Source organism: Diabrotica virgifera, chromosome 1 (genome assembly GCF_917563875.1).
Source record: "Diabrotica virgifera virgifera chromosome 1, PGI_DIABVI_V3a".
Classification (NCBI taxonomy): domain Eukaryota; kingdom Metazoa; phylum Arthropoda; class Insecta; order Coleoptera; family Chrysomelidae; genus Diabrotica; species Diabrotica virgifera.
Window position 1 is genome coordinate 57,946,793 of NC_065443.1, and position 72,089 is coordinate 58,018,881.

The 72,089-nt window shown below is 32.3% G+C and overlaps 1 protein-coding gene across 1 annotated transcript; it reads right to left on the reverse strand.

Annotated features, from left to right (window-relative positions):
- Window positions 1-259: 259 nt before the first annotated feature.
- LOC114328769 (secernin-3) lies at window positions 260-50,846 on the reverse strand. Its single transcript, XM_050656439.1, has 8 exons — window positions 50,724-50,846; window positions 50,229-50,381; window positions 36,614-36,807; window positions 34,130-34,329; window positions 25,559-25,665; window positions 17,827-18,027; window positions 12,227-12,364; window positions 260-6,748 (listed from the first exon to the last, which is right to left on the reverse strand). Exons 1-8 carry the CDS (start codon window positions 50,745-50,747, stop codon window positions 6,548-6,550), a joined length of 1,218 nt encoding a protein of 405 aa, XP_050512396.1. The 5' UTR covers window positions 50,748-50,846; the 3' UTR covers window positions 260-6,547.
- Window positions 50,847-72,089: the final 21,243 nt, after the last annotated feature.

Below are 72,089 nucleotides of genomic sequence, written 5' to 3' on the forward strand. Positions count from 1 at the left end.
CACTACATGATAGAACGGAGCAAAATTTTAACAGCATATTTATAATGTAGGTACCTATAAACCAGTAGTACTCTTAATTAAAAGATTAAAAATGGTAATTTTTATTATAGTTTCTAAAAACACAGTAAAATATTAGGAGTTAAAGAAGATGATTTCTTAAATTGTGTCTCATACGTTGTTTGGACTGGGGCAATTTTCAGTGGTATATTTATAAATACAAAAATGGGGATATTAAATACTCCTCCTGTGTCCCCACTACTCTTTTTCTAACTTTCGCCCTCTCTCCAATTACCCCTCTCGTTCTTTTCCTTTGTGTCTGACAGCTTCTCTTTTTAGACTTTTTCCTCCCAAGGGCCCCGTCTTTCTTAATTTATTACGTTATGTGTAGCTTACAGTAATTACTGTTACAATCTATTTAATTTCCTTTAAATTTTGCGAAGGTTTCATCGTAACTCTTCTAAAAAAGGCGTCAGTCTAGAAGTTCTTCGCAGAATTCAGTCAAAATACTTTGATTGTAAACTAAATTATGATTAAACGTGAGTGTATCACCAAAGAATATAGACGTTAAGTAGAAGAGTACTGCCCTGTAACGTTTCAGCATAGGATTTTGTGTTCATATTGAGTAGGTGCATGTGACCTGACAACGACTACGGAGCTTGCGCGATCTCCCCACCGCGGCCGCAACATCCCTCAACAAGCCTATTTCTAAAATATGGAAGAGTGGAGCAACTTTCTTTAGATACTTGATACTTATTTTCTTACCTAAATACTTATTTTCTTATCAAATGCCATGTGGTCGTGTGCGTACAATACTTGCCTTTTAAATTTTTGTATTTTATAAAATTAGAGATTAAAAACTACTGATGGCAACTAATTCTTTTGTAAAAAATAAAATATTATTTTTACTTTTAATAACTGAATTTTTTAGAACTGAACTATACAGGGTGGCCCGGAAAATAGTGCGTTCCTTAAAGGTATATGTAGAAGGCACCATGTAGAACAAAAAACTCTTATAACACTTTTTTCTAAATGCAACCGTTTGACCAAAAAATTAAAATACATTTTGGTATGCAAATTTAAATCTGACAACTATGTGAAGTACGCAAATTTAAGCATAGACAGTTCCATGTAAATAGATAGAAGACAGATAGTTTTAAAGAATCCTTTTAGTGTCAATGCCGAAAATGTTTTCGAATCGTGAGTGTATTACCTATTATGTTATTATGTTGATTATTTATGGCAGATCACTGAATGGAGAGACATACTATAATTATTTCTTTAAAAATGTTTTGCCGGTATTTCTCGTCGTATGAATGGTGTTTGTGAAAGTGGGATACTTTGAACATCTATTCGGTATAATAATTATTTTCAAGTAAGTACAACTTAATTATTCAAGTTCCACTGTAAACTATGTCATTCAGTTAAAGCCCTCAGCATTCAACACATTTAAAGCTTACTAAATACATAATACTTGTTCAGTTAAAAGATTTGTTTTTATGTTAAAAGATGTGTAATTCGTTTAAAATTATGCAATAGGTATTTCAATACATTTCAAAAAAATAATTTTAGTAAACAAATAGTAAATACATAAATACTATTAGGTTAGATTATTTTAAATACTGTAAATCACAATCGCAAATGAGTTCTTATTATCTGTTATTATTCCGTAGTGCGTATGATGTTGCCGGTTTATTAAAATTTCTAAACATTAAAATACAGGTATATGGAAAACAATGTTATCTTTTTTTGGAAACGGTTAACTTTAGAAAAAAATGGTATAAGACTTTTTTGTTCTAAATTGTGTATTCTCTCCATACCTTAAAGGAACGCACTATTTTCCGGGACACCCTGTATAAACAATATTGTGATTCAATTTTTCAACTTAAATGTGTATAAATAATAATAAACGGTATAAATAATAATACAATTAAAACTAAAGGTTCCAAACCAAGGCCATAAAACAAACCAAAAGAACTCTTCTCTTATAAAATATTATTAACATTAATTAAACATCAGTCACTGGGACAGAAGTTCTAAAAAAATTCTAAGGTGTTTCGATGAAAAACCAATTCCCGATCTCGTTATTATGGTAGAAATGCTTTTTAGCACATACACTAAAGAATTGTCTTTTACAATTTGATAATTCGAAATAATAAAGTGTTATTTTGGATTTTCAAATTTTAAAAATCAATGAAGATAAACACTTACTAAAATTAAAACTGCGAGCACTGCGGTGCAGTTTCTGACTGTAGAGACGATGAGAACAAATATTAATTAAATTAGTTCTTGCTAATTGAAACCTGCACTTATTAGATCGGACGTCGATGTAAATAATATAATTAAACTCTCTAAAAATGATAAATTTTTACTCTATTGATGAAATGGTTACCGTGTCGGTTTTTCGTTGTGTTGGAACAAAATCATTTTTAATTCAAAGTTATAAAATTTTATTTATATGCAATAAACAAATAAATACTTTTAATATTGAACTTTTCAAGTTTTTAAATTATAAACGTAACAATTTAATATATTAAAAATAAAGATTTTATTGTAAAAAAGAATTTTGCAAATCAATGGCATCGAAATTTTATTTGATCTGGATGCAAAGTTAAATTGCTCCGTTCGTATTCCTTTCTCACTTTCCCCCAAGCCTAATAATAGTTTACGCTGCCGCGTCGTTGGCTATTTGAGTTTATGCAGTCGTCCTCTACAAGAGTATCAACGAGTATTTTGAAGTGACAAATAAACGTGACCATTCAAACGCTTCTTCTAGGAGAGTATATATTCTTTGGTATCACTATATTCACTCAAAAAGATTCTATGAAATCGTCATATGCATTCTCTTCTTCTTGTACTTTCTGTAGAAATATTGCCTCGTATTGAAAAACTAGTTTCTTATTACCCATGCTTTAGATGAATGCCTTTTCCAATAATTTAATTTTATTTATGGATTGTACCTACTACTGGTATATAGATACATTAAGGGCCGGTTGTTCGAACGCTAATCAAAAATGATCATTATCAAATATTTAATTACTGTCACAACTGTCATTGTCAACTTTGATTGGGTTGCTGAAAACATAATTATTGATTACAATTATGAAATTAGTTAATCAATTATGTTAATAATTGTTATGTTAATTGATTAACTAATCTCATAATTATAATAAATTATGTTTTCAGCAACCCAACCAAAGTTGACATTGACAGTTGTGACAGTAATTAAATATTTGATAGTGATCATTGTTGATTAGCGTTCGAACAACCGGCCCTTAGGGTTTTTAACGAATCTTTAATGCTCCATTCTATTAAGATAGCACAGGGAAGCCTATTATCTCTTTTCCGTAGTACATATGGTATAGTACCAATAAATATTAACGCGCCGTTTTCTCCAGTTCATTTACAATCATATTTTATTACATTATATTATACAGGGTGTCCCGAAAAGATTGGTCATAAATTATACCACACATTCTCGTGTCAAAAATAGTTCGATTGAAGCTAACTTACCTTAGTACAAATGTGCTCGTAAAAAAAGTTACAGCCCTTTGAAGTTACAAAATGAAAATCGATTTTTTTTTAATATATCGAAAAGTATTAGAGATTTTTTATTAAAAATGGACATGTATCATTCATATGGCAGAAACATCTTAAAACAAAATTATAGTGAAGCTTGTCCACCCCATAAAAATTTTATGGGGGTTATGTTCCCTTAAACCCCCCCAAAATTTTGTGTACGTTCCAATTAATTCATTATTGTGGTACCATTAGTTAAACACAACGTTTCTAAAACTTTTTTGCCTCTTAGTATTTTTTCGATAAACCAGTTTTTATGGAGCTGCGGCTTCTTTTTTAATATATTTACATAAACATTTTATGGGGGTTTTTGTTCCTATAAACCCCCTAAATGTCTGTGTACGTTCCAATTAAACTATTATTGTGATACCATTAGTTAAACACAGTGTTTTTAAAACTTTTTGCTTCTTAGTCTTTTTTTGACAAGTCACCTATTATCGAGATGTGGCTTCTTTTTCAAAATATACTTAAAAATGTAAATTATAAATAAATTTTTAGATTATTAACAGGTCTCTATAATCGTACTTAACCATATACAAATATGTGGTGAATTCGACAAATATTCAAAATATGTCGATAAACACTGGCTTATCGAAAAAGTACTAAGAGGCAAAAAAAGTTTTAAAAACATTGTGTTTAATTAATGGTGCTACAATAATAATTTAATTGGAACGTACACACAAGTTTGGGGGGGTTTAAAGGAACAAAACCCCCATAAAATTTTTATGGGGTGCACAAATTTCACTTTAATGTTTTTTTAAGATGTTGTTGCCATAAGAATGCCACATGTCCATTTTCAATAAAAAATCTCTAAGTTCGATATATGGAAAAAAAGAATGTGTGTGTACTTTGTACGCACGTAAGAAGATATTCTTCTATTATATAATAGGTAATTTAAACGAAGTAAATATACTTAAAAGGTTATTTGTACTTATTTTATTTAAAAATCAAACTAACTTTCTTATCTACCACTTTCAAAAAAGAAGAATATCTTCAAAAATTATATAATAATATACTTACAATCATAAAATCTATAAAAAAAAAATAAAAAAATAATAACTTGCTTGGGGCTTGAACCCACTTCACGTCTACCGCGCCGTACGAAAGTTGACGCCATTTCAAACTGCACCAAACTCTCGTATACGTCATGTGGGAATATACACAAACTAAACGTTTACACCATAAATTTATATGAATTTAATAAAATTATTAGTTTGATTTTTGTCGAAATAAAATACAACAAAATATAGAGTAAGAAAACGATATATGAGATGAAGATTTGTAGAAAGTTTGTTCGTAATCAGATTATGTAAATTAAAGCATTGCCTACTAATAGGTAACTACATTATTTTGTTTACATTTTCGAAATAGATAGGTATTGAAACTATTAGGTATTTTCAACTGAAACATTTAGAATTACGTACCTGCGGCTTTTCAAAACTATTTAAAAAGTCACTATAATTATAAATTTCATTTTATTTCTGTCCACACATCAATAAAAACTAATATTATACAATATTTTTGTTTACCGATAACCTCCATATTGAACAATTATTGACAGATCATTTCAAAATTTCAACACCCAATCAGAGCCCGTATAACAACTAATACCATACTGTCGGTGTGCGCATGCGCGCGGATCAATCAAATTTTACCCTCAATCGATTCGCCGCTAAAGAAGAATATCTTCAAAAATCGATTTTCATTTTGTAACTTCAAAGGGCTGTAACTTTTTTGTGTGCACTATTGTATATAGGTAAGTGAGGTTCAATCAACCTATTTTTGACCCCAGAATCTGTGGTATAATTTATGACCAATCTTTTCGGGACACCCTGTATATTACAGTAAAAATACATATAGCCAGGTCACAATAAAACTTATAGTGTCACTAACAAAAAGAGATAAAATACTAAATTTAAATTCAAATGTAAACAAAAGTCTTTACTTAACACCAAAAATATTATACCCTTGTCCAATGCATTAAATATTTCCATCTAATAAGTCTTATAGAGAACATCAAACTTTTATTGTGATACTTTGACCACAGTATATTGCTAAAGAATCAGTAGGGTCACTCCACGAAAAACCTTCTGTGTTCCATTTAGTGACGGCGCATCAAAAATGTTAGTCCTTTGCGCAGATGAATGACCTACGTTTGCTGTGATTGGTCGTTATTGTCATCTGATTTTCATGAATGTTTTGAGGTTATGTTTGAATAAGTTCTCATGACTTTATTTAAACCAAATAATAATTTGTATAGTTTATTTTTACTTTACTTATTAATATTATTATGTGCTGTGAATGTTATATTATTTTTCTTAAATCAGTAAAATGGAATATTTTAAATCTTGCAACACCGCGCATTTTTCTACTGATCCTTTGCGCATTCAAAACTTTGTCTTAGGAATGAATTGCAAAATTGGAACCGTCAAAATTCGAGAGTGAATTAACTGATTCTTTAGCATTAAACTGTGCTCTGACTCACTGACACGGGTCAAAGAGTCAAAGTCATATATCAGTTTCAAACGACAACGTCAAGTGTCAAAGCCCCAAAATTTGAGGTATGATAATATCAACTGCAAATGTACTTTACAAAAGCGCCACTTTAATAGAAATAGTATGCTTCCACCTCTTACAACTTACCTCTAAAGAGTTTAGATGCCAATTAGTCCGTAAATAAAAAATGTATATAGAAAAAGTGTAGTCTTACTTTGTGGATATTAAATATATTCTAGTCGCTAATATCAAAGTCTAAAATAAATATACCAATAAAGCATCTTCGTTCAAGCTCTGCGTCTTTACAAAATGGAAAATATACAAAAATGAGCGCATTGAGACATAGAAGTAAGTTATCGCCTCACGTTATCACACCAATAGTAAGCAAACTCTATCAAGAAATGTGCTTAACCCTTATGACAGCTATATAAATCATAGTACGAAGTCAGTAAGATGAAGTTTCTAAATTCTTCTTCTAGCGGTAAAATTTTACTTCGGTTTCTACGCAATCTTTGAATAATTCGTCTAGTTCGGAAAGATCGTCGCCGACTCGTTCCATTACTTGTTCTAATTCTTCAACACATTCAGCTTCCATGCTCCTTAATAAGTCTTGAACGTCATCTTTATTGCTCTTTTCCAAGGCAGAATGGTGCAAAAGATATAACGTATGTGGTTCCTAAAACGATTACAGACATTAATCTACCTATATGTTTAATTAGCCCAGTAAATTACCGTTTTGGAGTGTAACTTTCAGGGGCAACTCCGAATTGCATGAAAAGTACCCCGCAAAAACCTTATGAAAATTAGGTCCCAGTGGATTTAGTTCATACTTTGGGAAAATACTCTTTGAAGCATCCTGATAAAAAGTTCTCATAGGCACATCTCGATCGTATGAAGGATTTTCAAGATATAGAGGCACAAACTCGGAAAATTATAAAATTTACCGGGTATTCCAATTCCCTGAGTTACTGGTTATCTGGCAACATGTAGAAGTTTGGATCAAAGAAAAGTACTAATAGTCCACGATTTTTTCCTGGCTATCCAATGGCGACCTTTACTTTGACCTTGACCTTCAACGGGCGTCACCTTCTAGAGTTTCAAAGGTTTTTGGCATTAAATTGATATAAACAGATCATGGGTTTTTGGGATCGCTAAACACGAATATGCCATCAGATTTGACCTCCGGAGCACGTGGTGGCCAAGGCCACTGCAAGGGACGTCATCTTCTAGAGTTTCGATGGTTTTCGGGATTTAATTGATGCAAAATGAATTACTGGAGGATTTTTTGAGGTCTTTAAACACGAATATGCCACCAGAACCGACTCCCGGAGCACCTGGTCAATGAAAGGGGCTCCTGGACTTTCGAGGGTCTTCGGTACTATCTTGCTGCAAACGGATTACTCATAGGTTTTTGGAGTTGCTGATCACGAATACCCCATCAGAACAGACATTGGAGTACCTGGTGCCTAAGGCACGTCATGCTTTGGAGGAGAGCTTTCGTTACTAAATTAATGTAAACTGATTACTCACAGGTTTTTCGATCCGACCCACGGAGCACCTGGTGCCTAAGGCAGGTCTTCTTCTGGAGTTTCGGCAGGTTTCGGCATTAAATTGATGCAGATGGGTATTACTCATGGGTTTTTGGGGCTGCTGAACACAAATATGCCATCAGAATAGACACCGTGGTACCTGGTGCTTACGTCATCTTCTGGGGATTCGAGAGTTTTCAGTACTAAATTGATGGAAACGGATCACTCTTGTATTTTTGGGGTTGCTGAACACGAATACGACTTAGATGAAAGACTCTGGAGTATCTAGTGACCACGATGAATAATACTTTTAAAATAGAATATAGTAAATCGATCTTAAAATAAATGAAGGAAAAATATTGTCAGATATAAATTGAGTTTATATTTATAAATAATTAAAACAATTGAATAGCACAACGTAGATAATTTAATAAAAATCTACAAATAGCAAAAAAACTTTTCACCAATTTGTACAATTTCTTTGAAGAGCAACTCAGAAACCCTCTGAGTTCTCGGTGTGTACCAATCCATTTGCATCAATTTAGTACCGAAAACTCTCGAAACTCCAGAAGATAACGTGCATTAGGCGATACGTGCTCCGGTGTCTGTTCTGATGGCGTATTCGTGTTCAGCAAATCCAAAAAGACATGAGTAATCCATTCGTATCAATTTAATGCTGAAAGCTCTTGAGAAGATGAATAACCTTAGGCACCAGGTGCTCCGTGGGTCGGATCTGATGGGGTATTAGCGTTCAGCCATTCCAAAAAGCCATGAGTAATCTGTTTTTATCAATTTAATGCCGAAAACCCTCGAAACTCCAGAATATGACATGCCCTAGGCACAATGTGATTCGTGGATCGGATCTGATAGTGTATGCATGTTCAGAAACCCCAAAAACCTAAGAGTAATCCATTTGATTCCTCAGAAACTCCAGAAGATAACCTGTCTTAGGCACCAGGTGCTCCTGTGTCTGTGCTGATCACGTATTCGTGTTCAGCAACCCCAAAAACCTATAACTAATCCGTTTGCATTAATGTAGTACCGAAGACCCTCGAAACTCCAGGAGTCCCTTTCATTGACCTTGGAAATCAGGTGTTCCGGGAGTCGGTTCTGGTGGCATATTCGTGTTAAGCGACCTCAAAAAACCCTCCAGTAATTCATTTGCATCAATTAAATGCCGAAAACCATCAAAACTCACTCTAGAAGATGACGTCCCTTGCAGTGGCCGTAGCCAACACGTGCTCCGGAGGTCTATTCTGATGGCATATTCGTGTTTTGCGATCCCAAAAATCCATGAGTAATCTGTGTATATCAATTTAATGCCGAAAACCTTTGAAACTCTAGAAGGTGACGCCCGTTGAAGATCAAGGTCAAAGTAAAGGTCGCCACTGGATAGCCAGGAAAAAATCCTAGACTACTAGTACTTTTCCTTGACCCAAACTTCTACATTTTGCCAGATAACCAATAACTCAGGGAATTGGAATACCCAGTAAATCTTATAATTTTCCGAGTTTGTGTCTCTATATCTTGACAATCCTCCATACGATCGAGTTGTGCCCATGAGAACTTTTTATCACAATGCTTCAAAGAGTATTTTCCCAAAGTATGAACTAAATCCACTGGGAAATAATTTCCATAAGGTTTGTGCGGGGTACTTTGGATTTAGGTTCTACTTATCCTCCACTTCAAAGTTGAATTTGTGCCGTTGTTTGCTTTTACTTGGGGAGTGACAGTCACCCCTTCTCGGGGGTGAAAAAACGTGTGTTTAAAATAAGTCCGGAAATGGATAAACTGGCCAATTCTAAGCAAATTTCATTCTATAAAGTTTTTTATTTAAGTAAATGCTGTTATAATACTGAGCTAAAAAACACGTTTTCAGACGGTTTTTCGCAAATAACTGAAAAAGTAAATATTTTATCGAAAAGAATTATTTTAGCAAAAATGTAAATTAGGTAAAAGCAAAGTTGTAGCTCATGAAAAATACGTTCTTATTCGTCTAATTCCAAATCGAATATTTCTACGTTAAATCACCGAAAAATTAGACAATTTTCGAGAAACACTTAGTGTTTAAAAAAGCTTTATTTTTATTCTTTATAAAAGTTTCTAGCATCAAAAATAAACGAGTTACGCTGAAAAAAAAAGTTGGCACTTTTTTGGTAAAAAAAAAAGAATGTGTGTGTACTTTGTACGCACGTAAGAAGTTATACTTTTATATTTATGATTTCAACAAAATCAATATATCTACTTTAAACAGTCTTTTGTATTGTATTTAAATATTAAATTAATTTTAAAAAATTTAAAAATTCTTTTTTTAAAAGAACTAAAAGAATACCAAAAAGAAGAATATGCATTGTCCGGGATTCGAACGTGGGACCATTCGATCTCTAGGCGAATGCTCTATCGACGAGCTATGGAGGTTATCCTTACGTACGATTATTTCTCGGTCATAATAAGGACAATCGCGGTGACAAATAGATAATTGAATAAACATTTTCAATAATATTTATTACCTTACTCCCAAATACACAAAAATTATAATAAATATATTTACTAAAACACTAATATATTCTTTTCACGCACACCTTAGTTGCGCTACATAATTTAAAAGATTTGGCGACTAACACTATACTGTCGTTGTGCGCATGCGCCGGGAATGTTAAAATTTCACCCTCAATCGCGGCTAAAGAAGTATAACTTCAAAAATCGTAAAAATCTCCCTCTATTTAGCACCCCAAATAAAATTAATCGTTACCTCTTTACCATTTACTTTAAATGTATGTGTATTATTTATATTATGATCTGTAAGTTTGACTAGTTTGAAGTGCTTATTTTTGAAAAAATTTGGTTCTACAGTAAAAAAAAATTTGGAAAATTTTCCTTTTTTTCAAAACAACTTAAAATTATTAAAAGTATTAGCAATTCGCGGTGTGCAAGTACTTGGAAGGGACACTCGAAACGATCGTGCGCGAATAGCGGAGAAATATTGCAACTTTCTTAAATAATTCATATTGTCAATTGAAATTGTCAAATTGACGTACATTTCATACTTTTGTCATTTAAGAAGAAAAATTATATATTGCTCCACAGTATTGATATGATATGCAATTATTATATAAAGGTAAATTAATTTAATTATATTTTGCTTGCAGTACTGCATTTTAATAACTAATTTTATTTACTTCATACAATTGTTTACGTTTAAATAACATAACCTAAATCTTATTTTTTCTTCTTATTATTTTTTTTGGACTATGGCCTTGACAATTATCCAGTAACCAGGACCATATGATTGGCCAATATAATCAAAAGTGCGAATAAAAGTGCAGAGCGAAGAAACCAGGTGTCGCTTTTCCGAACTTGCACGGTCCCAATACGAAAAATCTCATAAATAAATGTAGGTTTTGCTGTTATAAATATGCTAGTTTCATTTTGCTTTTCTGTAAGACAAAAATTGGTTGAGATATGGCTCTTCAAAGTTTGCATACATTCGTGATTAGCGACTCGTTCAAGCTCTCTCAACTATAACCCTTTCAAAAATAAGCACTTTAAACCGGTGAGATTTACAGATCATATAAAAAATAGATGAGTAAAGTGAATTGTTTGTAAAGCGGTAACGGTAATTTCATTTGGGGTGCTAAACACAGGGAGATTTTCACGATTTTTTTTTACCAAAATAAAGGGGCCAACTTTATTTGAGTATAACTCGCTTATTTTTAATGCTAGAAACTTTTATCAACAACTAAAATAAAGCTATTTTTAAACACTTTAAAAAAGTGTAAATGGGGTTTTCCCGAAAAGTGCTTCATTTTTTGGTTATTTCATGTTGAAATATTCGATTCGGAGTTTGACGAATAAAAACGTATTTTTCATGAGCTACAACAATACAACAACTCTTTTCGTTTTTTTCTAAGCTACATTTTTGCTAAAATTATTTTTTTCGATAAAATATTTACTTTTTGAGTTACATATTTGCGAAAAATAGCCCGAAAACGTGGTTTTTTGCCGAAAAATAAACATTTTCAAGCGCACATAACTCAGAAAAGTATTTACTTAAAAAAACCCTATAGAAGGAAAGTTGCTTAGAATTAGTCAATTAATCCATTTCCGGACTTATTTTAAACGCGCGTTTTTCATCCCCTAGAAAGAGTGACTGTCACCCCCCCCAAGTAAAAGCAACTAACGGCACAAGTTCAACTTTGAAGTGGGGGTTAAGTAGAACCTAAAGCGAAATTTTCCTGCAATTCTGAGTTGACCCCGAAAATTACACGGTATCGCCGTGGGCTAAATGGGAAGAATCCACAATATGTGAAATATTTAAAACATTAAAGTAGTAGCTAATATAGCAAAAGAAAATATTTTCAGAACCATATCAAGAATTCCAATTTATTCAAGAAACTAGTTAAGTGTTATTATAATATAGGTGACGGTGTGGGATATGAGGGATACATCAGGATTTGATGGAATAAACAGCTATGACCTGCTTCTTCCTAGGGAGTGGGCTGTAGGAAATAAATAGTAGCTAGCGTAGGGCGGGGTTGCCAGGCCCTCAAGTAATCTGTCCTCTGGGACTGTAGAAGATTAATATCTGCTACCCAAAATTAACACAAAAAAATTAATGTACATACCTCTGGCGAGGAACACTTAGTGTGTTTTGAGACTACTGCCCCTTTAGTAAATACAAAAGACTTGAACACTGATTTGGATGGGTCTGGTGTTGCTGTAAACCAGTGAACATTCGGTTGGCTACTGGATAACGAAGAAACCTACAAACGGGAATAAAAAATTAGGCAAAAATGGCAATTTATTGTGGCAATCGACACAATATTTTTTAAGCGGTTGTCAAATTATGGAACGACAAATTTGAATAAATTTTTCTATTTGCAAGATGTTTAATATTGTTTCATTCTCGCAGTAAAGGCATGTTTTCGCGGGTCAAGTTTACTTAACAGATACATATAAATTGATTCAAAACTGTAATGGTGACCTTTCTATTAATAGAGTTGATCCAGTCAAACAACTGCATTATTGATAACGACTTTGTTGTGACTGTTACTGAAGTACTGAAGTTTTTATAGTGTTTTGATAAATGTGGAAGGCGAAAATAGTCAACGAAAACAAGTACACTAAACAAAAGTAAACAAAAGTAGTCGGTAACAATTTTGGGAACATGAAAACATTTTTATATACAACGTGTATTGTGGACTCCGTGAAAGGAATGAAAATATGTTGTTACTAGGTATATGTAGTGATTTGACTAAGTGTCCAGAAGAAGTGTTCACAGAATTCACAGAATTGAGGCCAGAGGAAGAAAACGCATTCAGCTTGAAGGTGACATGAAGTACACTTAGTGATGTTAGAAGCGAATATTATCAAGAGAATATTCTCGAAAACGATTCTCGAAAAAAATTCTCTCGAGAATATTCTCGGCAAAAATTCTCTATATTTTCAAAAGCCGAAACAAAAATAAAAACTAGATACGGGTCAAATTATTATAATTTAAAAAATATGTAGGTATATTGTTTTTTGCCAATCCCATGAACCGCTAGCAAGGTTGAGTACAGTGTCAATATTTATTGTTTTGGTGCAACATTAACGTGCAAATATTTAGAATGGTGTTCATTTAAGCAGAGAAGAACAAGTTGAGGAAACTGAGTTTGTAGATAATTTAGCAACTTTAAAATATGGTCATGAGTCGGCTGAAATAATGACAGATTTGGCACTTTATCGGTATAAGGAGGGATTTTTTGGAAAACCATACGTTGTAAAATCAATTGAAAAACTAGACTTAATCATATGGTGAAAAGGTACATGTTTCGGAACAAAATTAACTAAAATAGTAGTTGATATATTAAGCATGCCTTCATCCAGTGCAGCGACTGAAAGAAGTTTCAGTACTTAGGGTTTTTGTATCTACTCCTCTTAAAGAAACCGGTTCACTGCTGAACGGGCTCGTAAGTTAACTTTTATTGATAACAATTTAAAATTGTTAGACGTAGACTAATCCATGACTGAGCTGGCCACTCGTGAAAAACAAAATCGCACAATTCATCAGTACATTGAAATACAGATTGTAGATGACTAGGATGAGCTAATGATAGAAATAGATTCTGAATCTGAGGTCTCATCTTTTATCATACCACATTGATTATTTGCTGTTAAGAAGAAAATTTCAATTTTTTATCAAAAAAATTTTGTGATTTCTGTTGATTTTGTATTTTTTATATGCAAAGAACACTGTTGTTTCTTCTCATAATTTTGTCTAGCCTATTTTGGATGACCTCCACGAAATTGTTCTTGAAAAATCAGTGATGTTTACTTAAAAAAAAAATGATAAAACAGAGTACACGTGATTATACTCGCGCATAAAGGATATCAAAAACTACACTATATTTGATAAATATGCTGCTCTTTTTGGGGGCAGAAACAGATAATTAATAAAAAGAAAATAATCGTTTCGTTTTGATTCAATTCGAGTCTCTTGTCATCCTCCGACATCTGATGTTTCGGAATCTATTCCTTGTCAAAGATGCTTTAAAAGAAGACTGAATTGAACCATAACGAAACGAAGAGGAAGTAACCCGAGTATGGTTAGACTGTCCTCTAACGGGGAATGATGAAACGAGTGAAAAATAATTTCGACCACGTCCAAGTAATCTGTTAACCGAGATACACTAGTACCAAGCGGCGCCGCTAGGAGAACACTCCAATAATGCGTCGCAGATTACTTAATCGTTTCGTTTTGATTCAATTCGAGTCTCTTGTCTTCCTCTGACATCTGATGTTTCGGAATCTATTCCTTGTCAAAGAGGCTTTACAAGAAGACTGAATTGAACCATAACGAAACGAAGAGGAAGTGCAAATATTAAAATATTTGCACCGGAGTATGGTTAGACTGTCCTCTAACGGGGAATGATGAAATGAGTAAAAAATAATAAACTATAGAGATAATTAATAAACTAAAAAGGGATAGTTCCCTGGGCTGGCTGTATACTATACAGGGTGAGTCACCACTAACGGGACGGAAGATTACAGCGAAACGGTAAAAGATTTGAAAAAAATTTAAATTGAATAGTTTGTAAGTTGATAAAAGCTACATTTTAAAATTATTTTGAAATATACAGGGTGTCCCAATAAATGACGGCGTATCAAAGTTATATTTTTTCTTATGGAACACCCTGTATTTTATTGCATTTTTTAATTTTCCGCAAAAAATAAGGTATAGTTTCATAAGGCTTCCCTATACCTATGTACAGAGTGTTCTGAGTTATGTTGACTTTTCTTAAAATGTAAAGTTTTAAAAGAAGGCTTATTCTCAAGTTATTGAAGAAATTATAAAAACATTAGTTTTACATCTAAATAGTTGGATATTGGTTGACTGTATTCCATGATTAATTATTACACATTTGTCTACAGGGTGTTCAAAATTTATAGTTTCATTAGTGGGGTATTCATTGTGTCATATGATGCGTATTTTAAATGGAACACCATGTATATTAATAAATAATTATACTTAACAAATTTACCTCTTTCGAATGGTATATGGATGTCCTATAACTAGGTCTCATAGTTTTTGCGTAATTTACAATTATTTAAATTCTTACTCTGTAAATCGATTTTAAAACAAAAGATGAAGTTAATTAATGTCATTGTATGACATTGTCATTTTATGACAATACGGTCTGGTAATTATCTTATAATTAATGCATTCCATGGTTGATTATTACACATTTATTTACAGGGTGTTCAAAATTTACAGTTTCATTATTAGATTATTCAATGTAGCATAATATGATGGGTATTTTATTAGAACACCATGTATATTAATCCAAGATTGTACTAAACACAGGTTCCTGGGTTAGGAAGTGCAGCATTTACAATATTTTTAATATAACCTTATTTAAAAAAATTCATCTTGATCAATTCAGGTGGCCAAATATATGGACCTAATCTATCTATCCATTTATTTCTAAATTTTATATTGAGTTGTTCTTAACATCACGTCAAAAATAAGCAGGAGCTCCGTCCAATTGGAGCCACATGTTTGTTCGCAAGCTAAGTGGAAGGTTTTAAGGATTCAAAAAACTTGTTTTGAGAAATTTAAAAAAGTTGCTCCATTCAGATTTTCGTCAAAAAATATGGGTCGATAACGTACTGGCTCAGAATACTGCCTCAAACATTAACACTTCATCGGTGTTGGCGATCAACAGTAAAATGTTTGTTTACTGTATCATAATAAAATGAAAGCTATGTCTATTAACTAGACGATTATTATTAAAAGTAGGTAGATTCGTCTGTACACAATACATTCTTAAAAAAAAATCAGGAACTTCTCCAAATTCTAAAGTCTATAAACGAAAAGTTAAACGTTCCTGTTCTGTCTAATGCTGGTGTAGTTGAGTTTTACACGGATGATAGTGGTTTTTCTTATGTTTTCTACATACACTTGTTAGACTGATCTCCAATTGACTTGACATTTTTCACGTAGGTACTAGTATTTGGGTTTTCCGTAACAGAAAGCAGGACATCAAGTTCGTTGGCGTCATCAAAAATAAATGGTTTATTTTTATTTAACTTTTCCTACCTATGCAACATTACCAGCAGCACGGAATCAATCGAGAAATTTCTTACAAACGTCCTTTTTTGGATGTCCTCTATCAGGATACTTTTAAGCGTAAACTTTAGAAGCTAAGAGAAAATTTTAAAAATATTCCCCAATGCATGTCTACTCTTTCATAGATAGTGTGATTATTCATTTTTAGGAACAATTAAATTTGAATGTAATTGGCTCTTCCAAAGCCATTTTTAAGTAAAAAAAATTGAATATCATACACGGATGTTTATAGTTTTGATAATTACCAGACCGTACTGTCATAAACTGACAATGTCATACAATGACATTAATCTTTTGTTTTAAAATCGATTTACAGATTAAGAATTTAAATAATTGTAAATTACGCAAAAACTATGACACCTAGGTATAGGACATTCATATACCATTCGAAAGAGGTAAATTTGGTTAGTAAAATTATTTATTAATATACATGGTGTTCCATTTAAAATAAGCATCATATGACACATTGAATACTCCAATAATAAAACTGTAAATTTTGAACACCCTGTAGACAAATGTATAATAATTAACCATGGAATACATTCAACCAATATCCAACTATTTAGGTGTAAAACTAATGTTTTTATAATTTCTTAAATAACTTGAGAATAAGCCTTATTTTAAAACTTTACATTTTAAGAAAAGTCAACATAACTCAGAACACTCTGTACATAGGTATAGGGAAGCCTTATGAAACTATACCTTATTTTTTGCGGACAATTAAAAAATGCGATAAAATACAGGGTATTCCATAAGAAAAAATATAACTTTGATACGCCGCCATTTATTGGGACACCCTGTATATTTCAAAATAATTTTAAAATGTAGCTTTTATCAACTTACAAACTAATCAATTTAAATTTTTTTCAAACCTTTTACCGTTTAGCTGTAATCTTCCGTCCCGTTAGTGGTGACTCACCCTGTATAGTTAAAAAACTTAACACCGAAGTAAAACAACTTTTATGCAATAGGTGTAATATAAAAAATCCTAAAAAATCCCAATGAATTGTACAAAATGTGTTCAGAACGTTTTTGGACCTATCAGTCCATCATCAGTGCACCTAAAATAGAATAAGTACATAATCCCACTATTAAAATTGAAAAGATGGTTGAAATTTTGAATGTTAAAAAATTGTGGTTATGATTACTTACTCAAATACTTGCTAACTAGCCCCAGACCAAACAATGGTTGTAATTATAATTCAATCTACATTTTAGTGTGTTGAAATTAAGAAGGCTTGACGCAGATGTTAGAAGATACCTCTAGGAACATGGTGAAACCCTAAACGAAAACTTTAACAACCATCTTGGGCCACAAATGTCTGCCAAGTGTCAAAAGTTCATAAGGAAACGATTGAAGTGACAGTGACGGTAAAGGACTAATGAGTCGATTTTTAAAAAATTATAACAAAATGGTTATGATCAAAATAATGATATGATAAAAAATTTTAATATCTAAAAAGTCAATATTTTAAATATATTGTAATTAAAAAGAAAGAGACATATTTTGTTTTATAAAAACTTTAGACTATAAAATTACACTGATCAAACTAGATAATTAATAAGCTAAATTTATAAAATAGCGAATAATTAAATAATTTTTTTTTTACAAACCTGGCTTCCTTGGGTTACGCTTCCTGCACTGTCCACTGTCATGCAGATTCCCGATTCCTTATCCCGTAATAGTTTAAACATATCAGTTTCCTTGAAATTGTTAGAAGCTGTCATACTACTCAAAAGTTTCTCCCCTGCTAGATATCTACTGCCATAAGGTTTACTCTCGCCACAGAATATTTCTCGAAAATTAAATTCTCCCTATAACATAGTGTTTCATTAGTATAGTCTGTTTCGCAGTTTTTGGCAAGATTGCCATGAGGTTTACTACTATACATTCATATGGAATCTTTTTTCGAAAATATACGTGTCTACTGATGTGGAAGAGGATATGTGTCTACTGATGAAGGGCAAAAAAGCCCCGAAACCGGTATAGACTCTTCCTACACTTTCTGGTTGAACTAGAATATAATGCTGCATTTTGGGGTTGCAACGAAATTGAATATGTTTATACATTTTTAATGTTTAATTTATTTACTCTTTTTGGAGTACGTAGAAAACCTTCTCGTTGGTGCTTTACCACGCTGAGCAGATGGGACGTGAATTACAAGTTTTAAAATTTCCTCATCTTCTGATCATCTTGGCACCCGCATGGCTTATAATTTTTAAAAGCCTCGTAGGTTGTTACCAGAGAAGTTTACCACTGTTTTCAATGTGGTGGTATGTAGAACGATATTTTTTTTTGTTTTAATGGCATGGACTTTATGTCAATCAGCCAGTCACAACATGACTACTATATCAAAAAGATTAAATATTTAAAGACCGTAAGTCCATAAAATATTAATAACGAAGAAAAATTAGTTCAATAGCTGTTGAGAGGTAATTTATGTACTGAAATAAAGAGATGGTACTAAGCTAAGGTAAGCTAATTATAGCCTCCTTTCAACATCATAGGTGTGTTCAAAAACGATCTGCAAAAATTTAATAACAATAACAATAAGATAAGAATAATAAAATAAGAATAATAATAAACAAGACGGTGAGATCCTCAAAGTTCCATAGCAAGTTTTTTTTGTTTTTATCTTCCGCGGCTCCCTACTCAATCCGAAAGCCGCCTTGCTATGGACTGTCCAAGTTGCTCACCATATTTTCTCTATATACATACATACACATATAGATTCGGCACTTTTTTAACTACCCTATGGGTTATTCAGTGTGTGGAATAAAGATAATATTTAATTGTGTGAATACAAGTGAGATGCAGTCACGATCTCGAATGAGTGGGTTTGATCTGGAAACAGTGTTGCAACATTTCTGTTACATCTTTCCTTCTAAAATATTAGTGAGATACATAAGAGTAAAATAATATTTAATTTCACTAGAGTTCATTGTAAAATTAAAATTAATATTGTCACAAAAAAAACTTAAATAAAGTAGCAATGTAATAGTTATTTTCTAAGCGATTCTATTAATTACTTAATTAGTTAACAAAGAACATTGACTTAAGGAATTGATGCGTGGCAACTAAGCGTTATTCCCCTCAATTCGTAGCAAAATAAGCCACGCCCGCCTGCCAAAATTAAACTTCAGTTCAGTCCGATATCCTCTGCCGGTGCGATATGTGACTTAAGGGTCTGCATCGCGCCAACAAGGGAACTGAATGAAACTAACTACTTGCACGATTGCAGCTTTCTATGCATATCTACGCGGTATTTACGAATGGATTCTTATTTTTATAAGTTTATGGATACGTATTTAAAACATATTTCACCTAAAACATTGTTCTATTTCTTCTATTGTTCTATCTAATAAAAAGCTTCTATTTTTTGTGGCATTTACTTATGTAATTTATTATTCTAAATGGGAAATAAGCCACAATTTAACTTAAAAAACTCCTACTTCGAATGTCGTTGTCAAAATACAAAATCTTATCTAATAAATTGAACAAAAATGTTGTAGGTATCCTTCGCTTGATTTCTTCCGTCATGACGTTTTCTTTGGCGATCAGGGTGCCTAAGTATGTGAATTTTTCCACCGCTTTAAAGGTAGAGTTATCAACAGTGAATTGGTGACCGATGTTTCGGCTCTATTGTTGGGTGTTGATGCCATCATCGAAGCGCGACGTTTCGAATTGCGGGAATAATCTGATTTTGCAATAATTCTAGGTACTTACGTCCATTCAGATTTCCCATAATAAAAAATGGACCAATTATATGATCGCTATAAAGTCCAGTCCACACATTTAATTTTTTTGGGTATTGTGTTCGCACAGCAATACTCAATCGTTTATTTTTCCTAGACCAATAGCGGACGACAGATGGATTATGACGTCTGTGGATGGTGAATGAAGATTAATCGGTAAACACAATATTTTTTAAAAAGTTATTGTCGACATTCGACTTCTCAATCATAGCTTGACAAAATTGCATACGTTTAAAATGATCGTCTGGGAAAAGTTCTTGTGTGGTTTGCACTTTATAGCACTTGTATCCATTTCGCTTTAAAATGTTCCTCACAGTGCTCTCCTTTAGGTCAACTTCGTCGGCAATTTGTCTGCTCGAATAAGGCTTTTCTTCAGCAGCTAAGCAGACTTGCATTTCGCGAGCTTCGCGTTCGACAGAAATTACTTTCGGTCGTGGTTGATTCGCAGGACGACATTTTCTACAGTTATTTATGCAACCAAAATTTTCGCACACATCTTATGGAAAATATAATGTCACTCAAATTCAATAAAATTTATACGAATAGATTCGTTTTAAATTAACGGTCAAATCTTATCATTGCGCCAACTCCATATTTTCAATAATAAGAGCAAAAATAAAATATAAATAAATCTGAAATCAAATGGATACGTACATAAGTTAGAGAGAGAAAAAATATTTTATAATACCCAAATTGTCGGTACTCCATAAATCAGCGGATTAGTTTTACTAATCCGCTTAGGCCCAGCGGGGTTTAAAGCTCTTTTGAATAGCACCCAGAGCAATAGTGATTGTAAACTGACACTTTTACTAACTAAAAAATTTGATTTCGATGCACTTTAATTGCAATTTGCGCCGTAATTAATCATAATTAAGAGCTGGCGCAATGATAAGATTTGACCGTTAATTTAAAACGAATCTATTAGTATAAATTTTATTGAATTTGAGTGACATTATATTTTCCATAAAATGTGTGCGATGTCCTTTTTAATTATTGACCGAACTGTTTTTTTTTTTGTTGGAATTGGGCGATTTTCAAAATCACCAATAAATAAATGTATTATTGTCAGAATAGAATGTCCCACATAATACCATTTTATCATTTGGATCTTTTCTTCTCGTTTATAAAAGTTTGGCATGTTAATAATTATTTTTTAATTTTCATTTCAACCTTATGTGACAACAGCTTGTAAATGTAAACAATAGAACCTGAACTCTGAAATTCGACCTGTTGAACGCGAAAATACGAAAAATAGAAGCAAATCATAAGCCCCGCCTAGCCTTTTAGGGAAATGAGGGGAATATTGCTGTCTGTCTAGTAAAGTTGCGCTGTTGTCACTCATCAATTTGTAAAGTCAGTGTTCTGTGTTAATTAATCAAGTAATTGATGGAATCGTTTAAAAAATAACAATTACATGACTACTTCATTTAAGTTTTGTTGGGACAATATTAATTTTCATTCGACAGTAAACTGTAACGGATTTAAATATTATTTTACATTCAATATCCGACTAATATTTTAGAAGGAATGATATAGCAGAAATATAGCAACACTGTCGAATTGTCAGACTCATTACTTGACTGGAGTGGGGAGACGATCCACAACATGAGTGGATTGTGTCTCACTCGCATTCAAACAATTAAGTATTATCTTTGTTCCACACACTGAATAACCCATAGGGTAGTTAAAAAAGTGCCGAATCTGTATACACACATATACTTTTAATACTTGACACTACAAAACTATTTTGGTACTAGACAGAAACATCACCAACGCATTATACATACTCTCTTGTCCATTGGCTAAGATACTAAGGATATTAAACGGAGCTGGTATCTTAAGTCTATGTAGCTGCTGAATAAATCGATCTGTTTCATTCTTATATTTTTGGCATTCAAATTTATTGTCGGTTTGTGTATTAGTAGATTGAGAACTTACGTAGTTTGTTTTTTCGAATACTTTACAAGCATTAAGATGCTTTATTTTTTGCATAAAAACAGCGCATCGTATGAAAAAAAGATAGATATTTGTCTGTCCGACGAAACAAAAATTGAAATTCAAAAATTATTTTTAATTTGAAATAGTATGGCATACTATTTTTTTTTTCCTTAAAATAATTCAGACCACTATCCATATGCGCACTAATAGTGAATATAAAATTCTTAATTGTATGTCAAAAATTAGCAATAACTACCTCTTACAGCCCACCAAATTTCATTTGCATATCCCAACCGGATTTAGAGCAATAAATCGTCAGTTTGTAAGAAAAATTTTAATAACCCTTATATTGGAAACGAAGCATTTGCGGACATACATTTATATAGTAAAATGTCATTATTTTTATTGTCTCACTTATTTAGAAACACCCTGTATACATATAAACATTTGCATTTACCACCGTATTGCAATAAAGAATCCCTATGGGAACAATTAGATATTAACTATATGTATGTGGTTTAATATAGATAAAAGCAATGTGCTTTCATAATATTCTTCAAATTTTATCATCATACATAAAATCCAAGTTTACTGCACTTTTATCTTCACTTCTGTTTTACGTTAAAAAAGGAATACTTAATCGTACCTATAGTGCAGCAAATTCAGGTAATGCTTTTAATTTACATTATATAATCATTCTTATGGCATCAAAACTTTGCGAAATACATGAAGATGATTAATCTTGCTTACTTAAATTTTCTGAGCAAAGACAACAAGTAACTTTCAGTTACTTTACATGAACAAAACAACACCCTAAATAACCAACGCTACAAAAATAGAAGACAAGTAGACAGTTCAATACAATAACGGATACAAAAAAAATTAATACTACCTGTAGTATTATCTTTCCTTATTTTTAAGCGATTTTTGCCATTTTAAAATACATGGAAATGGTTTTCAATTATACCTACTAGACTAAGAGCCGCTATAGGTGAAATTTCTTAATCATTTTAGGCACGATGGAACCCTGTGACTTAAATAGTAGAACCTAAAAGAAAACTTTTGAACACTGTGCCGTCACTTTTCAGTGGCACATGCGTCGACAGTGGCGCATCAAACTTTCCACTTATGGACGGGATAAATAAATTAAAAGTTACCGTTCCTTACTAACAGAATTCATTATTTTTTATTTTTTTAAGTTCTATGTGATTAACACATAAGATTCAGCGTAATTTTAATCCACCACCTCCTTCCCCCTGCCCCCACCATCAAAAACTTCATTTTTCGTTTTTATTTTTTTTTTGTTGGGATGCAATAAATTTTAAAATTTCAAAAAATTCACACGTATAGCTGAGGCTTTTATCAAACATGTCTATTTTTTATAGTCCCGTAGGTAGAGTGTACATAATCTCAAAAAATAAAAAATAAAAATTCAAAAAAGCGTATAACTTTTTTTGGGGAATGGCTGCAGGTCTAATTTTGTCTTAATCTTGTGTGTTTTATGAAACACTATATTTCTAATTTTTTTCAGATTTTTCAGTAAGGCTCGCCACCTTCAAGAATCCAAAAAAACTGTTTTTTGGGGGGTTTTTGGGGATTTTCCCTATTTTATAGACTTCATAATATATCAAATCAATTTCGATTTTATAGGTTATATGTAACTTGAAGTAACCATAGATTTATAATACTCTAGATTGCGCCTTACGATCTTAAAATGGGTGACGGTTGCGACAGAGATAAATGAGCCTATTTGGTCGGTAGTCTCTTTCTAATTCAAGGGGAGTATCGACGACGTCACTATCCTACTCTGTCGTCGAGTATTTTAGATGGTTTGACAGTTCGAGCGGATGGCGACGAGAACTGGTCGTTTGTCTTCGGACGTGGATAATCCTGGTTCGAATCCCATACCAATCTTTACTTTTTTTATTTTTTATTTAATCAATATTGCGTTTATTAGATATTATTACATCTCTAAAATAAATCTATGCAAAGAAATATATAACAAATAAGAAAAACTGTGTAGGTACCTATAGATTTTTAAAAATATAAAACCAATGTTATTTTTTTTTAATAAGTTAATGGTAGAATAGTATAAAGTAATTAAAAATATTCGTAAAAAATTACCAATAATTAATATCAACATAATGTACCATCGATTTATTAATTGAATCGGTCATTTCAAAAACAACACGAGTCACATATTCCTAATTTTACAGAAGAGCAAAGAAAACTTAACTATATAGTCGAAAGATGGATGAAATGGATGACATCAAAATTCAGAGTTATATTGTAGTTTTGTTCCTAATGTTTTTACTGGACTGGTGTCGTTTTTGCACACAACGTTTATCTTAAAGGATAGACTCCTCTCAAAAAGTTAGTTTCTCAAAATTGTGGACTTTGCTGTTTTTGAAATGACCGATTCAATTATAAGTAATTAGACATTATTTTTATTTATGAAACTATCGTTACAATTTTTTAAAAAAGTAGAAGCAAAACAAATATTATTCACATCATTCGAATAAGGACGAATTTATATTAATAACGAATGACTTTTATTTTACTATGCAGTTCACAAATTATGTATTCCAATATTAACTTACTATACATAGGTACATTTATTATCTGCTAGATTTACTTAGGTTCATTTTTCAGATGTAAAAATATCTAATAAACGCAATATTGATTAAATAAAAATAAAAAAGGTAAAATGGGATTCGAACCACGATTATCCACGTCCGAAGACCAAAGACCATTTCTCGTCACCACCCGCTCCAACTGTCAACACATATTACTCGATAAAGTGGGATAATCACGTCGTCGATATTCCCCTTAAATTAAAAAGAGACTACCGACCAAATAGGCTCATTTATCTCTGTCGCAACCGTCACCCATTTTAAGATCGCAGGGCGCAATCTAGAGTATTATATATCTATGGAAGTAACTGAGTCCTTTAGAATATTTAAAAATGGGAGAGACACGTTCAAACCCCCCAAAACCCCCTTAAAAAACAGTTTTTTGGATTCTTGAAGGTGACCAGCGTTACAGAAAAATCTGAAAAAAAATTAGAAATATAGTGTTTGATAAAATACACAAGATTAAGAAAAAATTAGACCTGCAGCTATCCCCAAAAAAAAGTTATATACTTTTTTCCAAAAAACAAATTTTTTAAGTTTTTGAGGTTATGTACACTCAACCCACAGGTCTATAAAAAATAGACGTGTTTTATAAAAGCCTTAACAATGCGTGTGAATTTTTTGAAATTTTAAAATTGATTGCATCCCACAAAAAAAAATCTAAAAATAAAGTTTTTGATGGTGGGGGCAGGGGGAAGGGGTGGTGGGTTCAAATTACGATGAATCTTATGTTTTAATCACATATAACTTAAATAAATGAAAAAAAATTAATTCTGGTAGTGAGGGAGGGTATTTTTTAATTTATGTATCCCGTCCATAAGTGGAAAGTTTGATGCGCCACTGTCGACGCATGTGCCACTGAAAAGTGACGGCACAGTGTTCAAACGTTTTCTTTTAGGTTCTACTATTTAAGTTATAGGGTCCCATCGTGCCTAAAATGATTAAGAAATTTCACCTATAGCGGCTCTTAGTCTATACCAGTATAGTTTATTTATTTATATTAGTTACTAATTACTAACCTCTCCATTCCACAGTCCTGTGGATTTTGCATACTCCTGAATACCATCAGAATGCCTATCAAATTTTGTACTAATAGTTACAGCATTGGATATATTTCTATATCCACCTAAAACCATAAATGGCAGCTTAAAAATAATTCAGAGTGTTCTTAATCATTTTTGCCATTTACTACCAAATTCATTATAACTGTTTATAAGACATAGACAAGTAAATAGTGCTTTGTTTTAACAAATAAGTTGTCTTTTTAGTTTTGCATATAGCCATAAAGACAAAAAATATATAGACTTAAAGTATGTACTTAAAAAATCGCTGTTTTAAAGGCCTCGATAGCTTCTTCTGGCGACTAGAATTGCTGCCCACGCATTGAATTCTTGATCTTTGGGAACGTGAAGAAGTCGTTGGGACTAGTGATGTAACAGAAAATTCTCAGCAAGAATTTTCTATATTTACAAAAACCGAAATAAAAATAAAAACTAGATATGGGTCACATTATTATAATTTAAAAAATATGTATATTGTTTTTGCAGATTCACCTTTATTTTGCGTCCCAAACGTTATTATTCTTGAAGCCCAAACACCTACTTGCCGCTCCGGTCATGAAATGCTTTTTCGCTTTGGCCGGCCGGGGAATCACGCGATTTTAGATAAAATCCCTGAAAATCAAGTAGCTGGGCCATGAACCACTAGCTAGGGTATTTACAGTGTGTCAGTATTTATTGTTTTGGTGTTATAGTAACGTGCAAATATTTAGAATGGTGTTCATTTAAGCAGAGAAGAACAAGTTGAGGGAACTCAGTTTATAGATAATTTAGCAACTTTAAAATATGGTGACGACTCGGCTGAAATAATGGCAGATTTGGCACTTTATCGGTCTAAGGAGGGATTTTTTGGAAAGCCATACGTTGTAAAATCAATTGAAAAACTAGCCCCAATCATATGGTGGAAAGGTAGGTACATGTTTCGGAACAAAATTAACTAAAATAGCAGTTGATGCATTAAGCATGGCTTCATCCAGAGCAGCGACTGAAAGAAGTTTCAGTACTTATGATTTTATCCACCCCTCTAAAGGATTATTATTATTTTTAGATATTAAAGGGGCTTATGATACTCTGGATATTGATATTCTAACTGTACAGCTAATAAAATACGGACTAAATTATAAATTCGCACAAAGAATCACAGATTTGTATAGGGACAGAGAAGTTTTCATTCGAGATTCAGAAAATCACATTTACGGCCCTCGATTATTATCAGTCGGAATTCCGCAAGGTTCAGTCCTAAGTCCAGTACTTTTTAATATATATACTGCAAAATTGCATGACATGTTAAATGAAACAAATAATACAATTAAAATCATTCAGTATGCAGACGATTTCTGTATATACAGCAGCCGTAAATCATATAATGAGTGTTTATGCGATTTGGAACTGATGATGCAATGTGTAAAAAGATGGTCTATGGCTTTTAACTTCACGTTATCCCCTGAGAAATCTAGCATCACCTTTTTCACTAGACATAGGTTAAGTTCCCCTACCAGTATAAATTTAAGTAATGTTGATATTAATGTATCCTCTCACCATAAGTATCTGGGCGTGGTTTTGGACAAAAAACTAACCTGGACACTCCATGTGAATCACATTATCAACAAATCCGAAAAAGGTTTAAACATGCTTCGTTGCATATGTAAAGCTAGATGGGGTGCCGACCCAAAGATAGTATTAATGTTCTATAAATCGTATATTCGGTCAATCATTGATTATGGATGCTTTTTATATGGTTCATCGTCAAAATCTAATTTATCAAAAATCGATCATATTCAGTATAAGGCAATACGTATATGTATTAGTGCGTTTAAGTCAACGCCATGTGCTGCAATTCTAGCAGAAGCGCAGGAACCTCCTCTAAACCTTAGAAGAGAATTCTTATCTAATAAGTTTCTATTAAAGACCAGGACTTTAGACTCACATAAATTATTAAGTAAAATTAACAGTCTCACTGAATATAACTTAACAAATTCTTATTGGAGAATTAAAACTTCTCCCCCTCTTACAGATGCTTATCTAGAAACTAACAACTTTAGCATTAACACTAAACAAATATTACCCATATATAACCTTTCTATTAAAAGAGTAGCCGGAACGAATTGGAAATATGTTGCTCAGGATAGAGACCGATGGAAGGAGTTGGGAGAGGCCTATGTCCAAACGTGGACGATAGAAGGCTAAGAAGAAGAAAGAACCTTTCTATTCTATTGAGGAAATCACAATCTTTCCAAAGATCATAAAACCTACATACAGAAACTTACCAAGCCAAAACAATAAAATTATAAAATTAATCTTATCTGAATCTTCTAATTATAAATACATCTATACAGATGGTTCAAAAACATGTAATAGTGTAGGTAGCGCTTATTATGTTTCTAATATAAAAAGTGGTAATTCTTTTAGACTACCTAAATGTACATCTATCTTCACTGCCGAACTTTATGCTATTGAAAGAGCCCTAACTTACGCGGTTGAACAGAACTTTGGAGACACGGTTATTCGCGGTGTGCAAGTACTTGGAAAGGGAAACGAGAAACGAACGTGCGCGAGTCGCGGAGAAATATTGCAACTATCTTAAATAATTCATATTGTCAATTGAAATTGTCAAATTGACGTATATTTCATACCTTCTGTCATTGAAGCAGAAAAATTATATATTGCTCCACAATATTGATATGATATGCAATTATTATATAAAGGTAATTTAATTAATTGTATTTTGAGTGCAGTACTGCATTTTAATAACTAATTTTATTTACTACATACAATTTTTCACGTTTTCATAACATAACCTGAATCTTATTTTTTCTTCTTACTATTTTTTTGGACTATGGCCTTGACAATTATCCAGTAACCAGGACTAATATAATTGGCCAATATAATTAAAAGTGCGAATAATAGTACAGAGCGAAGAAATAGGGGTCGCTTTGCCGAACTTGCACGGTCCCAATACTATCAGATTCTTTATCTGCTCTTGAGGCAATATCACAACCAATAACCAAAAAACACAACAATGAGTTGTTATGTCATATTAGAAAGACAATCGCTCGATTTAAAAATAATAGCAGTGACTTGGTCTTTATCTGGGTAAAACGACATGCCGGAATCAAAGAAAATGAGATAGTGGATGAAATGGCAAAGAATTCAGCAACTTTAAATGAAATAGTAGATTTAACGATCTCCAGCGATTACATTCCAGAATTGCATAAAAAATTAAGAAAGAAATGGGAAACTATTTGGCTTAAGTTTGTACAAACTTCGAGGAATCCATACACTTACATACACCCACAACTTCCGCAAAATATCCCACATATATTTGATTATCACGTTACTCGATTTTATTCCACATCCCTAAGTCGCTTAAGATTAAACCATGGCAATTTTCCTGCACATTTAGCTAAAATAGGAATGCGTATCAACTCTCTCTGTTCATGTGATAACTACTCTACTGCAGATTTAAATCATATAATCTTTAATTGTGAACTTAATAAAAACCATACGAAAGCACTAATTGCTAGACTTCAGGAGCGGAATGTAAGTTTACCGCTGAATATTTCACATCTACTAAGCTTCAACACCAAAACTATTAATGATATTATCATACAATTTCTTAAAGATTCTAAAATAAAAATTTAATATGACATCTTCAATCTTCAACTTTCAAATGTCTGTGGCAAAAAGTTTATCTAATGCCATCCCCTCTTTGTGAACACACACACACACACCTCTAAAGGAAACCGGCTTACTGCTGAACGAGCCGGTAAGGTAACTTTTATTGATCACAATTTAAAATTGTTAGACGTAGACGTGTGGACCAATCCATGACTGAGCTGGCGCCTGGTGAAAAACAAAATCCCACAACAAAATATTCTCTGATTTTTCATTCTCGAGAATTTTCCAACACTAGTCAGGACTATACAGTGTATGGTTAAACAATTTGACGTTTTGAAGCTCCAAAAACTCTTATTGTCTTTTGGGCAATGTGAGCACTTGCATTGTAATGATGTAGAATGGTTCGCTGTTGTGTGTTGCTTTGTCGGAGTTTCGTGATAAATTCTGGTAAACAAACTCTTATATACCAATCAGAAGTAACTGTTCTTCGATTGAAATTGTTTCCACGTAACCAGATCTTGATACAAAAGTTGCAACCATTTTCTTTGACACACTTCGAGAACGGATAACTCTTGTTGGTTATTCCTCATCGTGAACACCCACACAGAGGATTGACGTTTATTTTCCGGTTCGTAGGAGTAAATCCAAGATTCATCACTACTAACGTCATTACTATGAACGTTTTTTGAGCTTCCTTTGTTTCCAGTCAAATGTCATGTCTGTTCTACTCTACGGATTTGAAACCTGGAAAGTGACAAAAACCCTTACAGACAAACTGCAGGTCTTTGTTAAGAAATGTCTACGAAGAATTGTCCGTATTTTCTGGCCAAACACCATCAGAAACGAAGATCTGCTACACCTGGCCCAACAAAAGTGAGTAGAAACTGAAATAAAGTCGAGAAAGTGAGGTTGGATCGGTCACACACTCCGAAAAAATAGTTCCAGCCTTGCAAAGACCGCCCTAAAGTGGAATCATCAAGGAAAACGAAAAAGATGTCGCCCAGCACAAACTTATAGAAAATCGATAATGGACGAGATAAGAGGCCAAAGAAAGTCTTGGAATGAGGTGAAGGCCTTAGCGCAAAATAAAACTCGATGGTGCGTTTTCACTGAAGCTCTATGCTCCACTTAGGAGTTCAAGAACATTATAATATATAATATATTACATTGTTGAAAAGTGCCAATGTTTTTCCACACCAATTGACGTGAACTGCTTTTTGCTTGTCTGTGAGCAAATGAGGAATCCAACGGGAAACGAACTTATAACACCCAGTTCTTCATGTAGGATCTTTTTGATCAAGGTCTGTGAAATGCCCAAAGATGCCTCTATCACCCGGTATGTTACACGGCGGTCATCTTTAATTAACTGACGAACTACATCAATCTTTTGCTGTGTGACTGCTGTTTTGAACGGACCTGGGCCCTGATTCTAATTCAAATTTCGACTCAAAACAAGTCGCAATAAATATGGCAACGTTGAAATGCGACTGTGCGAGCCTTGTGGATTTTAGTTGAACTAACGAAATGATGTCATAAAATAGCGACTTATCGAAATTAATAGCGACTCGAAAAAAGGTGGTTGATATTATAATTTCGAGTCGAAATTATTGTGACACGGACATGAATGAATGGCCGAAAGCGAGGTTAGGTTTAGTTTAGAGATGTGTTTTGTTTGTTTCTTGCAAGGAAAACTAAAGCAAAAGATATTAATATGGCTGGGTTTTATAGCTGGGCTATAAAATTGTTAAATTAGGAACTGTTACATATCATTCCTTAAAACGAAAGCGACGAAATAAAAAACTGGGTAGGGTTGACACTGCTGCAAAAGGACGTTTATCAATGAACAGTTTATAACTTATTAGTTTATTACAAAGAAAATAGGTAGATAGTCCATATTGTGAGGACGTTCCAATCTGAAAAAATTATAATTCGATTTCTTTGCAGATTCCTGTTCAAAAATATCCCCTTAAACAAATCTGAAGGGCGCCGAGCTATTTTTTTGTGCAGAATTTGTTTAAACAATTTTTTTAAACAAATTTAAAACATCAACTTTTTTGCTCCAAAATATATTTTTTTAAATTTTTTAGTTATTCTAAACAAGACAAGTTTTCGAGTTATAGGCGAATCAAGTTATAGGCGATCTGAAAAATGCGAATATACGCATTTTAGAGGCTTAAAAACTGATATTTAGATTATTATTTTTGAAGTTGTCAAGAGCTTAAATTGAAGTTTAAACATTCATTTTCAAGATTCTGAATAGTAATCGGGTCTAACTTCAATTTAGACCGTTGTTCTTTAATTGTTAATTATGCGCGTCCATCAGATTTTATGCCGTATACTATTTCAAAAATCTCTTATTTTGCCCTGAAAAACTTTTTTTTTAGATTTTGTAGGCCATTCTAAACACAAAATATTTCTTTTCATTTTTCTAAGAAGTTCATAAAAGATTTCTGAAATGTTATACGGCATAAAAATCGGATGGACGCGCATAATTAACAATTAAAAAATAACGGTCTAAATTAAAGTTAGACCCGATTTCTCTTCAGAATCTTGAAAATGAATGTTTAAAATTCAATTTAAGCACACGATAACCTCAAAAATTATAACTTACATATGAGTTTTCAAGCCTCGAAAATGAGTATTTTTGCTGTTTTCAGATTTTAAATCGCTTATAACTCGAAAACTATTAGCTTCTCAGAAAATGACAAGAAACCTTTTTTGTTTAGAATGACACACAAAATAAACAAAAAAATGTTTTTCAGAACAAAATAAAAATAATAGATTTTTGAAATAGTATACGGCATAAACATGTGATGGATGCGCATAATTGACAATTAAAAAACAACGGTCTAAATTGAAGTTAGACGCGACTACTGTTCAGAATATTCAATATTAATATTTAAACTTCAATTTAAGCTCTTGAGAATCTCAAACATAATAATTTAAATATAAATTATGTATGAGTTTTAAACCTCCAAAATGCGTATTTTCGCATTTTTCAGATATTAAATCGCCTATAACTCGAAAACTATCAACTTTTGAGAAAAATGACAAGGTAACGTTCTTATTTAGAGTCACCCAAAAACCCAAAACAATATTTTTTGGAGCACAAAAGGTGATATTTTGAATTTGTTTAAAAAATTGTTTAAACAATTTCTGCCCCAAAATTAAGAGATTTTCCTGAATATAATTATGCAAAAATTAATAAAAATTATATGATTTTTCTTGAAATATGCGTTTGATGAACTGATCCTTTTTCTTAATTTCCACGCCAATGGTTGGCATTGGCATCAAAGAATCTCAAAAACCGACACTTGGCAAACTGACTTTGGAAAAAGAATACGAGTGTCTTGAAGATATGAAAATTTGTATGTACAAAGAGGACCGGAATAAAAAGGTAACGGTTCAAAGATTGAAATCCTGTTGTTTATAACTCTGTCGCAAATGCCGGTCAAATCTGACCGGGTATAACTGGAACCACTCAATTCGATTTTTTTTTCTTCGAAGAAGAAGCCGTGCCCTTTTTAACAACGTTAACTTAATTTAATTTAATCTGACATTTTCTGAGGGGTTCCATTTGTTTATAAGCCAAAAAATTGTTTCTTTATAACATTCCTGAGACCGCTCAAATAGTCCAATTTCAATTCTGTAAAGTACATTGAATAGGTATATGTAGTGCTTTTTTGTACGAAAATCATAGTTATTTTGGTGTATCATAATCTTTCTGGTTATTATTTCGACTGAAACTTTTTAATTAACATTTTAATTATTGCTAAACTATTGGTTAGTTGGTCGCCGGCCTCCTGATATAATCTACTAGGTATAAAAAATCTTTCAGGTCAATAATTTATTTAATTTTTGATAAATAATTACTTTCCTACTGTTTTAATTGAAAATTGTAGACTTTTTTTGGAAAACTCGGATTTTCCGAGTAAAATTTTTGTTGAAGGAAATCGGAAAAAAATAACTTTGTGCAGAACTAAATTGCGGGGAATTTTTATTTGAGTGTTTTTGGTTTAAAGGAAAAATCTTAAAGGAGTTACAGAGCACTAACTAAAAAAAAGAAGATTTGGGAGTGCTAATTTGTTTATAAATAAAATAACACACTTTCTGCGGACTTGTCATACCCCATATTACTAATATATGCAATCCTAATATTCGATTTTAGCAATAAAATAGCTGTTAAATAACTTTTCCCAAAATGACATTTTTTCAATAATTTGCCCAGACTATCAACAAACGTTGCGGTGGTTGCATAGCCAATAAATCCAATAAACAGGAGGACCAACCCAAATTCTGAGCAGTGTCAAAATGATAACGTTAATATCCCCAGTTGGAGAACTAATATCGAAATGAATAAGAATCGCTATAAATTGCATCTGTCATGGCGGAGTCGAAATTAAATTGCGACATCGAAATGAATTAGAATCAGGCCCCTGGTCTGGATTTCTAGCTGAGACTGGAGCAACCACATTGAAATTCGCAATACCAGTGGGAAATAGTTGACTGGTGCGATACTTCATTCCCAATTACAGAAACCATTTCAACGAGACATTCTTGTTGGGATAATCCTCTCCGAAAATTGTAAAAATTATTGCTCAAAAATGTTCTTGGCCAAGATCCATTTTTCAATCGACTTGCTAATTTCCAAAATTCACTGTATGTACACGACGTTTTATTAAATTATCTCGATTATATCAACAAAGGATTGAGGTTACATTTGTGTCGGAAGGTTTTGTTGGTGGTGCCCTCTAAGCTGCTATATGCAAAACTAAAAAGACAAACCTTATATAAATTATAAACATGAAGTATCTCAAATAAAAAGTCAAGTGAGTCAAGTACTTTAGATGTAATGCAATCTTTGTTGTTTGTTAAAATTAAAAGATCGTTATTATTTTCTCATCATCAGCTTACTTGTAATTTTCTCAGCTACCCAATGCTTTCCGGACGTTTCTAACACCCAGGCTATTGATGCATCAGCAATTAAAAAAGAATTGTGGTAAATTAGGCTACTATCAGTATTAGAACAAGGTCCACCTTGTCCATATTTTTCTAATAATTGGGTTATTACTTCAAGGGCCTCTGTAGATGTTGCACTTCGTTCTAGGCCCAACCTGAATGAAGAAAACCATGTGAAACTTGAATACTTATATAAAAATAGCTTAAATATACAAACTTTTGTATCAGTTACATACGCCAATATATAAAAAAGAAATTAAGAGGGAATGCCAGAATTATAGGCCAATTACATTGCTAAATGGAATTTACAAAAGTCTATCTGGTATTATCTACAATAGATTGTTCGAATATTAGAATACTCCGAAAATATAATTGGTGATTATCAAAATGGATTCAGACCAAATAAAGCCACTAGAGACAATACAAGAAGAAGTTTATGAATATGACATAGAACTACATAATATTATGTATATCGACTTTAAACAAGCTTTTGATAGTGTGAAAAGAGACAAAATGCTGAAGACCTATCAGAAGACCTATGAAGAGATGCTATCAGCCTCATAAAAATGACGTTGCAAGGTTCAAAAGAGGCAGTTAGAGTAGATGGAGAACCGATTTTCTTGTTTGACATTAACATGGGAGTGAGACAGGGAGTTGCACTATCAACTATGCTATTCAACCTAGTTATTGAGGCACTCATCAGAAAAACCAATGTAACCGGCCATATAAATACCAAAACAGTATAAATTACTGCATATGCAGATGATGTATCTATCATTAGTAGGAGCAAGCCACAACTAATGGAAGTGTTAAGAAAATTCATTCTGAAGTACGAAAAAAGGGCTTAAAATAAAAGAAACAAAAATGAAGTACATGGCAGTCAAAAGAACACCAGACAATGAAAATAATATCGCAATAGCCAACTTTACTAAGTATTGAATGTATGGATGCCTTCACATATCTGGGCGCAGAAATCAATCAGAAGAATTCCATAAGTAGCGAAAGTAATGCATGTATTTCCAGTGGGAATCATACATACTACGCTAATAAAAGATTGATGACATTGAAATTATTAGACAAAAGAAACAAAATGACTATCTACAGAACATTGAGACCATAGTAACCTATGGTGGTGAAATCTGAAAAATGACAAAAAAAGATGAAACTCTTCAACAGAAAGATACTGAGAACAGTATATGGCCTTGTGCAAGAGGAAGACAACACACGGAGAATCAGGAGAAACGAGATTAACGAAGTGAATGAAGGGTATAATGTTTTAAGATTAAAAAAAAATACAGGATCGTTTGTAAAAGGTATATTTAAAAGACCCTAATAAGGGTTGCATCACAAAACAAAAAGTTTTCGGATTAACAAGTAATCCATCATCAGTGTTAAGCCAATAGCATGCATGCGTGAGCCACAAAAAAGTTATGGGTAAAAATCCTTTAAAAGTTATAAGATCTTATATTATACTACATATTATGTTTAAAATAGTTGGATGTTGCAAATATTCCTGGATATTACCCAGAGCAACACAGGACTCTAACCCACGTCGATGTGATATGAGAGGGATGAACCTCACATATTGAAAATTGAGTGTCAACTTATATCCAGGGCAACACACATCCACGTGGGTTAGAGTCCTGTGTTGCCCTGGGTAATATCCAGGAATATTTGCAACATCCAACTATTTTAAACATAATATGTAGTATAATATAAGTTCTTATAACTTTTAAAGGGTTTTTACCCATAACTTCTTGGTGGCTTACGCATGCATGCTATTGGCTTGATGATGGATTACTTGTTAATCCGAAAACGTTTTGTTTTGTGATGTAACCCTTATTAGGGTCTTTTAAATATACCTTTTACAAAGGATCCTGTATTTTTTGTGATTTATGGTATACAGCCAGCTACAGGAATTTTATTTTCCTCGTGGATTTTTGTTGTAAGATTTGTGAATAGCCAGGCTGGGACATGCCCAGAGACAAGAAAATGCAAAAACAGCAAAGAAAATATTACAATGGACATGCCCAGAGACAAGAAAATGCAAAAACAGCAAAGAAAATATTACAATGGAAGCCGATAGGAAGGCGAAAAAAAAAGAAAGGCCTAGAATGAGATGGTTGGATGACATGGAAGACTACCTAAAAACCATGAACATAAGATAATGGAGGAGAAGGACACAATATAGATATGAATGAACGGACACAGCCAGACAGACAAAGACCCATCCAGGGTTATGATGCCAAAAGAAGAAGATAAAAACGTATCAGTTACATATAGCATGACATATGACATATATTTAACATTGAATGAAACATTAAAATATAATACCATGTTTAATTTAAAAGAACGAACTTTTTGATTTGGCCACATTGCGCAAATAATTTTTTATCACTATACATAATTCTATATATTTCAGACACATAATTATGTTACCTTAATAAATCCATTCCAAGAAGTCTTTTAACACTGGGATCGTGATCTCCAGAATTATCATTGGTCCATATTGCTTCATTTCCTATAACTACACCACATTCGTTTGCTCCCATTTCTGCTCCCCACATCCAATTTGGTTTGCTTAAGATGATACTCTTGGTAGGGCCTGCAGATTCTACTTCTATGTATGTACACTACAAATAATTCTTATTAAGGTGTGTAAAATATAAAAATGTGAATAAGGAACAAAAAAATCAGAATCTTAAACATTAGAAAACAATTGCTCATATTCGCTCCGTGCATGACTGACTAAAATTTTTGGCGAATACAATTTGACGTTAAACATATGATACACATATGACATATTTGACATTTAATGTAATATTCTATTTACCATTTTTGATAAAATTTATTATACAAACAATAAGTTAGAGGGTCAAATAAACGTCAAATTAAAAATGTAGTGGAGTCAATGAAGGTTTTCACCTCCGATTTCGTTGAACCTCCATCGATTTTCATGAAAATTGGTAAGTATGTAGAGGATACCGCAAGAAATAAAGGTGCCATGGTGCCAACTTGCGCTTTTACCCTGGGGGGGGGATGCCACCCCTTCTCGGGGGTGGAAATTATTTTATTAAAAATAATCCCACTAATCGATAGAGGGACAAATTATAATTAAAATTTTTTATATAAAGTTATTCCAATAAATCAATAGTTTTTGAGTTATTAAAGATCAAAAGTTTTGATTTTTCCTGAAAAAATCCATGTTTTAAAGCAGTTTTTCATAAATAACTCAAAAATCATAAGTTTCTTCAAAAAAGTTGTTATTACCAAAATCGAAGATAATATAAAAATAAATGAGCTCCTTATTCGAAAAATCCTTTATTACATATACAAAGTGAGTTATATGCAATTGAATGTATATTTTTTTCCGCGAGTACTCAAATCTTAGTATTCAAGCTTAAATAAGGAAAACGATGCACTTTGTTAAATATAGACACTAAACATTTTAATAAAGTACTTAAAGGTAACTATCAAAAAGCTATATAAGAAGTCGATAGCATCAAAATTAAGCAAGTTATGATGGAAATAATAGGACCCTTTCAGATTTTTTAGGGAAGAATGAAAAATGAAACATATGTCATTTCCACAAAAATTAAAATTTATATATTTCCATTAAAAACTTTATTTATTTTAACATGAGTAATAACTTCAACAATTTTGACCGGTTTAGAATGCATATTTTTGAAAAAAAATACGATTAAAAAAAATTTGAACTTTTCAAATTTTCGTGAATTTCATTTTCTTTTGATAATAACTCCAAAAATACTCTATATACTTAAAAAATGGTAGAGAAGAAAATTTTAGTTTTAACTTTATTTAAGCTTTTTCTTTTTTTAATATTTTTTTACGACTAAAAATAACCGAGATAGAAACATTTAAAACCTAAATTTTACTGCGAGAACCATGTAAGCGGGGCCATTTCACCTTGTATTTAAAAAAAAATAAAAGATTTAGAAAATTATGTTTAATACAGTGTTATAGACCTTTTACTTAGCTTTGTAATGGTTTTTAGATAAATCTCATATTTCGAAAATTAACGGAGTTATTTAAAAAAAAAACAATAACATTTTCTTTGAAAAAATTTTATAGCGGAGATTTTGTATGTATACAGGTTGTGGGAAGTCCAATTAGTCGTTTGTTGTAGGAGATACGAAAAAAGTTTATTTAGGTGAGATTGGGGCATAGATAATATCAGAATTTAAATACATTTCCAAATATACAGGGCCACCCATATTGACAGGGTGAAACAAAATTATCTTTTGTTTAATGGAACACCCTGTATATTTTTACATTTTTGGATTCTCCTCTATGTTTTATTTCTTAAAATATCAGGTTTTGTGATGTTATACGAAGTAGTTTAAAAGATAATTACGTTTTTTTTTTCAAATTTCATAGCAATATTCACCCCCTGTATAATTGTAGTGATTTGACATCAGAAAATCAATTTATGTTCAAGTGATTTTTAATATAGTCTATTATTGTTAAAAATTATTAATCTAGCAAAACGTTTAATTTTAGCTAATACAGGGTTGGTCGAAACTGAATGAGTGTTTTTTCAAAGCTTGAGAGTATGAGTTTTCTCAAACGGAGCAGCCTGTAATGTCTGTAATGAGCATTGTAATGAAATGCTATTGTATGGCACTTTATTATTTCCCACCCTGCCAGTGAGAACTGAATTAATTTTTGAAATCGCTAACTTTATGTCTTTAATTATTTTAAATGTTGTAAACGATTAAAAAACAATCAAATTAAATTGAAATGAATAACCAGTGTATATCTTCCACATTTACTTCATATTTAACGTAGCCTGTACCATAACATTGCACAGATTATTATCCCTGTATAGCAACGATATACCATGAATATGACTTCATACTTGAGAAATGTCCTATATCCAGTCTCACAAAAAAAGGGATTCCTCAAACATAATATATATGCAGACAAAATCAGCCAAAGTGATTTGCGATATCTAATTAAAGGCCGTACCAAGTTGGTTTTGTTGAATATAGCATGAAAGCACGACGATACTTTAGTGATAAGCGTATTTTTCGTAGTAGCTATAGTATGTTGTTTTATATTATGTATTACCTATATTAAATTAGTTTTAGTATGTTTCGTTTATCTAAAAAAATGTAAAATAAACAAAAATTATGTTTTTCTTGTAGTTGTTTTTTCGTATAGATATTGTTTTATTTTGTAGTAAATTGAATTTAGTTTTAGTATGTTCCGTTTGTTTGTAGAATTATATTTAATTAGATTTGCTTTAATTACTAAAATAAATAAATTTTCAATTATATTTTATGTATTTGTGGAAAAGGAAACCTAGCATTAGCGGCCACATTTCTATAACGGCCAATTGTTTTCTATTTTTAGTGGCCGTTATTGTCAGGTTTTACTGTACCAATAATATTTTATTAAATTATGAAATATTATTTAAATAAAAAATTTATAAACTTGATAAAAGAAAGTTTGCTTAGAATTTACTCCTCTATCTAATTATGGGGTTATTTTTAATAAAATAGTGTTGACCCATGAGAAGGGGTAACATGCACCCCCAGGATAAAAGCGCAAGTTGGTACCACATAATTTTTGGTTCTTGAGGTATCCTGTAACTACTTACCAATTTTCATGAAAATTGATGGAGGTTCAACGAAATCAGGGGTGAAAACCTTCAGTGACTGCCTTTTTGGGAATATAAAAGAATAATTTTTTTCGTGATTGTCGATTTGCTAATTTTCTAATTTTTGGTTGCTATAAGGTTTGAAAAATTAATAAAAATTATAAATCATGCAGATAAATGTAAAAAACTATTTATTTTACTTAATTAAACGAGATTGCTTGAGCCAGAATGCTGAAATCTGCATTTTTATCATTAAAAAAAAGGTGGATTTCACCCCTAAAATGCAGAAAGCGCAACTTGGTGCCATATCACTTTTGTTTTTTGAGGTATCCTCTAACTAATCAACAATTTTCATGAAAATCGATGAAGGTTCAAAGAAATCGTGGGTGAAAACATTCAGTGACTACACTTTCAGAAATATAGAAGAATAAGGTTTTCGTGATTTTCGACTTGTTAATTTTCGGATTTTTGGTTGCTATAAGGTTTGTAAAATTAAAAAATAATGTAATTCATGCACATAAATATAAAAAAAATATTTATTTTTCTTAATTAAACGAGATTACTTGCGCCATAATGCGGAAATCTGCATTTTTTACAATTTAAAAAGTAGGGGTGTATTGCACCCCTAAAATGCAAAAGTGCAAGTTGATGCTATATAACTTTTATTGCTTGAGGTATCCTCTAACCACTTACCGATTTTCATGAAAATCGATGAAGGTTCAACGAAATAGGAAGTGGAAACTTACAGTGACTGCACTTTCAGAAATCTAAAAAATAATTTTTAAAAAAGGGGTGTATTTCACTCCTAAAATGCAAAAAGCGCAAGTTGGCACTATGTCACCTTTGTTCCTTGAGGTATTCTTTAACCACTCACCAATTTTTATGAAAATCGATGGAGGTTCAACGAAATCTGAGGTAATAACTCATATCCACCTTCATTGACTCCACTAATGGATATTTGGAAGTTCTCTGAAGAAAATATCAATTTTAAGGGTATTTCTTCAATTTTTCGTTATAGCACAGATTAACCCAACATGTTGGGTTAATGTTGGGTTAATCTGTGGTTTAGTTATTAGACAAGACGAAAACGGCGGGTTCGTTGGAAAAAATATTCCCATGAGATTTTTTTCCATAATTACATTCGTGAGATATTCCAGAATAAGTTTCAAGAAGTCGCCCACGTGAAAAGTGGGCCAAATTTTTTTTAACAATTTTTTTTAATCAAATTGCAAAAATCAATATTTTTGGTCAGGACAATTTTTTTGTAGGTTTTTTGGACCATTCTGGATAAAAAAGGTCTCTTATAATTTTTCTCTAAAGTTGATCGTTTTCGAGTTATAAGCGATTTAAAATTGAAAAAAACGCAAAAAGGCGATTTTCAAGGCTTAATAACTCGGTTAAAAGTTTATTATTATGAAAGTCAGAAAGTGACTAAATCAAAGTTTAATGCCCCCCCCCCCCTACAAGATCCCGAAGAAATTTTTGTCATTATTTTATTAGTAAGCTGTTATTTTTAAGTAATGATATTGAGCGCCATGCACGTGGTAGGCGGCCGTAAATGTGAGTGCAAGTAAGATGCACAATTGGACTGCCGGAGTGGCATCTCTCTCGCACTCAGCTTTTACGGCCGGCTACCACGTGCATGGCGCTCAATATTATTACTTAAAAATAACAGCTTAGTAATAAAATAATGACAAAAATTTCTTCGGGATCTTGTAGGGGGGCATTAAACTTTGATTTATTCACTTTCTGACCTTCATAATAATAACTGTTAACTGAGTTATTAAGCCTTGAAAATCGCCATTTTTCGTTTTTTCAATTTTAAATTGCTTATAACTCGAAAACGATCAACTTTAGAGAAAAATTATAAGAGACCTTTTTTATCCAGAATAGTCCAAAAAACCTACAAAAAAATTGTCCGGGCCAAAAATATTGATTTTAGCAATTTGATTAAAAAAAATTGTTAAAAAAAATTTGGCCCACTTTTCACGTGGGCGACTTCTTGAACCTTATTCTGGGATGTCTCACGAATGTAATTATGCAAAAAAATCTCATGGAAATATTTTTCCCAACGAACCCGTCGTTTTCGCCTTGTCTATATCGGTTTTACCATTAATTTAGTGTTCATCGAAAGCAATTAGGCAGTGTGAATTATTATTACCAGATTTTAACATTAGCTGGGTCTATTGAAATATTAATTTTAAGGTGTGTGTGTAACACAAAATCAAAATAGATGATGATAGTAATATACCACCAGATCGGGAAAGGAAAGAATGTCAGTATGAAAATATAAATATAAATAATAAAAATCAAAACGATAATAAGGTAAGCGAAACATCTTCTTCTTCTTCTTCTTAGCCTTCTATCGTCCACGTTTGGACATAGGCCTCTCCCAACTCCTTCCATCGGTCTCTATCCTGAGCAACATATTTCCAATTCGTTCCGGCTACTCTTTTAATATCATCAACCCATCTCATCTGTGGTCTTCCTCTCGGTCGTTTACTTTGGTAAGGTCTCCAATGTTGTATCGTGGCATTCCAACGTTGGTCTTTTTGTCTAACAGTGTGGCCTGCAAAGCTCCATTTAAGTTTGGCAACTTTTGTTGAAACATCTATTGAAATAAATTATTATTAAATCATTATTCGCCAAAGTTGTCATATTGGCTACGGACGCTGGCATAGTTTTGTGTATCCCAACCATGGTCATGCACAGAGCGATTAGAGAGATTCAAAATTATGGAATAAATTCATTTTTTTCGAAAATAGACCGCTTTGAAAAAAATCCTGAGACAGGTCGATTTTGTATTTTAAAATTGTGATGTTTTGACATAATAGTGACTCCATCCATTTGGGCGAGATGACGTAATCAATGATTTTTTTAAATGGGAATAGCGGTAGTTTGGTAGCTCATTTGAAAGGTTATTCAATTATCTATTTAGTAATATAAACAATAACATCATTATTTATACAGAGTGGCTAAAAAAATAATTATTGAGACGCAAAAAGAAGAATGTATGTAATTTATTTAACTCAAAACACCTTTTACTCCTGTCAGAAAATATAAAAATAATGTTTATTTCATAAATAAACATTGATTTTCACTTAAATGAAATGTCAAACAGCCACCCACCTGCCTCTTGACAGTTTGAACATTTAATTTAAGCGAGAAGCAATGTTTATTTGTCAAATAAACATTTTTTATATTTTCTGACAGCAGTAAAATGTATTTTGAGTTAAATAAATTACATACATTCTTCTTTTTGCGTCAATTAATTTAATTCAAAATTCATTTTTTTGTCTATCCTGTATAAATAATGATGTTAATATCTGTATTACTGAATAGAGAATTGAATAACCTTTCAAATGAGCTACCCCTCGACCCCTATTCCCATTTAAAAATTCATTAATTACGTCATCACACATAAATGGATAATGTCACTAATATGGCATATATGTCAAAACAATCATAATTTAAAAATAAAAATCGATTTCCCTCGTAATTTTTTTCCAAAGCTACCTATTCTCCAAAAAATGAATTTATTCCATAATTTTGAACCTCTCTGTATATGGATGCAAAGTATGGACTCTCTGGTAATTACATAAGGTTTTATTATACTGAAAAGAAAACAAAGGGAAAGTAGAAAAAGGTCTTTGTAGGTCTATATAAAGTTTATAGAGTATGTTAATCTTTTAGGTTACTACATTTTTTGCCTACATGTCACAGAGACAGCAGTTTTTAGCCTGCTTTGTGGACGGACAGAACATATTTATATCAGTCAGAATAAAACAATTACGGACTTGTTTAGGTAGTAATCTGTGTGGCAGATTAGCAAGTTATGATATAACTGACAGTTGTCTACCTGCTAGTTTAATTTTTAACCGTGCGTTAGTGTGCACAGATAAATTAGCACGAGAGGTGTTCCGAGGTATGGCATACCCCAAATTAACCAACGCAGGAATTTAAAAATTTTAAACTGTTGATCATTTAAAATGATTAATCTTGGTTTTTGCTTCTTTGTGAGTCAAATAAGTTAAACATTGTACTGTAAAAGTTTTATATTTAAAAGTTAAACATCATTTATGCTACATATTGCAATTATGCCACTCAAAAAACATGGGTGAACAATAATACTCTCAGATATTATGAAACATCTTATTGAACACACAACTCTAAAGAAACTTATAGCCTAATATTATGCAATGTAAAGAAAAAAATGTTTGCCGAAATACATCGAAAAATAAAAGAGTTAGAACTCCTCCAAATGGGCCAAATTTTAACATGTCATTATTGCTTGTTCCAAAAAAATTGGAGTATGACATCGCATACAAATGTAAAATGTCTTCCTATCTTTATTTCTTGGACAATCAGAACATCTACTTCTTGTCCTAGGTTGCATATGTCCCAATTAGTGTACCTCTGGTTGCTGATTATCACATATATAGTGGTCAACGCAAGGAAGGATTTTGTCTTCGTTGGTTTCAAAACTCAGAAATCAGCTGCATTCAAAAACATTCGTCTTTTCAGATTAAAGTTTTTTGTAGTTGTTATAGAACATTCATTCCAGCTGTGTTCAAAAACGAAATAAAATAATGCCAAAGTCCAATGACTACTGCGGCTGTTTCTTGATACTCTGTAATTAGCAGATAGTGAACTTATCCAATGCGTCTACACAGCCTTTGGTTGAATTTTAAAGGCCAATAATTTCAGACAATTTCGTTTCACAAGTTTCTTCAATTATAGTATCATCATGATGCAAAGTAAAAAAGAGGATTACATTTTTTGATTTGCTCAAACAGAAACATATGACACAGTCGTTATATCATCTCTCCCGTGAAAAGGAAAAACCTAGTAAAGTGACTTACTAGGTTTATGCTTAGTATCAATTGTGTGAAACCCCATGAAGCTCTTTATCGACTGGTACTTAAAACTTGTAAATACTTGCATTTTTAAGAAAGTTATTTCAGATGGAAAATCCTAGCAAAATGGTAATTTCAATAAATTTGGTTGGAAAAACCTAGCATCTTGTTATTTTTTTAGAATAAACATAGCAACTTATACAGTGAACGATACATTTCTACTTATTTCAGAAGGAAAAATATAACAAAGGCTTTTACTAAATATTTCCTTTGAAAAGTGTATATATAAATATTTTTTTTAAATTGGAAGTTCCTAATAACATACCTTACCATTTTTAAGCCGAAAGACAAAAACGTCATATTTCTAAACAAAAAACTAGCAAAGTCATTTACTAGATATATCCATATTTTTTCCGGTCATTTAAACTCGGCGAATTATTTTAAAGTGTGTATGCTAGGTATTTCCAATTTAATTCCGCTTTGGCGCGAAAACGAAGGATCTTTTACTATGTTCTTCCAATGCACTTCGTTAAATTATTCAGTCTGTCGAGCCAGTCTCAACTGTGTATACCTACATACTCGTCTGGTGGTGAATTTGTTTTAATCTAATTATATAAAGTTTTGAAAACTATGTCTAAAAGAAAAAACATTATAATGGCTTTGGCTAAGGAAAATAAAGTAGTTTGTGTTCAGGAAGTGGGTGATCTTGAAAAGCGGTGAGTATTAGTTTTTACATTACAAACAAAGTACAATTTTGTTTGTTTGATTTTCAAAAAACAAACAATCAGTAAAATGGTAGATAATTCAAAAGAAATGCTGTAACGAATGCATTCTTTTTGTTATAGGTATAGTGAACTTGCGTCCTTTGGTCAAGATTGTTTGAAATCGATACAAGATACTGTGAAAGACGATTATTTGGTTGATAACCTGATGATGGACGGCTTACAAAATAAAAAGTAGGTTTCTAGATTTATTTATACGGACTTCTGATTATAAAATTAACATATTCTGAATAAATCAACATTTCTTGAAACAAAAAATAATATGAACCGACTTATTTATTACTGTAAAAGGTGATAGGTTACAACAAATTAATTTAGTTGATATTTAGAAAATTCGCATGTCAGCTGATTGTTAATAAATATTTAGGTTACCATTACTTATGTAACAAAAATCGTTATATTTGTGTGCAGTGGATATTCAATTACCAAAACATTTTTCTATTGACTATGTTTCGTGGAAATTATTTTAATTATCTTGCTCATATTCGTATACTAAAAAGTATTTCTTAAACACATTGTGTATTTATAGCAAATGTAGCAATTTTTAATTCTAAACTTCAGAAGTTAAAATATGTGTATTATCATTATTTTTAGAGTAATTTATAAACAAAAATCAAATAAACTAAGCATAACAGTTTATTCAGAAGAGCCTTCGAACTCAAAAGCTTTTGGTTTGGAGTATTATTACAATGATAATAATAATATGGACGTTTGTCGCTAGCATTTTTGATTTTTATTTTTTTATTTTTAGTGATAATGATAACCCCTCTACTAATGAAAACCATTTTTATGATATTCAACCAATATGTTTAGTAAGAGATATTAGGAAGGAAGAAAACACAAAAGTTTATACCGAATTAAAACCGCTACCATTAATTGATGGAACAAAGGATGGTAGTCAAAATGATACGGATGTTAATAATGAATGTCACAAAGAAAAATCGGTTGATGTTATAGACGTTTGTCAGCATAATAAAGGTTACTAAATAAAATATTAATTATTATAAACAATTAGACCAAACTTATACTTTTTAGATGACACAGTTGACGATGACTCAGATTTAGACCCTAGTTATGACCCACAAGAATCTGAAGAAATAAGTTATGAGACAAAGAAAAAAAGGAGAATAGCAAAATTTTTTCAAACTGAAAATGAAAAAAGTGTAGTTGGCACTGTTATGGAAAATGAAGGTTTAGTAGATAAACAATTGAAAGATATAAACCAGGAAACTCTGCCAGGTAAAAATGCTTTGTATTTTGTGTTTCACATGAATTAACTAATATCTACGTTTTTTATAGAAGCACAAATCAGTGATAAAACCGATGAAGGATACGAGAAAAACAGAAAAAAAAGAGCAAGAACAGCGAAAGAGCAAATTGAGAGGCATCTAGAAAAATATCAGTTATTAGAACCATGTAATTGTAAAAAAAAATGTAGAGAATTTTTATCAGAAGAAAGAAGACAAAATATTTGCCAGTCATTTTGGAAAATGAGTTTTGGCGAGAGAAGTCAATATTTTAATGCCAGTATAAAGATTGGGGGTATTAAGAGAAGAAAAGTAGATAGTGAAAATAAACGTCAACACGTCCTTACATACTCGTTGCTCAAGGATGATGGTATTGAAATGAATGTGTGTAAGCAAATGTATTTACATACACATGGAATGAAAACTGATGGTATGATAACGGACTTCAAAAACAGATATAAACAATCTATGGGGTTAGAACTGGTTAAGGATAAACGAGGCTCGTCTGTTCCATCTAACAAGAAGGATCCCATTCTAATAAGAAACCATATTGAATCTTATAATCCGCAAATATCACACTATAAATTGCAACATGCTCCCAATAGAAGATATTTATCTCAAGAGCTATCTATTACTGATATGTGGAAACATTTTTGTGAAACTCATGAAAAAATATCTTATGACAGATATAGAACTGAATTTAATTCACTTAACATTGGATTTGATCAACCAAATCAAGATGAGTGTGACATTTGCGTACATCAAAAAGAGCACAAAAAAATATGTACAATTCCAGAGACTTGTGATCAATGTAATACGTTTAATGATCACCATATGGCATATATTGCTGCCAGAAAAGCGTATGATAATGACAGACAGCACGACTATCCAGACTCATTTAAAGTTTATTGCGCGGATATGCAAAAAGTGTTACTACTTCCAAAGTTATCTTTAAAAAAATCTGTCTTTGTTAGTAAATTAGTTGTGTTCAATGAAACTTTTGCTTCGTTAACAAAAGATGAAGAAAATATTTGCGTTTTGTGGCATGAAGCTATAAGTGGTCGCTCGGCGGAAGATGTGGCATCAGCATATTGCGGGCTTATTCAAAGATCCTCAGTTAACGTAGAGCACTACGAATTTTGGTGTGACAACTGCAGTGCCCAAAATAAAAACTGGAAATTATTTACGTCATTTGTGGTAATTGTCAATTCTAACTGGGGTCCAAACAGTATTACTTTAAAATACTTTGAAGCTGGGCACTCTTTTATGAGAGCCGACAGTGTCCACGGAAACATTGGCAAGCTATGGAAAAAGAGATCCAACATTTATGAAATGAACGACTTAAATGAGCTAATATTAAAAGCCTCTAGAAAAAATAAAACCTTACTAATGAAACATGATGATTTTTATCGCTTTAAAGACGGTGTAAAACAAAGAACAAAAAAAGATGAAAATTTCCCAAAACTTAACGTGATTAAAGTAGTACAATTTAGAAAAGGGTCAAGACAAATGTTTTATAAGAAAAGTCATACTGAAAACGAATTTATTAATTTTGACTTTTTAAAACCTAAATTTAATCTGGAAATGCCTGAGAGCAAAACTGAAGATAGGGGTGTAAATGTTCAAAAAAAACAAAAAATAATTACAGAGCTTCTTCCTGCAATGCTAAGCCAAAAAAGATTCTTTTGGGAGAAACTACCTGTTTCTGAAACATCAAATGATTTACTAAATAATCGAGTTTAGTTTTTATTATTTTTGTTTGTTTTATGTAATTAAATGTTGAATTCAAAAACTTTTTGTAATTTTTCTAATAAAATATATGTAAAAATTATAACTTTACCTACTTTTTATTTTTAAAAACCAAAATGTACCTAACTACTTGATTTTACATAGTTTTAAAGCAATCATAAAGTATCATATTAGCAAGTGTAATATAGTACCTACTAGTTTTTTCCTTGGCAAAAATAGTATGAATTAGGAACTAAGTAAGCATACTAGCTTTTTCCGCAGCAAAATCAATATTTCTTTGCATTTCAAAAATAGTAAGTGACATAGAATTAAAAAAACTGCAAATATTTGGAAAAAACTAAGTTACAGTTACAGGGACATACACTTGAAATCCACTGAACGAAAAAAAAAACAAAAAATAATATAATTCTATTAAACGGCGATATACTTTTCTTTCTTTTCGTTTCCTGAAAAGTTATCAAAACTCAGTTACTAGGTTTTTCCTTTTCACGGGAGATCTTTGAAGGCAAATTGAGAACTGAGAATTTCTCTTCCTCGTGTGATCAGAAGTGCTATTGGAATTTGCCTTTTAAGAAAAATAAAAATTATAGTACATCTCAGAAAACATCAAAATATCATGTACTTTACCTCCAGAAAACAAAACAACTAAAAGTTACAACAGTAGTGTACCGGGGTATGACATATCCCAACCGTCTTTGACAAACTCCTAATTCAAATTGAAATTGTACCGACAGCTGGCAACAAGGTTATCACGACAAAACATGTATAAACTACAGCTACAAGGCGCCACAGGGCACTATTTTATCGATTTTTGATTTATCACGACAAAACATGTATAAACTACAGCTACAAGGCTCCACAGGGCACTATTTTATCGATTTTTGATTTTATAGTAATAAAAGGAGTACCTGGGGTATGGTATACCCCAGAACACTAACCACGGGTTAAACTGATTAATCATAAACTGGTCTGTAGAGACTGGTAAGCATGGCGGCAGATATTATATCAGTCTAAAGTTCTTGTAGCAATTTTTCTTGTCAAACATTATTACAGGGTTGCATCATGCACATGGGTTTACCCATCCCAACAAACTGTCAATACAGATGGAATAGGCATGAAGAAAATTAATGCCGCCAACATACAAGAGAGAGGTCAGAGAGAGACAGAAAAGGATCAGGTAAAATTTGACAGGCCGTGTAATTTGAGTTGCCTATATCAACTTAAATCGGGGAAATGGACCTCACATTTTTTTAAGTTTATTAACTTAACTTAATTGTTAAATACCGCCTATCAGCTCTGATACCAAGTTAAACAAATATGAGGTCCATTTCCCCGATTTAAGTTGATATTGATCCTTTTCTGTCTCTCTCAGGACTCTCTCTTGTAAGTTGGCGTCAATCTCGCTTCACTATTTGAATGGGACAGTGCCATTCCATCCATATTGACAGTTCATTGACCCATCCTGAAACGGTTAAACTTCAACTGTTGAAATCTATATTACAATATCATTTCATACATTGAAACCTATGTAGATTTTTTCAATAATAAAAATATATGAATAATATGAAACAAAAAAATATATACTATTAAAAACTAAACTTTTTAACACATTTGCTGCCACTTTCGTATGGAGCCAATATGAAAAGAACCTTATTTAATTCTACATGTTATGAACACCAAAAGGCGTCAGTGGCACATGACTCAAGTAGCACAAAACATCTTTTGGCGACAGTGGCACCGAATGTGTTAAATATATCCTACGAAATGAAATAATGAGGTAATGCTGTGGTGACATACTTTAATTGAGCCTGGTTGATCACCTCCCGGAATGTAAACTACTTCTTGAACTTCGCCTCTGGGTCTATCTGAATTTTTACCAAAAATAACCCCATGTTTGGTCAATGGTGGCATGACCACAAAGGTGTCACAGGAACTGGGTAGTTGTCTCATCTGTAAGATAGAAGTGTTGTTTTAATACGTTAGTATACTTCAGTAAAAAGTAGTGTAAAGAATAAACCCTTGAAGTGAAGGGTACATATGGAATCAGTTGATGATGTGTCTTGAAAAATGTATAAATAAAATTTCACTACTTGTTAGTTACATACTCAATCAGCATTTACAGTGTGCATACATTTCTCTATTTTCATCAAGATGTACCTATGAACGTCTCTAAATTTTAATTAATCTCAAACTTATTTTGGTACTTTAAGGGCGACATGTAGTATTCAAATTTAGTATAAGGAAAAATGTTCTCATTGAAGGTATGTGCAGTATTTGAAAGGAAACATTTACCGTTCTTATAAAGACCTTTAGCATCACACAAAGCACTAATACTGTCAGTAAATGATTGTAAAAAATTTGATGAAAATTGCCGTATATCGACTGCCAAATTAGAATACTTTATCTGACATCTGTCAAAACTAAAAGTTGTCCTCCTGACATTGACAGTAGGAAGATAATTCAGCAGCTCCCCCTATAAACATCATCAAAAACTAACTCCTAAAGATTTTTAATTAAATTTTTGATTAAATCATTTTATTTAAACAAATTGTTTGTTTATTTTTATATAAAATATAGGTAATGTTGTTGTACTTATTATAATTTAATGTATCTATTATATAAAATGATAAAATCAAACGTAAATTTAACAACTTTATGACGTAGCAAATTAAATTGTGACAACCATGTGACATCTATTGAATAATAGACGCATCCTTGAAATTTTAAATGATGCTTTCTTGGTCAATACATGTATGTTCATTATGAGGTTCATATGACATACAGAGGGCTTTTCATTCACAGTCATTTGTTTCGAGCTCCTGTCATATGTCGTATAATCCGTGTATATCAATATTACACACAGATTATACAACATTTGACAGAAGCTCGAAACAAATGACAATCGATGAAAAACCCTATAGGTGTCGTATATAGGTTATTCCCCTATTTCTTCCAGTAGCGCCGTATTCCTTTCCAGTTTTAGGCTGTTCTCAAAACATGGAATAAATTCATTGTTTTCTAAAATGCACATAGTTATTTTCCAGAAAAGCTGAAACACGTAGATTTCTAATTTTAATTCTGTTAAATTTATATATAAAGATTACTATGCATTTGATGCCATTTTTAGACCAATCTTAACCAGCTGATTCCCACAAAGGACAATATTGACTTTCTCATATACCTAGCTTAAACCGTACTCGTCAACAACATAAACATCTTTTTTATGTAGATATACTGCGGAAAACTAGTTGGATAGCTTTTTGTCATTGTCTTCTGTAAAATTCAGTAGTAGGTAGTTAAAAATGGTACCTAAATAGTGCTGTATTACAGGGTGTCAAAATACTTATGATAAGTAGATAGTTACTATTATTTTATATTAATTCAGTCAATTTGTACTCTACGAGCTCCTTAGTGGGAAAGTTTTGGGGTACCTAGTTCTGATTTCTTTCATTATATATGTATTTTGGGCTGCTGAATACGAATATGAGGTTTGCGTTGAAAACCATCAAACATTGAAAAAATCGCGAAAAAAAGCGAAAAATTTCTGCTTCTTATTTCGGCTTTTTTGCTCAAATCTCGAAAACTATTAACTTTTAGTAAATGGTGTATTCGCAGATATTAAAGTACTTAAAATTCTCTACAAATATCACTATTTACTTTTTGAAGTTATACTTCTTTACGGGCGTAATGACGGTGAAATTTTATATGGGAAAACCTAGCGACCGGGCGCATGCGCATTATAACTTCGTTCTGATTGGATGTTCAAATGACATGACAAAAATTATCCAATATGGCAGCTGTGGCACAGCTGTGGGACTGTGTTTGGTTATAATGTATGCTTGTTGCGTTTTAAAATTTGTAAAAAGAGAAACAACAAACAAAAAGTTAGTTAATGGTTATACTGCCTTTTTAAATAGTTTTCATATTATATTTTTGGACTTATTTACATAGAAGAGATAATTGTTGCATGCCAATGTGAAAGCTCATCAAACTGTGCCTAGTATGAGTGCCGCAGATCTCGCTTATTCAAAGCTAAAGAATCTTTCACTTGTAAGTGTTTTATAAATAGTTGATCAAATTTTGTTATGATATTTGAACATAGCCACTTTGCACGACGCAAGTGATTGCGAAATTTATTAGTCGTTATACGGGCTCCGATACCTACCTTGAACCTACCAAAATACATAAGTAGTATGTAATACTTTTATTTACATAATTTGATTACCATCAAAATTTCTATCAATATTCACCTAATATATTGTCTTCTTACTCTATGTTTTGTTGTATTTTTCAATTCTAAATCATTTCAATTCAAAATCAAAATAATTTGATTTACATAAGTTAAAAATGTCAAAAGGTTAATCTGTTTAGTTAGACGATCTTCGCACATAATGACAAGCTGTCTCTGTGGCCAAGTTTTAATGCGAGTGAATCCCAATACAACGCAAATACCAGCCGCGTGGTAAGTTGGTTCGAATCCCAATAGAAACTTTTATTTTTTTATTTTTTTTTATACATTTTATGATTGTAAGTATATTTATTATATAATTTTATTTTCAGAAAATACGTATTTAGTTAAAAATTTTTCCGACAATTAATGTTCAGAAATCATTTTTGGCATTTTTAGTGTGTTTGTGTGTGTTTTATTTTTTTATTATTTTAATTTTTGGCACTGTTTTAATAAAAATGTTTGAGAAGTAGTAAGTATAAATTAATTTAATATTTAAATAAAATATAAATAAAAAGTATATTAATTTCGTTTATAATCATATAATCATATAATAGAAGTATAACTTCTTACGTGCGTACAAAGTACACACACATTCTTTTTTTTCAGACGAACCGTTCGGTCTAAAGTGCAAATTGAAAATTGCCAATTTTTAACGGTCTCTGCAAAACCCACTTTTTACATTCTAAAACTTTATTTTTTATTAGAATGCTGTCATTTGATAAATTTCTCCTAGTTTTCTGTACACATAATAAATGTTAGTTCATAAAATGAATATGGTATGTCTCATGTGACAGCTTCCATGAATCCATTCCATCCTAAAATACCGAGAATGTCTCTGCTTTTCTCTTAGAAACCACAGAAGATCAGGCACAGATGGAGTCACAGTTTCAGTTGGTCTGAACATTCTCTTCGGATCTGTTATGTTGATTTCTGATAAACCTTGAGGTTTTGTCCTTTCAAAATGTATTAGTTGAACAGCTCCCTGACTCAGTGGCGTACTGAGCATGATTCCGCGGGTTCCTCGGAACCAGGGCTCGGGCCCCGCGGGGGCCCGCTTTAATGCGCTTTTTGCTTCTTTTGTTTCTAATTTGATGGGGACATTTTGAACTACACAAGTACACACATAAGAAATGTAACTGCTTAACAGATTTTAATTTTTGTGTAGGTACTTGTGTAGGTAAAAACGAAGAATAATTATTCCTAAAAAAATTCGAAAACAAAATTTATTGAAATACAGGGAATGCTGTTGTAAGGTTCCCTACACATTTTACCTGCTTTCCAAACATGTTTCAACTTATAAAGACTAACCGCCAGGGCCTGCCTACACGTGATAACTCAAACACTTGTATATTAGCACGATTTATGAATAAGATGTCGGTATACTACAAAGTTGTAAATATGCATTGCAAGTTTTATTGCAATAATCCCAATACAATAGGGTCGATACTGATGTTTATAAGAACCGTCATCATTCAGCCTGTATTATATAGGTAGGTGATTCTTAAAAATTGAAATTAAATTCTAAATACATATAGACAATAGTGGTAAGGATAACTATAGACACTATATTATAGACACTAATTTCTTAAAAAAAAACTCGTCGTTTGATAAAAGATATCAGCCCTACCGTTATCCAAGGTTTTTTTTTGATATTTTTTTTTTATTTAAGCGTTTTATTTCCCCAGAGGTTTGTATGAAATTATTTAACTTATTTATAAATATATCATATTATGCAATTTGAGAATCTATTTTGTTCATATAAATTTTATTCCAATGTTCATTTTTTAAAAGCTGTGTTAGTTTTCCGGTATTAATGTTTTTAATTACGACTGTAATTTTGGATGTAGAAAGTTTTTGAGTTTCATTATTTATAAAAACGGCTGGCGTAAAGTCATCAATCATGTGAGTGTGAATAACGAAAGGATTAATATTAATTTACTGTTTTAACAGTCTATTGTTGTTTTTTAAGTTTCTAACATCAAAAGTAAGTAAATTTCGATCAAAATAATATTAGTATCTTTTTTTTTGTTGGTAAAAAAGTCTTTTAATTAGCATCCGAAATGATATTAATCGTTACCGCTTCACAAATTACTTTACTTGTTTATAAGATATGTAAGATTCGTTGGTTCAAAGTGCTTATTTTTGAAAAGGCTGTAGTCAAATGGGCTTAAACGAGTCACTAAAAGTGTATGCAAAATTTGAACAGACATATTTATCTTATAACCAATTTTTGTCGTCAGGAAAACAAATAGTCCAAAATATTCACAATAGCAAAACCTATATTTTTTTATACTATGTAGTTGAGATTTTTGAAGTTGAGTTATTTTGAAAAAACATTTTTTTTCAAAAGTATTAATTTTTTTGTTAATTTAAAGCCAAATTGTTTTAAAAATTGAGCACTTTGAAGCGGTAAAACTTACAGATCATATAAGCCAGGGGTCACCTGACATGTTAGCTATGTGTATGCCAAATTTCATCTCAATCCGAGCAGTTCTTTAAAATTTACAGCAAAAACCGTGAGTAAATGGACTATAAATTAGTTTGAGTTTTTATGAAATATTTTATGATATATGATGATTTATATTGAATGTTTTGGGCGGGGGCCCGCATCCCAACTGGAACCAGGGCTCGCTGATCTATCAGCACGCCACTGCCCTGACTTCCATAAACCTCAGGCGCGGGTTTAGTTTTTAACCGCGGAATGGATTGGTTAGGAGCTACTGTATGTTTTGGTGCAATACAAGAAATGCCACCCATGACCCGAAAAGTGTGGTATCGGTACGTTATTGGTCCATTGTATATAGGTACATTGTTAAAATCAGTGTTATCGTACACGTGTTGTGTAAAGCACGGTTGGTCAATGTTCTGCGGACAAACTGCGATTGCTCCAGTGGCGTCTCGTGATTTTTACAATAGGGGAGGCTATACCTAACTGTAAAATAATATAGTAAATAAATTAAGAGGACTCTTATCAAGATTTAAATTTTTAAAACAATTTTTAGGAATAACTCATTTACGAATTATTTATTATGCACTTATATAATCTCAACTCACATATGGTCTTTTAGGATGGGGTGGAATACGCAATAATTACTTACATTCTATAAATATTATTCAGAAATGGATAATTAGAATTATATACGGGAAAAATTTAAGATATTCTAGTGAGCTGTTATATAACGAAAGTAAATTTTTAACTGTACGTAAATTATTCTGCTATAAAGCCCTTATACATATACATGAAAAAAAGATAATATTAAATTTTAACAGTCATGCCCATCAAACTAGATATATAAAACATAATGCAATTCTACCAAAATGTAATAAATCCATCCTCCAAAGATATGTTGGTTACATAGGGCCCAAATTGTACAATTTACTACCGGATAATTTAAAACAATTTAAAAATTATAAAAAACATAGGTATAAATATGAAATTAAACAATGGATTGGGAGCAAATCAACAAAATTTTGCGAAGAACTTATTAATGGTCAATTCTAATAAATAAACTTAAGTATGAAATAAATATCGAAAATAAAGTTTACATCTATAGAGATTTTTATTATCAACTGCAACATTCCTTGAATTGATGGACACATTTATATCACAAATTACATATAGTAAAATTATTATATTTTTATTTTTTTCTTATTTAATGTTAGAGTTTTTAGTATTTTTATAAATTCCCATATAACTGTATACATTTATACAATTGTCAAATATTTTTTGTTTTTGTTTATATTGTAAGTTAATATATTATATTTTTAAGTCTCACGCACAAGGGGTGCTACTTTTGTATGTATATTAATAATATATATACAAGGTAGCTCAACTTCAGTGAGTTATTTATGTTTATTTAGGTAGTAATCATTATGCTTTTTATTTTTTGTAAATCTTTATTGTTATTCCTAAATAAATATTATTATTATTAATTTAATTAAAAAAAAAATATCTAGACAAATTTGCACTAGCAAAAAAATGCGCCAAAAAATGTAATTTAAGGCCCCATTTTTTGACCATTTTTTATTTACATTTCATAATATCATCCTAATTCATAATTTCATGATATCATATCATTTTAAAAATAGTTAGTCTAATTGTAAAAGTTTAATACCAAAGTTTGTATCGTTTATTTGTTAACAATTCCATCTATTTGTAAATAGATACCTATGCATATCAAAATAAATACAGATTTGAAGTTTTGCAGTCCATACATATTGAAGCTTCAAATTTTTTAAGATACTCAACTGAATTTTTTTAATTCTAAACGCGGCCTACTGCGAATTCAAAAACACGATAAATTACCGATATTTTGCTTTGAGTTAGAGATATCGGAAAAAGTTAATTGAGCAAGGTGTTCCAAATATTATTATAACCCCACATACCAAATTTCATAACAAAATTCGCACTTTTATATTTTTCATTATTTTTAGTCAGGACCCTAAAATTCGTTATCCCGAGACGCACGCAACCACGCAACGGAGCCGAGAAGCTACTCTGCCTCCCTTGGTATATCTCCGGGCAGCGTGTGATGGCGCCGTAGATGCCACTGTTAGGAGACCGGGTCTCCTTAAACGCCTGCTGCGCTGCACGGAGCATTAGCAACGGAGACTGCTGGGCTTCTCGCTTCTCGGCTCCGTTCTTGCATCTCGGGATAACCCAGGGTCCTGCCTACAATAATATGTAATAAAACTGGGACGCGATCATGCGTTCTAATACTAATGCTCCGTACGTATGGATAATTAGTGATAATATGGAATTTACACGTTGTATAATAGTGAGAGTAATTGAAGTTTTCGCGATTCATGATAAACAAAACAGTGTAGAGTGTGTAAAAAATTTATGGGGAGGCTGAGCCTCCTCTGACGAGCCGCCACTGGATTGCTGACACTTCCAGACAAGCAACGCGCTTGCTCAAAGTCTTGTAGGGACAGTAAGGCCCAGATAATTCGTCTCACAGTCTCACCATTCCTTGCAGGGTTGGCCGTTTTGTCTACAAAAAGTACGGCTCAAGAGAATAGGTTGATGTAGTTTCCTCTTTGGAGTTTTGTTCATCCTATACAGAAGCTGTTCGCCCGGAAGTGTCAGCATTCGCAGGCGATCCGCAGAAAATTGACCTTCCGTGCTTTACACAGAAGGTGTACGATAACGCTGATTTTAATGTTGTTCTGAAGCTATTTTCTTGTGGCATTTTTGTAATTAACTAGTTTTGATGGGAAATAAGCCACAATTTTACTAAAAAAATGATTTTATTAACGTTTCGACGTCCAAACCGGATGTCGCTCTCAAAATACAAAAAATATTAATGATATTAATATTTAATATCATTAATAAATGATAATTTGCTTATTTTAACGTACATACAATTGACGGATACCACACTTTTCACGTCATAGGTGGAATTTCTTGTATTGCACCAAAATATGTAGTAGCTCCTAACCAATTCAAGAAGGTCATATCCTTGATCGAGTTAAAGCAGATCCTAAAGTAAGTACCAGACAAGTAAGCAGACAATTAGATTCTTAATCAACAGTGGACAAAGTATTAAGAAATAATAATTTACACCCTTTATCACATCCAACAAGTCCAATGTTTGCATCTAATAGATGGAATCCCACGATAACAATTCGTTAAGTGGATTGCGAATGCGGATAATATGCACTTATTGTATAGGACCCTGTTGTATTTTCATTTAAATTTGAATTAACTTATTTACACGAGGAAGGCAAATAGTCCCAACTCTAGTTATTTTGCCTTTTATCGCGATAGAAAAGAGGTTTGCTTTAATGAGTGCAAAAACTGGAGCCTAGTAGTGTTCGTCAAAAAGTAAGAGAAGCTAGTGCCTCTACAATCAATGGCTCGCAAGTTGTTCTACAATCAACAGCTCGTAAGTTGCTACTCAACCGACGGCTCGCTAGTTTGCCGGTGTAGAAGCCTAGCTTGTAAGGCTTTTTTTGTGTACATACTTGGTGCAGTGTTAAATGCAGGTGAGGGCCCTCTTGAAGACCAAATGCAGGGATTGAATTGGTAAGTGGACCTCTTTGCGCCTCATTTAATTCATCATTTTATTCCTTTTTTGCTCATGTTTAAGTTTTTTTATTGAACCGGTGTCAAAACTCCTTTAGAAAACAAAGAATCAGCCCCCATTTGAGATCGTAACATCAAAGATCGCACATTTTGGTCACTTCGAACGTGGATATTGTTTTTTGAGGTGTTTTGATAGTCGGTTTTTTAAAGAATTTAAACTTTATTGTTTTTATAATTAATTGTTCATTAATTGTTGGGGTGACTTGTTTTTCCTCGTTTGAATACAATTGCTTGTTAGCAATTAATTTTTGAGTATTATAAAAAAATTTGCATTTTGGAATAACGCCCAAAAAAAAACATTGCCTACAGTTTTTTGCCTCTTTATTTCGTGTAGCAGGTAATGTTAATTGGTTGACCTTGAATGGTTTTCAGGTATTCAATACACAGAATTTTGTGAGTTTTCAAATTTTAAAGTCCTCGCCTTTACGGCAGCTTGATAAGGATTCTTGTTTTTTGATAAATTATTAAATTCAATTGTTTAGGTCATTAAACTTGTAAAATATTAGCTATTTGAATTTAATTATAGTTAAAATTGCGTTCTCTTTATGCCAGTGGCAGCTTGACCAGGGGATCGTTGATTATTTGTATTTTTAATTTTATCGTTGATTACGTTAAACAAATTTTTATTCTTTTTTCTCCATAATGGCTGATAAATTGAAAAAATATACGTTTCAAAGGAGAATGGCAATGAACGATTTAGAAACGTTATTGCGTTTATCCAATTCTTCTCTTGCAGAGGTTCATAAGCAGTCGCTTTTTCGTGTTCGGTACTCAGAGTTAGACGATGTTTTGGAAAATTTTAATAAAAATCATCAAAACATCGTTACAAATCTTTTGAACTCTGAACCTACGGATGCTCAATTAGATTCTGAGGACATTATTCGTTCCCAATTTTTAAATGATTATTATCAGATCAAGGCTAATTTCGCGGATCTCTTTGAAAATGATGATAATAGTCAAAAAAATGAGCAAAATATCGCCGCTTCGAATGCAGTACAACCTCCTAGTAATGTTCGCTTGCCGCAGTTAGAATTAGTTAAATTTTCCGGTGAGTTTACGTCAGCAATTACTTTTTTTGACTTGTTCGATGCGCTTGTGCACCGTAGACCTAACGTTGATGATACGGAAAAATTAACGTATTTGATTCAAAGTTTAGAAGGGCCTCCTTTAAGGTTAGCTAAATCCTTGCCTTTAGCTAGAGAAAATTATGTTAGGATTTATGATAAATTAAAAAATAGGTATTTAAATAAACGTTTGCGTGCAATGGCACATTGGTGCAAAATTGAAGAAGCTCCCGCAACTATGTTTAAGAATTCTGATAGTTATAGTAATTTAATTGATACCTTTTCGGAAAATTTATCAGCTTTAGAAAATTTGGGTTATAAAATTTCGGATTTTGTGTTAGCTTACAAAATTCTCACCAAGCTTGACGAGGAGACTCACCAACGGTTTGAATTATTACATGGGTCTAGTGAAATGCCTACTTTTATTCAATTATCTGATTTCCTGGAAAGTCAATGCATTTCGTTTGACTCATCCTTGTTGTCGCCTTGTTCTCCCAAGGATTCTAATAGAAAAAATAAATCGCCTTCTAAACACAATGCAAATAAAAATGGTTCTAAAGTCAATAATCGCTATAGTTTTTTTTTCGAAGCCTAATGCGACGACTTGTTTGTTATGTTCTGCCGATCACCATTTAAAAGATTGTTCTTTATTTTTAAATAAATCTCCTTATGAACGGTACAACGCTTGTAAGAGAATGCGTCTTTGTTTTAAATGTTTAGAAAAACACGATTCTCGTAGTTGTAGTGTCACCTCTCGTTGTTGTCATTGTAATTCATCCCACCATAGTCTTTTACATTTTAAAAGTTCTGAAAGTGCCACTCAAGGCGCTACTTCTGTTGCTGCCGTTCCAACTACTGCTTCTGCTGATGCTCAGGTTAATACTGGAATATTGAGCTCACATGCTGCATTATTAGGTAGTTTTACCTCAAAAAACTCGAGCGTTTTGTTAGCTACTGCTGTGGTAGAAATTATGGATGGTTGTGGATTGTATCAACCTGTTCGAGCTTTAATTGATGGGGGCAGCATGACCTCTTTTGTATCTCAGTCTTGTATTCGTCAGTTAGGTATTAGACATTCTTCTGCTACCTTATCGGTACAAGGTATTGGTGCTATAAAAAGTACAGTGGTTGGTCGAGTTGATCTTCAGATAAAACCTGTGGATAGAGTGGATCCTATTTTTAATTGTGAGGCGTTTGTGTTGCCAAAAATTTGTGAGGACCTACCCGTTGTTAGTTTGGATGTTGGGCATTGGTCTTATATTGCTAATTTAAAGTTGGCAGATCCTCGGTTTCATCTATCTGGTAAGGTGGACTTATTGCTTGGAGCTGATATCTTTTCTCAGTTATTATTAGAAGGTAAAGTTCAAACTCCTAGAGGTATGCCTGATGCTCTTAATACCGTTTTTGGCCTTATGGGTCCCTGTAGTTCGGTTCCTATGACATCTGCCACCTCGTTGTTTTGTCACGTGGATCAAATGGTTTCGTTGGAGGAGTCTGTAAAGCAGTTTTGGAGTTTAGAAACTGTTCCTGAAGTAGAATGTTCAGCTCCTGAAGATATTCTTTGTGAGAAAAATTCTGTTGAGAATGTTTGTCGAGACTCTCTGGTCGTTATACCGTTGCTCTACCTTTCAGGGAATTATCTCCTGTTTTTCCAGGAATGTTTGAGTTAGCTGTAAATCGTTTTCTTTCCTTAGAAAAAAGGCTTTTGAAAAATCCTAGTGTTTATCAGGAATATTGTACCTTTATGAAAGATTATTTGGATTTGCATCATATGGAGTTTGTGTCAGAAACTTCTCGTCCATTATCTTGTTACTATATTCCTCACCATGCTGTATTAAAACCTGATAGTTTGACTACCAAGTTGCGAGTTGTATTTAATGCTTCTGCTCGAATTGGAAATCAGAATTCTCTTAATCAGTGCTTGTTTACTGGAAAGAAACTACAACAAGATATTTTAACTATTTTATTGGGTTTTCGACTTCATAAATATGTCTTATCCACGGATATTAAGCAGATGTATAGGCAGATACGAGTTGAGAAAAGTCATTGTGATTATCAGAGGATTGTTTTTAGATTCTCTCCTGATGAAGAGTTACAGGAATTTCGGCTATTAACAGTAACTTATGGTGTATCGTCTGCTCCTTTTCTTGCTTTAAGGACTTTGTTGCAGCTGAGTGAAGATGAAGGTAGAGAGTTTCCCCTTGCCGCTGAAATTTTGCGTACGAGTACTTATGTTGACGATATAGTGTGTGGTGGTGATACCTTAGAAATTGCGCTAGATCTTCGGAATGAGTTGATATCCTTGTTATCTCGAGGTCAGTTTGAATTGCGTAAGTGGTCGAGCAATGATATGCGATTATTAGAAGGTCTACCGGAGTCGCATATTGGTAAGAAACCTATTTCCTTTGATGATAATAGTTGTTCGTCACCTCTAAAAATCCTTGGACTTGTATGGAATGCACAGTTGGATTGTTTTTCTTTTGAAGTGACAGCTCTGGACAAATCTTGTACTAAGAGAAGTATGTTGTCTGAATTGGCCCGAGTGTTTGATCCTGTAGGGTTTCTAGCTCCCATGACTTTGTTCACGAATCACCTTATCCAACGTTTATGGTTGTCCGGAATCGACTGGGATGACTCTCCTCCAGACTCAATTTGTAAAGTTTGGAACCAGTATAAGGAACAACTGTTATCCCTTGCACAGCTTGAAATACCTAGGTGCATGTTCGTGTCCAGGTATATTTGTTGTGAGGTACATGGGTTTTGTGACAGTAGTGAAAAGGGTTATGCCGCTGTTATTTATTTGCGTTTTGTTCTACCAGATGGTCAGGTTTGTGTCTTTTTTGTTTGCGCGAAGTCAAAAGTGGCTCCCATAAGAACTGTAAGCATTCCACGTTTGGAGCTGTCCGCTGCAGTTCTACTATCTAAACTCATGCAGTTTGTAGTCAGAGTATTAGATCCTAAACTTAAAATCGCAAAATTTGTAGCTTGGTCCGATTCTCAGGTAGCTCTAAGTTGGATAAAATCCTCTTCTCATCGTTGGAAAACTTTTGTTTCTAACCGGGTTTCATATATACAGGAACGCCTTTCTCCTAATAGTTGGTTTTATGTTCCTTCTGCTCAGAATCCCGCTGATTTGGCTTCCAGAGGTGTTTTACCTGCTCTAATGTTGGAGCAATCTCATTGGTTTGCAGGTCCTGAGTTTTTGTATAACACCGATCCCATTCCAGACGCTTCCTGTTGCTTTTCTGAGTGTGCTGAAATGCTTGATGAGGAGCGTACGGTAACTTTGGCTTGTGTTAATGATGATAATTTTCTTGAGAATCTATTGAATGACATTTCCGATTTCTCGTTTATACGACGACTTATAGCTTGGATCTTGAGGTTTGCTTGGAATTCAAAATTCCCCAATGATAAGAGAGAAGGTCCCTTAAGTTCAAAGGAACTTTATGAGTCGTTGATTATGCTAGTTAAATATACTCAACATCGATATTTTGAAAGGGAGTTCGAGGGAAATGTTTTTTCCAAACCTTTGCGAAAGTTGTCCTGCTTTATCGATGATCAAGGAGTATTACGGGTTGGCAGTCGTCTTAGATATTTGTCTGTTTCGATTGATAAGAAATTTCCTTGCATCCTACCTCGCGAAAGTCCATTAACTTATTTGCTGATTGATTACTACCATAAACGATACTGTCATGCTGGGCTGCGCACAGTTAGTTTTTTGCTTGCCCAGTCATTTTGGTTTTTGTCTCCTAAGCGTGCTATACGCTCGGTTTTGTCAAAATGTATACAGTGTTGGAGGCCCAATCCTAGAAATTACCAACCTCCAATGGGTAACTTACCCCTAGTTAGAATTTCCCAGGTTAAACCCTTCCTGAATTCAGGTATGGATTTTGGTGGACCGTTTTATGTTGTGATGAATCGCTATCGAGGAGCTAAATCTTGTAAGGTGTATCTTTGCCTCTTTGTTTGCATGGCCACCAAAGCTCTTCATTTAGAGTTAGCTAGTGATTTATCGAGTGAGACTTTTCTCTCTGCTTTGCAGCGTTTCATAGCTCGTCGTGGTAGGGTTGATAATTTATATTCTGATCGTGGCAGTAATTTTGTTGGCGCTGCTAAATACCTTAACCTCATGAAAAATGCTGCTTCAAATGAAAATATTTCCTTCCATTTTAATGCTGCATCTGCTGCCCACTTTGGCGGTTTATGGGAGGCGGGAATAAAGTCAGTAAAGACGCACCTAGCTCGCGTTATAGGCGATCAGATCTTGTCATATGAGGAACTAAACACGGTCGTAATTCAGATTGAATCGTATCTTAATTCTAGGCCCTTGACCCCTATAAGTTCTGATCCTAATGATTTATCAGTTCTAACGCCGGGTCATTTTTTAAATCTAGAACCTCTTACGGCTGTGTTTGAACCTCTTGATGGAGCGTATATTCCTGCATCTCATTTGATGAGATGGAAGTTAATAAATCAAATGCATAAAACTTTTTGGGAACGCTGGAGCAAAGAGTATTTGCATACTTTGCATCAGCGCAGTAAATGGACTTCATCCGATAATTTAAAACCTATCGAACTAGGAACGATGGTCCTTATAAAGGATGATAATATCCCTCCGTCGCAATGGCGTTTGGGACGAATATCCCAAGTATTTCCGGGACAGGATGGAATTATAAGAGTTGCGGATGTTAAGACCACAAAGGGAATTCTTCGACGCCCCCTGGTCAAGCTGTGTCCTCTGCCTATCTAAATAATTCCTTAGTTTTTTTGGTGACCTTGTTATTAGTATGATATTGTTTAATTTTTTTTGGGATTTATTCCAAAGTGCCATGATTTAAGTTATTTTTTTTTTGTTTATTAGCTTGTAATAGTTTTAAAATGCACCATTCAAAGCTGCATTTTGGTGGGGGAGAATGTTGTATTTTCATTTAAATTTGAATTAACTTATTTACACGAGGAAGGCAAATAGTCCCAACTCTAGTTATTTTGCCTTTTATCGCGATAGAAAAGAGGTTTGCTTTAATGAGTGCAAAAACTGGAGCCTAGTAGTGTTCGTCAAAAAGTAAGAGAAGCTAGTGCCTCTACAATCAATGGCTCGCAAGTTGTTCTACAATCAACAGCTCGTAAGTTGCTACTCAACCGACGGCTCGCTAGTTTGCCGGTGTAGAAGCCTAGCTTGTAAGGCTTTTTTTGTGTACGGACTTGGTGCAGTGTTAAATGCAGGTGAGGGCCCTCTTGAAGACCAAATGCAGGGATTCAATTGGTAAGTGGACCTCTTTGCGCCTCATTTAATTCATCATTTTATTCCTTTTTTGCTCATGTTTAAGTTTTTTTATTGAACCGGTGTCAAAACTCCTTTAGAAAACAAAGAATCAGCCCCCATTTGAGATCGTAACATCAAAGATCGCACAGACCCTATTTACTGACAAAACCCAATTTACAAGGGATGGAATAAAAATAATTCGCGCAACTCACACATTTGGCAGACGAAAATACCCATGCAATTAGTGAATCTCGTTCTCAGTATAAAGTTTCAGTGAATGTTTAGATAGGAGTAACCGAGTAACAGACAAACAACTAATAGGCCCCTATTTCTTTAATGCACCGTTGACAGATGCTGTGTACTTAGATTTGTTACAAAATATTTTGTCTAATCTACTACTAACCAATAGAGCCCCAAGGTTCTTTATGCACGATCTTCATGCAACTTATAGAAATAGGAGGATAGGAAGCTTGGAGCCTAATGCATGGCTTAGATGACCTGATTTTATCCCTGTCGACTATTCCATATGGGATTGATTGAAAAAATACTTTATGGAGAAAATATGAATATGTACTTATTTCTTATAATATTATTAGAAATCATCCCTTAACTCTCAGCAAGTCAGATATTTAATTGTTCGACAAGGACTTTGTATAGAAACAAGTGATTTTATTTTGAAAATGCGCTGTAAATCTCAACAATTTTACCTTTGGTTGTCGTTACGCCCTATTGGTTTTATTTGTTTTTTCTTTTATGTAATTGTATACAATTCTTCTTCTTAAGGTACCGTGCATGTCTACGTAGGCGTCCACCGTACATTGTGTTGTCAGGTGAGATGTTAGATAGTCAGGGTTAAATAATTCTGTTTTTAGCAGCATTGCGAAGCATTTCAACGAATCGAATATTTCAACGTGAGATAACCAAAAACGGAGCACTATTCGGGGAATACTCATTACAACTTTTTTAAAGTGTTTAAAAAATATTTATTTTTTTATTTAAAAAAACTATACCCTATTCCACGAACATACGCCTGTTTTGGATTACTTCGACAACGAATATTTTACTGTGCAAAATAAGAAGAACGAAAGTAAATTGCAAATTACATTGTTGTTTATTTGAATAATTATTAGCACCATTTACTTTCGTACTTCTTATGTTGCACAGTAAAATATTCGTTGTCGAAATAATCCAAAACAGGCGTATGTTCGTGGAATGGCCCATAACATTAAATCTAAGTGAGTTACGCTCAAAATATTGTTGGTCCTTTTTATTTTTTGGTAAAAGAAACGCGAAAATTACCCCCTAATTAGCATCCCAAATAAAATTAATCGTTACCGTTTCACCAGTTACTTTATGCGTATGTATTCTTTATATGATCTGTAAGTTTCATCGGTACAAAGTGCTTATTTTTGATAAGGCTGTAGTTAAAATTGCTTGAACGAATCACTAATCACGAGTGTATGCAAATTTTGAACAGCCATAGCATAACCAATTTTTGTATAACAGGAAAACAAAAAATCTAAAATATTCAGAAAAGCAAAACAATCATTTTATTACTCTTTGAGATTTTTGATATTACTAATAATTTTGAAGTTATTTTAAAAAAAATTGAAATTTTTTTTCAAAATTAATTTTTTTTTATTTTAAAACCAAATTTTTTTTTAAAAATGAGCACTTTTAACTAGTGAAACTTATAGATTATATAAAGAATATACATATAAGTAAAGTACCTGTGAAGCGGTAACTAATAATTTTATTTGGATGCTAATTAGGGGGTGATTTTCGCGATCCTTTTTACCAAAAAATAAAAGGGACCAACAATATTTTGAGCGTAACTCACTTACTTGTAATATTAAAAGTTTTTTTAAAAATCAAAAATAAACCTTTTTTTCAACACTTTAAAAAAGTCGAAATAAGTTTTCCCCGAAAAGTGCTCCGTTTTTGGATATTTCACATTGAAATATTCAATTTGAAATTTGACGAAGAAGAACTTAATTTTCATTAATTAACTATTTTTAATGGGCAATAAGCCACAATTTTACTAAAAATATGATTTTATTAACGTTTCAACGTCCAAATCGTTAATAAAATAATTTTTTTTAGTAAAATTGTGGCTTATTACCCATTAAAAATAGTAGGTAATTACAAAAATGCCACAAGAAAATAGCTTCAGAACAACATTACTTTTCATTAGCTACAACTCTGCTTCTACAGGGTCTACAGACTTTGTGCATACACCATTTTTTTTTTCACTTTTTTATAAGCTATACTTTTGCTAAGAACATTGTTTTCAATAAAATACTTACTTTTTGAGTTATTTGCGAAAAACCGTCCGAAAACATGTATTTCTTTGTTAAATATGAACATATTCACTCGCAAATAACTCGAAAAATAGTGAAAAAACTCTATAGAACAATAGTTGCTTAAAATTAGTCATTTTATTCAATTTCGGACTTATTTTGGATCTATATATTTCACCCCCGAAAAGGGATGTAGAATTGTAAACTTTTTCTTATATAATAGTAGATAATTTCAACTACCTATTCCCAAATTTTCATCCTTCCTTTATTTTTGGGTCAGATTGTTCTTTGATCGGGCTACTACCTATGTGTGGACACTAAAATTTCGTGGATTTTGACAAAACAATAGTTTTGATTATTTAGTAATTCAATTATTTTAAAAATAATACGCATTTGGTAGTAGGTATGCGTTTATTTTATATTTCGCTTTGTGTTACTTTGTGTACTAAAATGTGGCATATTTTTAATTGCGCTCTTTGTTATTAAAATGTTTTAAATCTGCCGGTTTTAATAACCGCGCAAAATTCATGTAAACCCGGAATGTTGCCGTTCTCATTTTGTATGTCATGTTAAGCTAGGAATTCGAACAACGCGTGTTTTGATTGAAACAATTAAACCTCGTCCCATCTCTGTCCTGACATTCTGGTGCCTCGCTTGAGGGTCTGGAATTATTCACATCATAGGAATTTATGACGTTAGTAGCCGAATGGTGAAGGCATGCTGAGATTATGCACCTTAGGGATGTTTGATGTATTATGTATTTACGAAAATACTTGATAGGCCAGGGCGCATCTGTAAAAATATTAGTACATTTGGACGTTGAGAGGTGACTCAAATTTTTTTACAGAAATTGCTTGAAAATAACTCAAATAATAATATTTGAGTTATCCTCCCTCTCAAAAAGGTCCGGAACATTGTTTAAATAATCAAAATTTCAAAAAATGAAGGAAAAATTCGATTTTTTTCTTTGTTTTTTGATTATAACTTTAAAAGTATTCATTTTCGAGAAAAGTTGTACTGATATAAAAGTTGCGTAATTAAATTTCCTACAATATAGAATTGGTTAAAAATTTAAAAAATAGTCACCCTTGTTGCAAAATAGCAATAATTGCGAAAAAACCATACAAAAACAAGTATTCGCATTTTACGTTTTTCAACCATTTATGCTACACTTAGGACCTTCATATTTTATCCAGAAAAAGTTATTGATACAATAAAACAATACTACAAATTTAATTAAGATCGGTTCAATAGATTTTGCAAAATAAATTTTGCAATCCAGCTTTCGCAAAAAAATTCATTTTTTCAAAATGTTACAGGACTGAAAATAAAGCAGATAGCAAGTTAAATTTTTTTTTACATATAGAAGTGTACTGTACCTTTTATTTGCAATTTGCAAAATTAAAATCGATTAACTACCACGGCGTCAGGAATTTTTTTAAATAAATAATAATTATTGGTACTACGCGAAGGACAGCGGATAGTTTGCTCTGATTGGGCATTCCAATGACCTTTATAATGATTGATACATTTTAATTTTTATTACATTTCGATATAAATAAATAAATTTGTTTATTGCAAAATAAAAACACATACTCTATCCTTTGAAATAACACTTTTTTTAGCAAAAACTTTCTTTGTTCATATTTTAACTTAGAGAATAAAAGTTTATTATTTTTAAACATATAGGCAAAATACAACAGAATATAGAGTAACAAAATAATATATTAGATAAAGATTGGAAGAAATTTTGGTGGAAATCAACTTGTGTGAATCGAACACCGCTGTCCTGCGCGTAGCACCAAAAATTAATGTTTATTTAAAAAATTTCCTGACGTCGTGGTAATTAATCAATTTTAATTTTGCAAATTGCAAATGAAAGATACAGTACACTTCTATAAGCAAAAAAAAAAATTCAACTTGCTATCTGCTTTATTTTCAGTCCTGCAACATTTAAAAAAAATGAATTTTTTCTGCGAAAGCTGGATTGCAAAATTTATTTTGTAAAATCTATTAAACCGATCTTAATGAAATGTACAGTGTTGTTTTACTATATCATAAAGTTTTTCTGGGTAAAATATGAAGGTCCTAAGTGTAGCATAAATGGTTGAAAAACGTAAAATGCAAATACTTGTTTTTTGATCGTTTTTTTGCATTTATTGCTATTTTGCAACAAGGGTGACAATTTTTTAAATTTATAACCAATTCCATATTATAGGAAATTTAATTACACAACTTTTATGTTAGTAGAACTTTTCTCAGAAATGAATAGTTTTAAAGTTATAATCAAAAAACGAAGAAAAAATTATAATTTTTCCTTAATTTTTTGACATTTTGATTATTTAAACAATGTTCCGGACCTTTTTGAGTGAGAGGATAACTCAATTATTATTATTTGAGCTATTTTCAAGCAATTTCTGCAAAAAAATTTGAGTCACCTCTCAACGTCCATCTCAAAACCGATGCGCCCTGGACTATGACTTTCATTGTATTAAAATTTTCATTTGCACCGTATTTATAGCCCAATAAATGACCGTTTTGGAGTGTAATTTTCCGGGGCAACTCCGAATTGCATGAAAATTTGGATTTAGGTTCTACTTACCCTAAACTTCAAAGTTGAAACTGTGCCGTTGGTTGCTTTTACTTGGGTGGGTGACAGTCACCCCTTCTCGGGGGGTGAAAAACTCGTGTATAAAATAAGCCCGGAAATGGATAAACTGACAGATTATAAGCAACTTTCGTTCTATAAAGTTTTTTACCTATACTTTTCGAGTTATTCGCGATTGAAAATGTTGATTTTTCGACAAAAAAAACTACGTTTTCAGACAGTTTTTCGTTAAGTAAATATTTTATCGAAAAAAATATTCTTAGCAAAAATGTAGCCTAATAAAAAACGAAACAAATGGTGTATCAGTAAAGTCTATAAATTGAGTAAAAGCAAAGTTGTAGCTCATGAAAAATACGTTCTTATTCGTCTGATTCCAAATCGAATAATTCAACTCGAAATCACCGAAAAATTAAGCACTTTCCGGGAAAAGCTTATTAACATTTTTAAATTATCTAAAAATAGCTTTATATTTACTGAAAGGGAAGTTCCCTAGGTTGGCTGTATACCATATAGTTAAAAAACTCTAACATGAAGTAAAACCACTTCTATGTAAATTGGTATATTTATTAAAACTTAAAAAATCCCAATGGATTGAGTAAAATATGTCCAATTCAGAACGTTTTCAGACATATCGGTCCATCATCAGTGAATGTGCATACTCGCTAAATAGCCCCAGAACCAAACAATGGTTGAATTTAAAATTCGATTTACATTATTTAAAAATAATATTAAACAGGCTAAACGCCGATGTTACAGGATATAACCTATATAGTCAAAGTTGGCCTAAGATGGTTGATTGAGTTTTTGGTAGGGTTTCACCATGTTCCCGTAGGTTATATCCTGTAACATCGGCGTTTAGCCTGTTTAATATTATTTTTAAATAATGTAAATGGAATTTTAAATTCAACCATTGTTTGGTTCTGGGGCTATTTAGCAAGTATGCACATTCACTGATGATGGACCGATAGGTCTGAAAACGTTCTGAATTGGACATATTTTACTCAATCCATTGGGATTTTTTAAGTTTTAATAAATATACCAATTTACATAGAAGTGGTTTTACTTCATGTTAGAGCTTTATATTTGTTTTTTACAAAAGTTTCTAGCATCACAAATAAACGAGTTACACTGAAAAAAAGTTCGCCCTTTTTTTGGTAAAAAAAATCGTGAAAATCTCCCTCTAATTAGCACCCTAAATTAAATTAATCGTTACCGCTTTACCATTTATTTTAACTGCATGTGTATTTTTTAAATGATCTGTAAGTTTGATTGGTTTGAAATGCTTATTTTTGAAAAAATTTGGTTTTATATTAAAAAAATTTTCTAAAATTTTTTAAAAATTGCCTTTTTTCAAAATAACTAAAAAAGTATTAGTGATAACAAAAATCTTAAAGAGTAAAAAAATGTAGGTTTTGCTATTATAAATATGCTAGTTTCATTTTGTTTTTCCGTAAGACAAGAATTGGTTAAGATATGACTGTTCAAAATTTGCATACACTCGTGATTAGTGCCCGTTCAAGCTTTTTCAACTATAACCCTTTAAAAAATAAGCACTTTAAATCGGTGAGACTGACATATCATATAAAAAATAGATAAGTAAGTAAATTGTGTGTAAAGCAGTAGCGATTAATTTCATTTGGGGAGCTAGACACGGGGAGATTTTCATGATTTTTTTACCAAAAAAAAGAGGGTCAACTTTATTTTGAGCTTAACTCGCTTATTTTTAATGCTACAAACTTTTATAAACAATCAAAATAAAGCTTTTATAAACACTTTAAAAAAGTTTGAATGGATTTTTCCCGAAAAGTGCTTAATTTTTCGGTAATTTCACCTTGAAATATTCGATTTGGAATTAGACGAATAAGAACGTATTTTTCATAAGCTACAACTTTGTTTTTACTGGATTGATAGACTTTACCGATACACCGTTTTTTTAAGTTTTTTATAAGCTACACTTTTGCTAAGAATATTTTTATCGATGAAATATTTACTTTTTGAGTGATTTGCGAAAAACCGTCTGAAAACGTAGTTTTTTGTCGAAAAATAAACACTTTCAATCGGAAATAACTCGAAAAGTATTGACGTACATAAAAAATTCTATAGA

What these genes read in the sequence shown, in the direction of transcription:
- LOC114328769 (XM_050656439.1), bottom strand. Translation starts at nt 50,747, where the DNA reads ATGCTAAAGGTCTTTATAAGAACG. An exon ending in ATCAACCAGGCTCAATTAAA is followed by an intron (nt 36,808 to 50,228) that starts GTATGTCACCAC and finishes AATTATTTGTAG; the next exon opens with TGTACATACATAGAAGTAGA. An exon ending in GCGTAACCCAAGGAAGCCAG is followed by an intron (nt 12,365 to 17,826) that starts GTTTGTAAAAAA and finishes TCCCGTTTGTAG; the next exon opens with GTTTCTTCGTTATCCAGTAG.